The following is a 70,227-nucleotide window of genomic DNA, read 5'->3' as shown; positions in this document are numbered from 1 at the left end:
GGAGGGTGCAGAGAGGGAAACAAGATTGAGGGGAACATTGTAAAATTCAAGATTAATAAATAAATTTTAAAAATAATTAGTTTGTGGAAAACTTATTACAAGTTGTTTTAACCATTTTGTATTGATTGTACTGAAATCTATTTTCTAAGCTACTAGTATTTGTTTTCAAAACATGTAAGATTGTAAAAGGAAAACTAGATTCATGTAATACAAACATTATTGCTATAGTTGACCAAAAGCACAATAAAAATATAATCAAAGTAAGGATTGTCTCAAAGATGAAGTTTGTGTTTTATGCTGGATTTATGATTGGATCAGTGGAAGGAAACACCAGGAATGAAAATCTCTCCACCCAATCAAACTGTCAATTAACCATTAGATGAAATAAAATTTAACAAATGAGGCTTTGTCCTACCCCCCAAAGTAGGGCAAACATAACAGTTTTTATCTGCTGAGAGCTCTAATAATGCCTCTGGGAGTGTGTGGGCAGGCAAGCCAAGCCAAGATGGCAAGGAGATGGCTGAGGGCAGAGCACACCTGAGACTCTCTACCAGCATCATCCCATCTCCCCATGTGATGTATCCTGCTCCCTCAGGATCAAAAGCAGGTAGAGCAGCCCAGCCAAGCCTCAGGTGTGGCTTCCTACTCAATCCACAAGTAACGAGCACTGACCGTGTTGGGCCTTGGGCCCATTGATGAGGACATAGTGAAAGACAAACATGTGTTCTAAAGGGAACCACCTAGTTGTCCAAGATGCTGCCAGTGTGAAAGGGAAGTAACCCAGCATAAATGCCAGCTAAGCCTCGAAGGTGATGGTACGAAGAAGGGGATGACTCCAAGTCTTGGGGGTTAGCCAGAAGGTAGCCAGCAAAGAGGCCTCTGACCTGAATTAAAGTGCACTAGGCAGGAATCTAAAGATGGAGCAGTAAGAAGGTAAACAAAGGCTTGCCTGTGGGACCATGGAGATCATGGTGTCCCTGGAATTTAGGAAGTTCAGTCAGATAGCTTGGTGGGGAATGGGCAGGGCACTGCGGGAGATGAAGCAAGGAGACCAACAAGGGTGGTACCCGGTGGTGAGCACTCCTGGGTTGCAGAAGGCCTGCAAGCTCTGCAAGTTCTCTGGCATGTTGGGGCCCTATGGTGGGGAACCCCTCTCCAGGCAGAGACCATATAGAGTGTCCTGACCTGGAGCTCCATTCCAAGACTAAGATGGCCCAGAGCAGGGTGGCTCCTGCTGTCCAAAAGGAACCAAGTCCATGCCACCAAACAAAGCAGCTTCCCTTTGCTAAATGAATAGGTGCTAGCCATGCTTAAGATGCCAGTCACACTCCTTGGCACTACTGGTCTCCAGGAGGAGAATGCTCCCTCTCCTGCAGACCTTAACCTGGAACAGACCAGCCATATCAGGTCAGCTGGTCTTGGGTACTACAACCAATGAAAACCAGCTCTGTCCAACTTGATGCTGATTAAAGGATCAGATGCCCAAGGGAACAGATGGGCAGAGATGTTGGCTACATCAGCAGACAATTCCTGCCTAAAACTCCATTGCTGATATTTTGCCCAAAAGTCCAGAGACAAAAAGAAAATGAAGTATATAGGGAAATAGCAGGTGGACATATTAACCTGTCCTTAAAACCCTTTGATGTTGAAGACACCTCCTTCCTAATTTATCAAGATGAAGAGAATGAAGGGTTCACCCAAGGCCTTCTTCAGTCCCATCGGACTGGATGGCTCGCTCTTCCCGAGATGTGACCTGACTAGAGGTGGCCACAACCCACCCTTGAATGTCCTTGCTCCTCACCCCACCCCTCATGGGAGTGCAGTCGTGGGATGAGAGATGGACAGGACCCTAGAAGCCCTTTCAAGTGCTAAGCTCCATCAGCCCCAGCCCAAAGTTAAAACCAACCTGGACAGAATCTGAGATTTGTGCACCAGGCTTCTGGAAGGCAACAATCCTGAGACAGGAGCCCTTTCAGATCACTCATTTTGCTCCCTCCTCTACCCTGAACACAAGGACAAATGTGTGCCTTACAATGGGCCAAGTGAGGTTCCAACAATACCAGAATCTGGAACACTTAGCAGGGAAGTCCTCCCGAAGCTTGGTCAGGATAATTTCACAGAAAAGGTAATTCAGGACCTTAAATGTCTGAAGGCATCTGTGGAATCTCTGATGGAGGAGAAGCAGGGCAGAGTTGGGTAAGAACAGAGCAAGGAGGCAAGACCTGGATCTGCATGCTACCTGGTGTCTGTGGGCAAGTCACATTCTCTGAGCTTTGGTTTGTCCATCCCTAAAATGGGAGAGGTAATAATGACTATGGTTCCCCTTCATAGGATGTTTGGAAGCCTAAATCACAATGGTGCTAAAGCACTTGGGGACTTTTTTCTTAATTTAATTTATTGAGACTGGCTTACCCAGGCTTGCCCAGGCTGGCAGAGTCAGTCTGCTGCTGATAAGCTCAGGGCCCCAGACCTGATTTGTTTCCAACTTGAGCCCTTTGGCTTCTCCTTAACAGCCAAGGGGGCCAGGGAAGGAGAAGCCTGTCTAAGAGCTCACATCCTAGGGCCAAACTTCTTGTGGAACCCCAATGACATTAGGCCTACAGCTCAGGACTCCAGGCCAATGGCTTAGCCTTCTCAATCAGGGATCATGGGCTGGGTACTTTGGAAAGCTCGAGTAGTGAGAACATTCTGCCAGGCCAAAAAGACAAAACTGCAAAACTCTCTCTGCCCTCCTGGAGGGTACTGTGGGGGAGGGGCAGAGAGGACAACAAACAGACACATGCCAATACAAAATTAGACAAAAGCAAAGTTTTACTGGATGTACCACAACATCATCGGTGTGGGGTTTTGGGAAGGGATCTCAGAGACTATTGGGCTCATCTTCTTGTAGCAGAGATGGACAGTGTTTTCCAAAAGACTAAAAGGTTTGCATGGAGGTCCTACATCCCGTAAGTGGCAGAGACAGGAAAGCATCTGCCTTCCAAATGAAATCTAGAACATTTCAAACCAAAGTGAGCTCTAGAGGCCGTTCTCCAGCCACTCTCCAACAAGAAGAGGAGACAGAGTCCGGTCCAGGGGCTACTGTCATCCCACCCCCTATTCATGGCTGGAGGGAAGAGCATCATGGAAGAGGAGCCAAAAGGGCCCTCAGCATTCCTCACAAGCCAAGTTACTAAGAACACGCTGGCTTTCTGAAGGGTAAGAGAACAATAGAAACTACCTGAAAACCCTCAGTTCAGTGACTGACTTTTCCCATCTTTATGAAAAAGTCAAAAGGCCCCCACTGAGAAGAATCCTGGCTGTTCAGCTGCCATTCCAACAACTTTTTCCAGATATCTTGAAAAAAGATCTGTCTATAGTTCACCCTTTCCTTACCATTCTCCATTAGAGTGCCTTAAAAAAGAGACAGAAAGGTGGGGGTAGGGGGCAGCCTCTGCAGCTCTTCTGGGCCACAGATAGGCCGCCAGGCCTGGAAACAGAAAGGAGACGGTCTCAATTGTGTCCTCAGACTGACGTGTTCAACAAAACGCGTTAGTGCCTGTTCGGTCTCAAAAAGAAAGTCGAGGATTCCAGACATCATTGTACAGACAGTGTTCTGCCTCTCAGTGTTAGAAATGCAACAGACCCATGCTTTGCCCCCTCTTCTTCCTCCCTTTTCTCATCATAAGTACTAAAATAGAAAATCCTGTCAAGGCGAGCTACCTCCACTTGGGGGCTCTGAAGCCAAGCATGCTGAGAAAAGGGAGAGGGACTTGGTGGATGGAACCCAGAATCGGAAGAAGTGGCTTCAGACTCACCCTCTGGGAGCCCTCCCTTGAGGCTTTGAGCAAGTCCATTCGACTCTCTCTTCCTCCTTAAATGGGGCTAATACAGGCTGGGCCTTTCCCCCTAAGTCTCAGCAATGCCTCCAGGAACAGACCCCCCCACCCACGCCCCAGCACTCAGGTCATTTTGTCAGAGGTTCCTAGGCCCCTTTTTTGTCTTAGCCCCCTTTTTAGCAGTCCGGTAAAGTCCAAGTTCTCCTTCTCAGTATTGTGTCTATAAACACATAAAATAAAGTGAGGATTGTAAAGGAAACTGATTATAAGAAACTATGGCTTTCTATTTTTTAAAACCATGTTCACAGGCCCAGGTTAAGAAGCCTTTGTCTCCTGTCTTCTGCTCTTCTCCCTAACCTCACACAGCTCCTATGGAGGGCACTGAGCTTGGGGAGGGGGGGTGTCAATCCCAACACCTCCTCCTTATGTTTATTTTCAGGCAGAACCAAGACCCTGATCATCATTTTATCCCACCCTTCAGAGTCAGCAATAGATATAAATAAATCTAAGTAATAAATAAGTTCCCCCCCCCAAAACCTAAGATAATGTCATCAGGATTGTATCTGCTTCTGTTTTTCTTCATGTTTTGGTCACCTAAAACCTTGCCCCTTCTTTCCACACCCTTTGGAGTGATTTTAAGGGGCCAGGGCTAACTCTGAGAATGTATAGGGAACAGTCTATTCCACAGTCAGCCACTTGTTCATAGCTGTTCAGTAGACGGTTTAGTATTTGAATTCTGGAGGGAGGTGAGGGGGGTAGGAAGAGAGGCTCCAAATCAAAGCTAAAATGTGTCTTACTTAACCCCATGAATAGCTGAGAAGTGTAAGATCAATACACTGCACCCTCAAAGAGCACCATGGGCCTATGTGACCTGAGCTACCCAAAGGATCTGTACACAGGGACCAGGTCTTAAGGATGATAGCCCCAAAGGTTCCATCCATCACTATCAATGGATAGTCATTAAATTAATGAGCTAATAGAACCAGAAGGACAAAAGAGTAAAAGAATGGAAACATAAACAACCTTAAAAGGTCATAGGAGTGAAAGTAGATAGAGAGCACTGGCCCTGGAGTCTGGAGGACCTGAGTTCAAATCTGGACTCAGACACTGGATTACCTAGCTGTGTGGCCTTGGGCAAGTTATTTAATCCAACTGCCTTCCAGAATCCAAAAAAAAAAGTTCCAGTCCCCCCACCAACTTGATTATAATAGTCAACTCAGAGAATGTGGAGCAATGCCTGCTTTCTCCTCTAAGAAGAGACTAGGAGATGATGGGGAGCGTTGCTCGCCCCTCAGACATAGTGTGCCTGCAGTGGACTTCTCTGGTTGTTTTTGTCCTTTGTCACAAGAAAGCATAAGACAGAAATGAGGGTCCCTGCCCATCCTGGTCATTCCTGGTTGCTAGAACCGTTGCTTTCTACTTGTGTGACTTTAGGCAAATCCACCCATCCTTCTATATCTCAAGGTGACCTGAGCTCTCTTTCAAGCACTGAAGCTTGAATCCTGACTTTAAAAAGGGCCTATCCTTGCCAGAGGTCTTTATGACCATTTTTATTTACTCCAAAATAGAGCCCAATTGAGTCAGCATCGGCCATGAACAATTTTTATGTAAATTGTTCATGCAGTAATTAAGTAAGTAATAGAATCCAAAAGAAATGGAATAAGGGATCCATCCGGGCATCCCTCATTGATTGGTGAAGTTCTGAGGAATTAAAATGTCTGCTTTATTGTACAATTGTACTTCATTACCATGCTCTCCTTGAAAATAAAGTAATAACAACTAACTGCGTTAGTAATGATGGAAAAGCTTTCTCAGCTTTAAAGAAACCCTTTATTTGCTACTGAAATTTTTATTATTTCCAAATGGGGATGTGCACAAAAATTCATGCCTTTTATTCAGAAGAAGGAAACTTGAGTAGTTTGGAAACTCTGGCCTTCAAATAGATTTGTCAGTGCTCCGTGTTGGTGTTGCTAAGTTTCAGTCGGCTGTTTTTCTTTTCTTTGAAAGTAGATCAAAAAAAGATCTAGAACGTTCTGTGTCCCAAAAGACACTTGGATAGGAAACAGGATGGACTGTCCCCCACGGCCTCCATTCACCCTATCTGCGGAGGCCGGTGGTTGAGCACCAGTCACTGGAGGTTAGAGTTCTTGCATGCACACTGGCTGGATCCAGTTTATGGGTAAAATAAAGTACGGACAGGTGGAAGGCCCACGTACCTGGGTCCAGATTTGGGCCCGTTCCCCCACCTTACCTGCGTGGGAACAGGGACCGAAGAAGAGAAAGAAATGAAGTCGTGGTTGGCGTCATCACCGGCCATGAAGACAGCAGATTTAAATTCCTGACCACTCTGGGCCGCAGATGGGGACTTGGGCAAGTGGAAATGGTCCCTGAGAGGAGGGTGGGACGGGCAGGGGCCCCCCGCCAGGGTCACCCCAGAAAAACCCAGGCCGGGGAAGGCGGAGGCCTCGGCAGGAGGGGGCTCAGGCCGCCCAAGCGGTCAGGCACATACATCCAGCAGAGGTCGGGGGGGGGTCTGAGTGGACAGACAGCGGGGGCCGCCCAGCCGCGGGGAGGGGCCGGGATGGGGGGCTGCCGTGGCCCCGTGTCTGCCGGGGGCCTAGCCCTGTGCCATGGTGGGGGGCTGGCTCTGGCTTCTGCCATCACCCCGCCGGTAACAGGTGCGACGCTCAGGGGGTCGCCCACCGGCGGGGGCTCGGGAGTGACCCTAAACCCAAAGCGGACCCGGCCTGTGAGGGTGGGAGGGCAGGGCTGGGGGGGGAGGCCGCTGAACCCCGAGTCCGGGCCAGGAGAGAGAGGCCTCCACTGGGGGGGGGTCGGGAGAGCCAGAGCCGGGGCCCGCGGGGGCGCTGGGGGCGCCGTGTCACCTGAGGGCAAGGGGGCCTGGGTGGGCACGGTCACCTGGGGGCCGGGCCCTCCCCACCCGGCCCCCCTCCGGCGGAGGCCCGAGTGACGTCGCCCCGCTCCCGGTGACGTCACCCCACTCCCGGTGACGTCGCCCCGCTCCCGGTGACGTCACCCCCACTCCCGGTGACGTCGCCCCACTCCCGGTGACGTCGCCCCGCTCCCGGTGACGTCGCCCCTCTCCCGGTGACGTCGCCCCGCTCCCGGTGACGTCGCCCCTCTCCCGGTGACGTCGCCCCAGGCCCAGCGCAGGCCTTCTGGAAGCCGCGGTCAGTCAGCTCCCGCCCCCCCGCGCCAGCCCCCCATGACTGCGCCCCCCGACTTGTGGAGGCAGTGCCTGCCGGTGGGCGCCCCGGCTCGGGCCTCCCTGGGGCCCCTCCCCAGCCCGCCGGGACACGTGACGCCCCCTTAGCGGTCGGGGCCGGGGGGCCGGGGGGCCGGGGGGGCCGGGGGGCCGGGGGGCCGGGGGCCGGGGGGCCGGGGGGCCTGGGTCCTGGGTCCTGGGTCCGGGGGCCCGGGGGGCCGGGGGAGCCCGGGGGCCGGGGGAGCCCGGGGAACCCGGGGGAGCCCGGGGGTCCTGGGTCCGGGGTCCGGGGGCCCTGGGGGCCGGGGGAGCCCGGGGGTCCTGGGCCCGGGGGCCCGGGGGGCCGGGGGAGCCCGGGGGTCCTGGGTCCTGGGTCCGGGGGCCCTGGGGGCTGGGGGAGCCCGGGGGGCCGGGGGAGCCCGGGGGTCCTGGGTCCTGGGGCCGGGGCCCGCGGCCCGCGCAGCCCCCTCCCTCCCTCCCCTGCCCCGGGGGGCCGCGCACTCACCCCCTGGGCCGGGCCCGGCTCATCTCGGCGCCCCGCGCCCCGCGTCTCCACAGCCTGGCGTTGCTAAGGGCGGGGGGGCGGAGCTCACGTGACCGGCCCGGCCGGCCCCGGAGTCGGGGCTCCCCAGCGCCCTGCAGCCCGGGCCGGGCCCCGCCGCGGCGGGGGGCAGGGGGCGCCTCGCTGCCCCCCGCACGGGCCAGGCCGGCTCCCGGGGCCCCTTCAGCAGGGGGGGCGCGGGGCTGGTGGGGGCCCCCTCCCGCGCCCCCGGCCCGAGCCCCCAGGCGGCCTCCAAGACCCCCCAGCCTCGCGGCTCGGCCCTGCAGCAAGCCCCTGCCCCCCCAGTCATCGGCCCCCCCAGATCCGACCCACGCCGACGTGGCGGCCTCCCTGCCACCCGCCCGCCTGCGCGGAGCTGCGGCAGTGCCCACGGCGGGTGGGCAGCGCGGGGTTCCGGGGATCCCCAGCCGGGGGGGCCTAGTCTTCTGTGACCCCGAAGCTGTGGCAGGAGGCTGGAAGGAAGCGCCTTCGGGTGCGGGCTGGAGGTGCACAGTGGGGGGGTGCCCAGAACTGAGAGGCTCTGAGAAGGTGCCATCCCAGCCAGGCCGGGGCGGCCAGGGAGGCTGCCCTCAGCCAAGAGTAGGAGGGGCTTGTCCATGGGATGCCACAAGGCCAAGGTCAGTGCATCCCAGAGTCACGGGCGTGGGCGACAAAGAGAGCGCCAGAAGGCAGGAAAGGTGGGACCAGGGCTCTAAAAGCACCCCAGCACTTGCTCCTGGAGTCACTGCCCGGTATTGCCTTTGTAGCCACACCTGAACTTGAGGAAGATCAAGCTGACAGCTTTGAGGGGAGGGGAGAAACTGAGGCAGACATCCCCCCAGAAGCCATTGAACTTGATCAGGCAGAGGAGAGAAGGGCACGCTTACTGGGCGGCAGCGGCAGAGGCAGCGGCCACAAGACTGATCAGCTTGAGGGTGAGAGCCGGGTGACTGGAGGGATGGGGCCCTAAGAGTTAGGAAGGATTGGGGTACGTGGAGGCCAAGATGGCCTCATCTTCCTTGACCTTGCTTTCCCATTGAACACCGCTGGGCCCGCCAGGAGTCGCACTCCTGTTCCCTCTTCCCTTGGCTTCTCGGCAGACCTCTCTCTCCTGACTCTCCTTCCTCCAGCCTCTGCTTCATCTTCCTCCTTGCCCCTGAAGGAGCCTATCTTACTCTTGTTCAAACACTTAATGAAGGTCAGAGGCAGGCCTGGAACCTAGGCCTTCTGACCAGGAGCTTCTCCCCTCGGTGGTCCACAGCCTCCCCATCCCTCTTTGACTGGGTCTCCCCATTTGGTGTCAGAGGTAGACATCTGTCTTGCCTATAAAACTGCCCCCTCTCCCTGGCCCATTTCCTTGTTGCCCCACTGCAAGCCTGGTGGCAGGTGTGTGAGCCATCAAGTATGGGGGCAACCAGGGAGGAGTGAAATATTTTGGTGCCAAGTATATGTGTGTTTAGATAGGGGGGTGCTTGAGGGCAGGGCAGCCCCTTCTGCATTTTATTTTATTTTATTTTTTTGGTTTTTGCAAGGAAATGGGGTTAAATGACTTGCCCAAGTAAGTAAGTGTCTGAGGCTGCATTTGAACTCAGGTCCTCCTGACTCCAAGACCAGTGCTCTACCCCCTCCTCCACCTAGCTGCCCCCAGGGCAGCCCCTTCTGTGCAACCAGCTTGAGCTGCCCTGATGCATCAAGATCTAGAAGCAGCCTAGTTGAATCTACCCCTTCCCCTTCTGATCCCTTAGACCATCAACTAACCTAAGCCAATCAATCAATCCACAAGTATCTATTCAGTGCCTTCTATGAACCAAGTCATAGAGAAACAAAAGCCAAAAGGCCCCAGGATTAGTCCTCTCTCTCCTTTGATGCTGTTGCCTCAGTCTACCCAGCTGACTCCCTAAGACTTTCTCAGAATGGCTCACCTAGCTCACCTAGCTCATCTGGGCTAGGGAGCAATAATGGCCAAGTGACTGAAAGAGCTTAAAGTAGGAGGCCACATGTCACAGAGAATCAGTAAATGTTTGTGAAAGACCCGGGAACAGAGACTGAAATCCGCCCCCCCCCATAGGGATCAGAGTTGATGGGGAGGAGATCAACTGGTCCCTTTGAAGAGAAGAGCTGGGAAGTCCTTTGTCACCCTTGAGTAGGAGCACGAAGGATACCATATTTTTTCAGGGGAAAAAAAGGAACCAGGGAAAAAGAGCCTATGGTTATTTCAGAGCGATGGGCCCCACGAGGTCCATTCTGCCCGATGGTGGAGCCTGAGCCTGGTCCAAGGACTTTATCTGCTCCACCTCAGAAGCCATGAGGACTTTATAGAGTTGGCATTTCCCCTGATGCTGAAGCCTTTTTTATGGGTGGTCTCCTCCAAGGAGACTGGGAGCTCTTTGAGAGTGGAGGCTGGGGGAGGTTTTCTATTTGTATCCCCATATGGACTGGTCAATAAATTCTCATTCATTCCTTCATTCATTCACAGTTCCTAAGTTCCCTCATTTGAATGATCAAGGCCTTCTCTTAGGAGGCAGCAAAAGACCCCAGGAGTCTTTGAGAGTAAGCAAGGTCACTTAGGGCAGTCCGTGGGTTGTAGGGAAGGTGGACACATCAGTTCTGCTAAAGAGACAAAAGCAGATTCCTTTGGAACAGCCGAGGTGGATAGTTTGAGCTGGAGCTCCTCCCCATTGATCATTCACTGGCTTTGGCTCCTGTACAAAGTCTCTTGTTGGCACAGTAGGTTACAGCCAAGATGATCATCCGTCCAGCCCTGAGGTCCAACACTGAGCCTCAGTTCCTGTGCAATCACTCAAGCTCCAGGGTAGACAGACAGACAAAATCCTATAGATGAGCCTCCATTTAGAATGGCAAAGGAGTCCAAGAACACAATCTTCTCCTCGGCGTCTGGGTTGTCTTATATTTCACTGTGATGAATGAGAGAAACAGAGACAGAGACACAGAGAGATAGATTCATTGCAAGTTTGGGATTTTTTTCTTTTTAGGGGAAAATCTCAATTGTTTTAGTGACCATCTTACAATGAAAGACCTTCCTAGGGAAAGATGTCACTAGGATTTTTACACACACACACACACACACACACACACACACACACACACACACACATAAACACACACACTGTACTGTAGAAACTCTCCTCTCCCTCTTTCCTCTTACCTTCCCCTTTTAAAAAAAAAGTATCCATAAATCTTAAAAAAAATACAGGAAGCTGGAATGATGGGGTGGGGGGACAGGTGATCTTTTATTTATTCAAGTATTTGTGACTTCTTAATTACAGCGGAGAGCAGAAGTATAAGCTGAAAGCCTTGTCTCCAAGAAATTGGCAAGACAGATGAAAAGTCAATTCAATTAAATTTAATTTAACACAAACTTATTGGGGTCCTTCTAGGTTGCAGGTGCTATACCAGAAAAGGGAAAAGTCAAGATGAAAAGCATCAGTCTTCCCTGCCTCCCAGCAGTTTATAGTCTATGGGACACACATACACACACTCACACCCACATCTGTATGTATATAGCTCTCGCACTGGACTCCCTCTCCCTCCAACTCCCATTTAGAGGTTGGTTCCCCTGAAGGATAAATAATTCAGATTCTAACTAATACATTGTGCATGGAGCTGTGAACTCATCCAACTTTTCTGGAGAGTAATTTGGAATTACGCCTAAAGAGCAACAAAAATGTGCATACCCTTTGATCCGGCAATACTACTACTGGGTCTATACCCTGAAGAGATGATGAAAAAGGGTAAAAACATTACTTGTACAAAAATATTCATCCAACCCTGTTTGTGGTGGCAAAGAATTGGAAATCAAGTGAATGTTCTTCAATTGGGGAATGGCTTAGCTAACTGTGGTATATGTATGTCATGGAACACTAGTGTTCTATTAGAAACCAAGAGGGATGGGAATTCAGGGAAGCCTGGAGGGATTTGCATGAACTTATGTTGAGTGAGAGAAGCAGAACCAGAAGAACATTGTCCACCCTAACAGCAACATGGGGGTGACGATCAACCTGGATGGACTTGCTCATTCCATCAATGCAACAATCAGGGACAATTTGGGGGCTGTCTGTAATGGAGAATACCATCTGTATCCAGAGAAAGAACTGCTGTGCAGTTGGAATAAGGACTATTACCTTTAATTTAGGGGGGAAAAAAACCCTTTATCTTATTATGTAATTTTGCTATCTCTTATACTTTATTTTTTTGTCCTTGTCATCACATTCAACTTAGATAAATGCATAAAATGGAAACAATGTAAAGACTAACAGACTGTGGGGGGTGGGGGAGGGAAGCAAGATTTCAAAATTCAAAAATAGATAAATTTTTTTCAAAAAGATATTACATAACTTTAAAAAAATTCAGAGTTCAGATCCTTTATGTTTTCCTAAAGTGATGATTTCTGAGTCTCCACTAGTATGTTCAAAACACATACACACACACACACATGTGTGCATGAACAATTTAGTGGAATCTAGGCTCATATTTCTGTGTGTGCATACCCACCCATCTCTGTATGTTCACTTTGCCACTATCTTCTCACATATGTGCATAGACCCACAAACACAGACAAGCATACCTACACATAATAAGATGTGAACTCTACCTGCCTTTTGCAGTCTGTAATGTCTGTGAATGTATATTCTTATGTGTATGAATAATTGTGGGGGGCGGTGTAAACCCCCTGTGGCATGTTATCTGGGAGGGTCAGCAGCTCATTCTGGACAGGATTTCCTCTAGACTTTCAAACAGCCTTCTTCGCTAGCTTATCCTAAAACTTCCTCCTCCACCCCAGAGCAACCATCTACCCTGTGGCCAACCTCAAGTCAACACAAGCCTCCATCCACAAGGTCTGCTCTCCTCCCCTGGTGAGCTTCTCCTAGGGGCAGTAGAAATCACTGGACCGGGCCCCTGGTGCCAGTACTGCCCCCTCCTGGACCCTCCCCGACTGCTCGGCCACTTTTCCTGCCATGTCTTGCCCCAGGTTGATGAAAACTCCTAATCTAGGAAGTATAATCTGAGATATCCCTCTCAGGTCAGAGGCAAGAAAATCAAGGGAAGTTGGGTCACAGTCTTAGTAAGAAAAGCCCTTCTTGCCCTAAACATCCTTGGATTTGTAGCTGGGGGCCAAGGAGCCCAGAGCAAGCAGAATAAATGGATAGGTGTGGACTATGCCAACTGATCAAACAACAAAGCCTTGTTCCCTTGGAAGTCCACTTCTAGAACCCAGTGAGCCAAGGAAAACTTGGTGTGGCCATGGCGCCTGCCCCACCACGGCTTGTTTTCTCTCCTCTCTCTGATGCTTTTACTGATGTTCCCTCTCATGAATACGTGCCAATTCCTTTCAGCTTTGGGGATGAAGGGGAGGGATCCTGACCCCAAAGTTTGTTTTCTGCTCCTCTGGTGGTGTGCACTGAGCTGCAGCTTTGATTCCTGAGCTCAATTGTCTGCCAGGAGAGTTGGGGAGGCAATGCCCAGCTTCCCAGAAACACAGCAATGCCCAGGGGCAGTTGGCTTCCAAACTGTATTGCATCTGAGCCTTTGGTGTGCATTCCCTGCTAAGTCACAAGTCAGAGGGGAAGATTGTTGATCTGTTGATGTTGGCATTGACCCAGCATGAAGAAACTATTAGGGATGGTTAGGGGAGTCAAGAGGGAGAACTGGGCAGCTTGCCCCCCCCCCGACGCTGGCATTTCTGCCCTTCAGAAGGAAGGCCAGCAGAGGAGCTCTCCAGGTACAGGAAGCTCTTCATGATGCTCCCAGGACATGTCTCTGGCTGCAAAGGAGCATATGATGGCATCTAACCAAGAGAGTAAGGCAAGCTTCTTAAAGGCAAAGGTGGGCTCCCTTCTGGTGCTGGGTCCCTGGAACCTGTGATTCCCCAGGAGCTGGCAGAGTCCGTAGTTGCTACTTAGCGAGGCTGGCTGCTTGGCTGACTGACTGCTCCATTGACATTGGGAGGAATATTTGATCCTTCTCTTTCCTCACCTCCTGTTGTCCATCACCTGCCTGGTCTTGTCAGCCCTATCTCGACAAGGTCTTCATGGTCTAGTGACCTTTCCATTAAAGACTGGGGTTGCTCTTTCCTTAGGTCTTGTCGACAAGTTGATCTCCTTGCCCCCATTTGCTCTCCTTCCCAGTCCATTCCTCACAGGGCAACCAAAGTCACCCACACTAATGTTCTACCACTCCAAAGGCCACTCTCACACTCAGGGACCTCATCTGTATACTAATATAGCAATACTGTATATAGCCCCTGCATTATAATACTGTGATGGGAATCAAACGAAATGTTATATACAAAATAACCTCAAGAATTCAAGTGCTTGTGAAGAGGAGCTATTGGACCTCTCCAGAGTGACATCGACCCAACCTCTCCAGTATGTTCATAATGGAACATCTCATCTCATATACTCTAGGTATCAGTCAAGCCAACGCAGATGGTTCCCCAACTGAAGTTGCTTCATTTGAAATGAAAGTAGAGAGCTGAGGGGATCAGGGAAGCTCTCTTCTTCCTTTTGCAGAGAAAGGGGATTTTCTCCTACTTATGCAAATTTTCCTAGCATACTGTAGGTCTCCCCTTTGCACTCAGTTGTTATTCAGTCTTTTTTCAGTCATGTTTGTTGGGTTATTCTCAACAAATATCCTGGAGTTGTTTGCTATTTCCTCCTCCAGTTCATTTTTCAGATGAGGAAACTGAGGTAAGCAGGGTTAAGTGACTTGTCCAGCTAGGAAGTACCTGAGGTCAAATTTGAACTCAGGGAGATATGAATCTTCCTGACTCCAGAACAGGCATTCTATCCACCATGGCACCTCCTAGCCACCGCTATCTATTCCAATTGCAATTACACAGTACAGGTTTGTGCTTCTCTGAATCTCACAGCTCAGAGTGACTTAGGGATGCTCAGGGTCACTCAGCCATGGTATGCCAGAGGTGGGTCTTGGCCTTAGTTGGCTCACTCGTCTTGGTCCTCTCTTCCCTGCACCATGTCTCCTCTCTAATCATTATCCTTATTTAATCACTCAGACACAGGATGTAGAACATAAGGTCCTGGAGCAGGATCCATAGCCCCACCTGAGCCGTGTCTCCCTGGTATCTAAGCAGCCCCTCCTGTACCAGATGATTAACATCTCCTGGACAAGACTGGGCAATTGCATGTAGAGAATCTGGTCCTCCAGCTTGGCACAAGTCAAGTCTATTTGAGACAGGGAGGCAATCTTAGACTGTGGACGGTCTTCCCTGGCAGGGTGACAAGGGATAACTTACCTCTCCTGCAAGTTTTTGAGAATCCCCAAAGACTCTGGACATTGCAGTAGTATGATCAGCCTCATGTCCCAGGATACTCACTATGATAGTGGCATGGTGTAGCTTGGAGAGGAAAGAGTATGGAGTCAAAAGAGACCAGCAAGGAGGTGATCCCCAAGTAAAGACGGGAGCCTGTGATGGCCAAATTTGGATGGTTCAGTGGGAGGAACAAGGTCAGAGCTCACAGGAAAGATTCTGTTGGAAACATTAGGGCATGACAACTGAATGGGGGAGAACGATGAGGTAAAGAGGGGTATGAAATCCAAGATCTGAGGCTTGAATTCCCTTACTAGCTAGTTAACCTTGGGCAAATCACAACCTTCCTAGCTTCTCCTCTAGAAAATTAGGTCTGAGGCTCTTTCCATCTCTAAATCGATGATGCTATATTGTCTAGATCCCAAAGTCTCTGGGGGAATAATAGGAGCAATAGGAAAAAAGGAAATGGGGAGCAGGTTTGGAGAAGAAGAGTCAATAGACAAAATGTTGGATCGATATCCTGCAAAAAGAATGATGAAGCCAGAAAGGAACACAAAGTTGGGCCTGAAGAGGCAGATCTGGGAAAGCAACAAAGTGACGGGCGGACAAAGTCCTGGCTGGTTATGAGCCAAGACCTTCAAGGTCAGAACCCATGGTGGCATGGGCCTTGAGGAAGCCTTAAACTTGCCTCCTAAACTTGTCTCTTTGCTGCTTGATCTTCTTTCCTAAGCCCTTGGAGAATGGTGTGGTACCTTCCTTTGTGTGTTTCCATAGGGTTTTGATTTCCATAGGGTTTTGATGCAAGTTTGATTAAATTTGGTGTTGGTGACAAGAATAATAAAATGATGATACCCCAGAAGAATCAAGAATCAGAGTCACAGATTCTGTGAAGGAGTCTTGGAGAGGATCTAGTCCAATCCACATCTGAACAAAAATTTCCTCTAAAATGGAGGCATGGAGGGTTTGCTATAATCTTTGAGTGGGGAGAACCCTTGAAACAGTGGGGAGAGCCCCCCCCCTCCACTTCGGGACAGCTTTCACTTGTGATAACTTGTTTCAGTCACCAAACCTAAATCTGTTTCCCTCTGACATCCACCCAATGCTCTCAGATATGTCCCAAGGACTACCAAGTCAGCCAAGCCTATGCCCTTCTCCACCCAGCAGCCCCCTGAAATGCTCATTGTGCCCATCATCTGGCTCTTCTCTTGGCTAAACATCCCAGTTCCTTTCAACTGACCCTCATCTAGGGGTGAGGATCCACCTCATTAAACACTGAAGGCCCAAAATTCTTGATTGAATCAATCCATCAAAGGCATAACTAGGAACAAACAAGTTCTTAATCAATTTGGGATGTCTTTTGTGCTTGGATCATTGGGCAAACACAAATGAGAACACCTAGGAAATATTCTGGGATTGGTTGGAGAGAAATAGCCACTCCCTGTGTGGGCTGTGGGTAATGCAGCTCACCCATTCAGAGCTACAAGTTCAACAGTAAAAAGGCCAGAGTCAAGAAGTTCCAAACTCAGGAGCACCTGCAGGCCCTGGCCCGTGTACTAGAATACAAGTGGGACAGCAGGATCAACCCCAGGGGGACCCTACATACCCTATTAAACAAATGATAAATTTGTGACCTTCAAAAGCTTGGCATTCTGGTGGTCTCCTCTTCACTGACAGCAGCATCTCCTGTCAACACTGGCCAACTGCTGTGTCTATATTGGGAAGTGGGGTACATGCTGGGGACAAACTAGACATCCTCCATAAGAGCACTGACCCTCAGGGTCTAGCACAGAGCTTCACCCCAGAGCTGCTTTATAATGACTCAACAAAAGGAAAAAACATGCCCATTAACCAGTTATCATAAGTTGACCACTGGTCAAGAACCCACTCTCTCAAAAACTTTAGTAAGTAGACAGTTTGACCCTTGGGTGGTAGGATGTTTCTGTAGAAACTATTTTTATGATCCTACATATGTCTTTTTCTAAAAGTTAATTTAACATTGAAAGCATACTAGTGGAGACTCATCAAAACCCTTCAGGTACTTCCCTAGAGACCTGAGGAGAGGTCTTGGTAGCCTTAACATGACATTACTGGAAGAAATTGGTCATGAAGTTATGCTATACTCCTATGGAAGCTTCAGGGACCTTCACTATTTTGGTTGTCCTCTTTTGGATGCTGTCCAAATGGTTGATTTTTTTTAAAAGAAGGACTTCCTAAAACAGGGTTCTCAAAATCAAATTCTACACCCTAGGGGAGATTTCAGAGGATTATTACCTTCTTAGTCTTGACCTTGTATTTTAGTTCACTTCTCCTGGAAAAGAACTATAACTACTCAAAAGACTTGATGCAACTATTCATTCAGGAAAGACCAAATGGATGAAAAGTGTCTATTGGACATCTGTGGCAGTCAGTGCAACTAGCCAACAAGATGGATTCAGATTTAAGGAGAAGGGGTAAAGAATGGTGGATTATCTTCAGGAAATTGCTATGCTTCTCCCAGAACAAAGGCCTACCCTCCATATATTCTCTTGGTGTTGTAGGATGATGGAACATAGAGCATAGATGTCTCTAGAGAAATAAAAATGAGTTTTGCACAAAAGCTAATGATGAGATAGAAGATAGTTGTGAGCCACCTACAATATACAACCACTGAAGAACTCTGTGAAAGAACAGAAGCAAACACTGTAATGAGGGAAATGTATGAGAGGAAGAAAAGATGGGGCTGGTTAAGAAACAAGAGTGAAGGATGACCTTAGTGTATTGAGTGAATGCCTTCTCCCCCACTACCCCCACAACACCAAAACTCAAGGGAAAACCACGGAGGAGAGCTGCCAAGGAGAAGTGGTCACTGTCTGAAGAAATGGAGGGAGCATCTAACTCAAGAGGTCCCATGTGCTTTGGAGCATTTGAAGTATACTTCATCCAGAATGGGGAACCAAGAAAGACAGTCACATTACTTTAACAATGACTGCAATAAATTACAGATCCATGATTTCATCGGTATTTTACTCTCTCCATCAATGCCAAGGATACTGTCCTTCAAACTTTGTCATATTATGCTTAGTAACTAAAAATTCCTAATTTCTGATTCAGAGATCCCACACTAGGAGGATACATCAAGAAAGTCAGTGAAAGAAAGACCCTCTCCCCCCTCCTCAAATACAATAAAATATGTCCAGTAGCACCTGTTCATGGTAGCCAAGAACTGGAAGTCAAGGAGATGGCCATCAATTAGGAAATGACTCAACAAATTCTGGTCCACTATTGTAAGAGAATATCATAGGATTATAAGAAATAAAACACAGGAGAAACAGGAAATCATGGAAACACATAAACTGATACAAAGTGAAGTAAGCAGAACCAGGAAGACGATATGTACAATGACCACAACAATATAAATGGAAAGAACAATAGCAACGTCTAAACTGAACACTTTGATTTTATAATTACCAAATTATTCCAGGGAGAAGGTGAGGACGTACCTTCTTCCTCTCTTTGCAGAAGTGGTAGACTACCAGATTGGCAAACTGTAAATCATGGAAGTCTTTTTCAAGTTATCAGTTAGATTTGCTAAGCTGCATTTTCTTTTTGTTGTTGTTGTTCTTGTAATAATGCCTGGCGCTCTGGGTGGGAAAAGGAGGAGGGATGCTCTGGGTAAAGTAGGTGGCATGAACACAAAAGCTATCAATAAAAATGATTTTGAAAAACATGCCTTTTGTGGTCAAAAATCCCATCACTCAGAAGGTAATGGGTGACCGGCCAAAAGAAGAACCTAATTCAAGTCCCAGTTTTGTCTTTTATTATCCCCTTAGGATGCTGGACAAGGCATATATGTGAAATGAGGAGATGGAATTCCATGGCCTTAAAGGCTCCCTTAAACTCTAGAACAGGGGATGTCCTGGAACCCTTGAGCAATCCCTTCCTTCTCAGAATAATGCTAAGTGCGTAAAATGGAAAACAGAGGGCTACAAAGGAAATCAATCAAAACAAATCATTACCAACTTCTTTTAATAACAAGTTTCCAGACCCAGGTTGGAACCCCTGCCCCAGATCTCTGCTTCTTCTGTGATTCTTTCTCACTTGGCCCCTCCACAGGACTGTAATTAGGGCATTTTCTTTCCCTGATAAACCTCCAGAGTCTGTTCCACTGGCCCAGTCTTTAAGAAGGCAGAATTCTCACTACGGGAACTTAGTAGGGGCAGGTGCCCCAATGCCCCTTGCCAGTCTGAGTTGTGCTTCCTAAATTCTGGAATACCTTGCAACCTTCCCCACCCTCACCAGTGCATGGTCCAGGGTGGGAAGGAACTGCTTAGCTGGCCAGGCAGAGAAGGAAACTGCAGTGAGCTGCCATTGGGCTCAGATGTGACCTGCTCACAAACTCAACTGTCCGGAGAATCTTACCAACATCCAGAAGCACCGGATGATGGAATGACTGGCCAGGAGGGAACAGATGGCATCCAGTCTGAAACCTCTCACTGCCCAAAAAGAAGTCAAACAAGGTCACCGAGGGGCCTGGTGAGAGGCTGCTTTTTTTCTGGGTCAGCGTGATGGAGGATGCCATGAGAAATGTGCCTATCTGGAGATGGATTTGCCCCCATACCTCCGAAAGCTTTCTAAGTTCAGCAGACTGCCAGCCCTGCTAGGGTCTTGGGGGCCTTCAGACAGGAAGAGTACCTGTCTCCAGCTGTCAATCATCCCTCAAATTTGGCAGGGTGATCCAGGCTGACAATTAGCCAGCACTCTTCAAAGGTGATCTCTTTGCTTGCCCTGGGCCAGGCATGCAGACAACCCAAATTACCCCCAACGACACGGAGTTCAAAGTCACATCCCAGCCTTCCTGCCAGGCTGGCATGCTCCTCTACCACTGTGCCTCTGGCTTGTCTCTGCATCTCCTCAAGGATCACAGGCATGGCGCTCATTAGAGGGACAAGGAAGCAGCCCCTCGCCCCAATGAACCCGCTGTCTCTTGGGAAAGCCTGCCAGGGCGACAGGGCCCCTGATTATCCAGGAAGACAAGGAGTTCTTCTAGAGTCAGCCCCTGGTACACAGGTGGAAACTGGTCTCATTAATATTACCCCCCAACAATTCACTTCCCAGCTCTCCTGCCTATAGTGACAATAACCAGCTGACAACATCCTCCCAACTTCCCTTTTCCTGTCATTGAAAAAGGAGGTGTTTCCACAGATCTGGGGGAACAATGGAAAGGTTGGTGGGGGATGACAATGCTTAAGGAAATGTGACCACGTGGTCCTTTGTAATGGTCAAGGATGCCGGCAGCCTGGACCCAACCCTGCTGAAGCCAGAGAGCTTTAAAGACAGGGACTGCAGAGTTGAGTTTTTATTTGTCTGGATTTTAGCAAAGCAAGAAAGAACTCAAAATACATGTCATACTAAAATAAAGCATAGACACAAAGAAAAGGCATGAATGCCAAGAGGAAACTGGGGGACTTATCTACAGGTTGCAGATATAATGGGGTCCATTGTCCGTTCTGGAAGAGAAAGGAAAGAAAAAAGGAAGAAAAGCAGAAAACAAAGAAAAGAAAGAGAAAGAAAGAAAGAAGAAAGAAAGAAAGAAAGAAAGAAAGAAAGAAAGAAAGAAAGAAAGAAAGAAAGAGGAAGGAAAAAGGAAGGAAAAAGGAGGAAGGAAGAGTAGAAGAAAGGAAGAAAGAGAGAGGAAGAGAGAAAGAGTGAGAAAGGAAGGAAGGAAGGAACAAAGGAATAAAGGGAGGCAAAAAGCAAAGAAGGAAAAAAGGAAGAGAGAAAGGGAAAGCAGAGAGAAAGGAAAGGAGGAATGAACAAAGGAAGAAAGGAAGATAGTATTGGATCTATAATTTTATTGGTAGAACTCCTGGATGAGGAAATTCCTTCCACCACTGCTGGTAAGCACCTTCTTTGGAACTTCCATAGGTATTTAACATCATCTAATCCATGGTCATGGGACAAGAGATTTGGAAGGAATGTGGAAACCACTGGGTCCAATCCAATCTTTTTACAGATAAGGATACCAAGGCACAAAAAGCATTGAGTGACTAGGGTTCAAATGGATAGCAAATCCATTTGAACCCATATCCACTCCAAATCCAGTGCCCTCCCTGCCTGCCAACTAAACCAAACAACCAAGCCCCTCCTGGATAAATGGCAGCGTTTCTGTGAACTCCAGATTCCACTCATCAGAGCCGGCTTCTACCTTCCCCAGGGATGAAGGAAGACCAGCCACGGCCAGGCCCAGCTTAGAGCTCTGGGAATCAATTCTCTCCCAGATGTTTAGTTCTTTGCACAGAAAACTTTTATTTTATTCTCATTTAATTTAAAAAAATCTTCTCTCCCTTTTCTTTTGGCAATTTCAGTTGGAAGACTACATTCTACAAAAATGTTCACAGAAAGACTGAAGGTTAAATCATTTTTATTCTGTAAACAGCGCCTGAATTATCATCTTCTTCCCATAACAGCCCAATTAATATGTTCCATCACCACTGCTAAACCCCTCAGCGTAAAAGGGTGGAGCTCGGGCACCATCTGCTGGCCATGGGACAACATGCAGCTTGTTAGCAGCGGCAGCACCAAGGAGGTTGGGGAGGCCCCTCTCAAATATGGGGAGGGTCATTTGTATTTTCATTTTCCTGTTGAGATGGTTGTGCATTAAGAGAGAAAAGGCACCTGTCTTTGGGCAGCAGAGAAGAGCAGGTGGAGCCTCTTAGTTTACCCCTCCTTCCTGGCCAGGGGTGGTGAATCGCAGAGAAGGTTAGAGAGTATGTTCCTGCTCAAAAGAAGAACCAGATTTAAAGTCATGGTCGCTCCATCCAAACTTGAAGGAGCTCCTACATTTGGGTCAAATGACATTTGAAGAGCACCTGGCAGGTGCCTGCCACATAGTAGGCTCTCAATGAATGTTTAGTGGCTGATTGATTGATTGATCAAGTATTTGCCCCCATATGGAAGAGAAATTGATTGAGTTTTACTTGAGGGTGCCAAGAGGCAAGGGTGGGAGGTGTCAGTTTGGTTTCAAGACAAGACAAGGTGCCTCCAACAAGAGTTTTCCAAAAGAGAAAAGGAGGCCTGCAGGAAGGGGAGGGTGAGCTCAGATCCTGGGAGACCGGCTGGGAAGGACTGGTGCTCCCCACTGGACTGGGTGTTTATCTATGAGGAATTGGTTGTCTGGTTAAGTTGGCAGGCAGGGAGGGCCCTGGATTCAAAGTGGATATGGATTCAAATTGACTTGCTATCCATTGGACCCTGGGCTTGTCACTCTATGCTTTCTTGCCTCGGTCTCCTCATCTGTATCAGGAATGTAGGGAGCAATGTGGACAATTGCTGAGATCCTTTCCAGCAGGGAGATACCATGATACCCAAGAACAGGCAAGTATATACCTTAGAATTTAAATAGAAGTTAGGGTTTCCCTAAGCCTGCTCCCTTCTTAGTAGTACTAAAACCTAGAACACAATGAATGCTTCCAATTGGTATCTGGGCCTCAGAAAGCATTCATGGAGTTATCACTTGAGTTACACTGTCTTTTCATTCATTGAACAATCCCGATTCAGATCTCCTATAAGTGGCAGCATCAAGGCAAGGTGGAATGGTCCAGTCTGAGGGACAGAAAGAGCCAAGTTTCACAGACTCACAGAACTTCAGAGTTAAAAGACCATTCATGGGGCAGCTAGGTGGCGTAGTGGATAAAGCACTGGCCTTGGAGTCAGGAGTACCTGGGTTCAAATCTGGTCTCAAACACTTAATAATTACCTAGCTGTGTGTCCTTGGGCAAGCCACTTAGCCCCATTTGCCTTGCCAAAAACCTAAAAAAAAAAAAGACCATTCACAATTTCAGTTGGCTCCTTAGGTGTGATCTCCAGTTTATCATTGTTCTCAAAATGTGGAGTTCAGAACTGAACAAAAGAGTACCAGTGGACCCTAGAACTCTATCTATTCCTGGAAGCTATGGCTCTCCTAAAGCAACCCAAGATCACATTCACTTTTTGGCCTACCATGGATCATATCATTGATACCCATTGATCTTGTGGTCCTCTAAAACCTTCAGATTCTTTCTAAACTGTTGTTTAACCACAAAGGGATCAAAGTATACTGGAAAAGTCATTTTTAACTCAAGTACATTAGGTTTTCCCTTTACTCTTATTATCATTTGATTCAGTTCACCATTCTAGCCTATCACAATTTACTTAGATCCTAACTCTGTGATCCAGGGGGCTGGTCCTCTCTTTAAGCATTGAGTTTTTGGTTTCGGCATGTCACCAGTGACTTGCTACAAAAGGAAGGGCCTTGCACCTGGAGATAGAGAATTCAAGTTCTTCCACTTTTTACCCATGTGACCTTGGGCAAGTCATTTCACTCTCTAGGTCTCAGTTTCCTCATCTGTTAAATAAGGGGCTGACACCCTGATCAGCCACTGATCCCTATAATTCTTTTAGAGGCCATATCTAAATAGCCCACATCTCACCATCTATTCCACAAGAATATCAGAAAATATTGAATTACAAGCTACTCACTATAGTGAAGAACTCTACTATTTAAAACAGCAACCTCCTGAGGGGGAAAAGGAAAGAAGACTCCACAAGAAACTTTTGGGAACCAGCCACCACCCCCCACAAAAAAAGGAGAAAATAAAGACCCAAGCCGTAAGTCACCTAGGCAAGGAGACTGTATTTATAAAAAAAAAAAAAAAACCTGGATACTCTTATTTTCTTCTCACTGTTCTTGGGAATGAATTCTCTCTTTTCCATGTAGATATTATTCTCTCTGACAGAACAAACAGACAAAAATAAATGGGGAATAGTTCTGCTCTCCCTCCATTGTCAATGCCATCGCATCTGTATCAAGCCAGTCATCCAATCAGTTTTAAACCCATTTAAATGTATTATCTTCAAGTCCCCATCTCTTCATATTTTCCATTAGGACATTTGCCCTATTCCTCAACCAATCTTCATCTTTGTCCCTAGTGATGCTTAGATTTTGGTGGTAATTGTTATCCTTTGCTCCCTAAAAGTCTCAGCATATTTTGAGTTTAAGTCTCTCTGGTCCTCTGCTGAGGGGATCCCAGGATGGTTTTGTATTCCTCCTCGACCACAAACTAGCAGTGTAATCTTGATCTTGTTTAAATGTCTTCAATGACTATGGAAGATTGAAAGGTGAAGTATTGGCTAGATAGATGATAGATAGATAGATAGATAGATAGATAGATAGATAGATAGATAGATAGATGATAGACAGATGATAGATAGGTACATCTATAGATAGATGATAGGCCAATAGATATATATGTATATATAAACATGTATGTATGTGGATGTATGTATAAATGTGTGTGTGCATATGGAGGGAATTAGGACAGCAAATAGTTAATTGTGGTAACTGAGTGAACCACACCTCCATCTTGTGACTCAGTTCTGGAGCTAACTCAGGTCCCTTTCTATGCAATTATGGGTTTTGTCCAATTTCTGTCTTGTGAGAAAACTTTATTCAATTGCTCAAACCAAGCCATGTGTGGCTGGGAAACTGGACGACCTCGACTTACTGCTTAGAGGCTCTTAACCAAGGACTTCGGTTAGAGACCATCTCAAGCAATTCATGTTTTCTCTGAAAACTGGTCCCTGCTCATCAGTCAGTTGCTGTTCCCATGTTCCTTTGATCATTCATGGATTCTTGGCTGTGGGTCACTTCTTTTTCTGATTTCAAGGAATTACACTGGTTCACTCTCCCCCTCTCAACTTGGAAAGTCCCTAATCTTACATCCAAATAGAAATCAGATTACCAAAATGTTGTATTGGTGCCTTTTAATTACTTGTATTTGGGGACCAGGCCTAAGCTGAAGAGATCTGGTCCAGATTTGTTGGGAAACTGAACGTGTGTTGGGTAAATCTCAATATACCCAAGGATCAAATCTTTGTTTTCTCATTTTATCTTTTGCCTAACACAGTGGAGTGTTTATGTATGTGCATGTTGATAGATATATGTATAGATGTATATCCATGTGTCTACATGTGGATCTGTCTGTATGCATACATCCAGATTTTTTGGAAAGAAAAAACGTGCTATGTGACTATTGAATTAGAAACTGGTGGGTTGGAAGATTTCTTTATTTGCTGTTCCTGTGTGAGGCATAGTGGCATCATTCCCTTCCTTGACGTTTCACTTAGTATATTATTTGCTGAATTCTTCAGGGATGATCATAATAGGTGGTGTCTTTTACAAGAACCAAGTGTGAATTAAATATATTCCAAAGGAGTGCTGCTCTTAAATTAAAAATCAAATCCAAAGTGAGGAGCCCACAAGACCATCACCCACGAACAAATATCTACCCAAGGGAACTGGGGAGAGGCAGGCAGGGTGAATTTTATACATATGAAAATCACATCATAAAATAGAAATGCGTTGGGGGAGATGAAACTTATTCCAAATCATAGTCTTAATAGAGCCATCGTACTTAATTCAAAGTCCAATTAAACTTTGTATTTACATGGGATTCATTCATCTACTATCATTTATTTATACCCTCAGTAAGTAGATTTCAGCTGAGGAAATAGGAAAATTCAAAGTAAAATGGAATTTTAGATGAGATTTGGTTTGTACCAATCCCATGTTGAGTTTCCTTTGGATTGAGCTCTACCTGGGTATTCATAATACGGGGGCAGGTGAATCATGACCTCAACTTAAGGAGAAGCAGCCATTTAGGTAGCTGCTGCCTGGAGCTGGTCATCAACAGCCTTGAGAAGCAGGGAGGATAAATGTTCATATACTCATGTTACAGTTAAAAAGTAAACTGAGACTCAGAGAGATTAGGGGCTTTGGCCATGGCTACAAAGCTGGACAAAGTCAGAGCTGGGATGAAACTAAGCCCCCTGATTCTCCAAGGTCCCAATCTATTGCTTAAAAATCATGTGTCTAACAGTCAGGGACACAAACATAATCTGGCAACTATTCCTGAATTTAGCCTAAGATGGAAGGCTTAACAAAGAAAAGATGATCCCCCACAGCCTCACAACTAAATGTCTCTCCAGCTTCTTCATGTCTGGTCTGCCTCTGTAGCAGAGGCTGGAAGGGTCATGGAGGGGATAGCAAGGAAGAAAATCAACTCCCTGGTCAATAGAGTTCTCCCAAGACAAAATGTTAGAAAATACACTAATAGTATTCATTTGGAATCAGAACAGACACTAGAGGCCCCGTAGTCTTAACTTCCATACACAATCTTCACTAAAAATATCCTCAAGAAATGGTCATCCTCATTTTACTTCAGGACTTCCTAGAAATTTTGGCTGGGGAGGGAGGACAAGAGAGGCAGAGAGAGACAGGGACAGAGACAGAAACATGACTATCAGAGACCATCCATATACTCTGAGTTAAAATCTATAATCTCTACCAACTGGCTCTCACTCTCCCATTGAGGTCAAGGAGTGTCAATTTTATTCCTTCTTCCAGGTGATAGGCCTTTGACTACACCCAAGTGATTCTCGTGTCCCTGAGAAGTCTTCTCTTCTTTTGGACTATAAATTCCCATTTCTAATGGCCATTCCTCTGATGACGTGGCTTTGAGTTCCATCCTGAAACAGCATAGAGTAGGACTGTTTCCTCCCTTATTCTAGACACTGTCCTTTAATAATTGATAACTAATCTTAATGTGTTTCGGGTACCCACATCATACTGCTGACTTTTGTTGAGTGTATAGTGACTCAACTAAAATCCCTAAATCTTTTCCTCTTAAATTGTTATTAAAACCATTACTCTTCCAGTCTATAAAGTGTGTAGTTGGTTTGGGGGCCTAAAATTATGACTAATATTTATTCCTGTCGAGTTTAATCTTACTGTAATATCCATTTCATATTGATACACGATCATGATCATGCCTCCTCTACGGGAGGCAGCATGGCAGTGGAGATAAAGAAGCTGGCCTTAGTATTGGGAATCCAGATGTTCAAGCTCTGCCTTTCATAAATATTAGCCAAGTGTCTATAGGACAGACTCATCCCCTCTCAGCAACCCAAGAAGCCTTAGTGAAGGGAGTTTTCAAGCCAGAAAGGCTCCCCACTCCTAGGAAATCCCAGGTACAGTCGTTTTTGTATGTATGACATGCATACATCTATCTGTATGTGGCATGTTTACATACCTGCATGCTACATGACACAATGGACAGATATACATATGTTCAGTATATACATGCATGTACATGGTATAGTGTGATGTGCATTTACACATGAATAGATACATGCATATAATGTATTAAAGGTACCTGGCAAATTTGAAAGCATTATCTATTGAAAGCATTTTGTTATCAATCATATCACTATCATCAATAAAATTTGGCCCTTTTCCCAGCCTCTAGGGGGTTTTCTGAATTTTGACTCTATTTCACCAGATAAATAACATGTGTAAAAATGGCTAGGAGTCCTTGAGCCCGAGCCCACCCACTCTGCACCTCAGGAAATGAATATCTATACATGAATGGGACAGACTGGATTGTCACCTTCCCCTCTGAGGGTAAATCATAAATACGACCACCCCTTGTTGATTTGAAGAGATACAATCCCTTGATCAGCACAAGACACCACATTTCCAGAAGGAAGCTGCAAAAATTGTAACCTAAGTTATTTCATAGCATGCTGTGCATTATAAGTGATGTTTATGGGCACTGGTACGGAAAAGGTCCTACTTCAAGTTGGGCTTGAGATCCGTGTCCTTTCTGGTCTCTTTCTCCCTCCAAGTTCTATGAGGCCAGGACATTCTCTTGGCAATGTCTATCACTAAAAAGGAGGAGAGAAGTGCATTTGCACTTCTGCAAAGGGAGCCCGTGAGCCCCTGAAATGTTGTCACCAACAACATGTCAGACCAAGGATCAGCTAGCAGACATCAGGAAAAGAGGCAGTTCCCTCCCAGATGGGTTCAGTTGGGAAAATGGCTCCGACTCATTCTATAGAAATACTCAACACTGAGGAATTCCATATAAACACGAGGTTGGGGAAGATTTCTTGTGATGGATAGTAACAAAAGCAATATGATTGCCTAGAAACAACACTTCCAATTCACAGCATATAATTAAATAACTTATGTGGCAATTAAATTATATGCCAATTAAAGTGGATTGCAAGCTTTAATAGAGCACACTGAAAAACAAATAAATGAAAAATATTACTAGAGCACATCATTTACTCTTTTTATCTCCTAAGCAGAATTGACAGTTAAACAATTAATCCTGACCCCAGAGTCTTGTACTTTCTGCGTGCCGAATGAAAGTCTAAGAATGACTGCTAAAAACCTTGAGAATACTTTTTTAATTGATGAGTTTCCAACCATGTTAAGAGGCATTCTGTCATTTTGCCTAAAATGAGGAAGGAAACTGACTCTTACAAAATGGCTATTCCCATATTTAGTGTGTGCTCATGGCTGAACACTGAGAGAACTTGTAAGCATCTCTTTTTCTTTACCAACTTTGCCATGCCCAACATAGATATCAGATGTCAATTCTTGTAACGATACAGCTCATTCATAATCGACCTTGGCATTTAAGGGTATATGCATGCAATATCCAAACTGAAATTCCACCTAATTCTATGTGGCCCATTATGGCGGAACACACATTGAAATTAGGAACAGCTAGTGCAAGAAATACTAAACACAAATGAGAAAATCCGTAAATTGAATTGAATTCATAAATTCCATTATGAGGGAGAATTGGAAAAAAAATCACTTTCCCCAACCAGAAACTATTTCTGGAAAACCCATTTCAATTTCCCAATGTCTCACACGTCAAGATCTCCAGCTCTATCCTCATTCTCTAGACTAGAGTCATCTATTCTTGCTAACTGCTTGAATGAAGCATAGCCCAAAACTGCTTTAGCTCCTTTGGAATTCTTCAAAGCATGATTGTTTTGGACACTGTTTGGCAAGGAGAGTCTACAGACAGCTGCATAACCCTCTTCTGAGGACTTCTTTTTTTAAAAATAAAACTTTATTTAAGGCAATGGGGTTAAGTGACTCACCCAAAGTGACTCACACAGGCAATTATTAAGTCTGAGGCTCAATTTGAACTCAGGTCCTCCTGATCCCAGAGCCAATGCTCTATTCACTGTGCCACCTAACTGTCCTTCTGAGGACTTCTGAGGACACACAGTGGTATTAAAACTTACAAGAAAAGAAACTTTACCTCTCCAGATCTAAGGAAGAATGAAAATGTGACCTGAATCTGCATTAGAAAATAAAATTATCTATGATTATTGTCCTCCTGAACAATACTCTAATTATGGCAAATTTTAGGAGTTATGGATAGACAAAAGGAGGACCCATTTTCCTGGTAACTTACTTACTGTGCACAATGGATGTATGAAGCAATGTCCATTGTGCCTTTGAGCTCTCTCTTTTTCTCTCTGACTTCCACAAGTAACACACACACACACACACACACACACACAGAACCCACAAATCAACACTGCATTCTTTGTAACTGTGACATCCCAGACACCATACCAGGTTCCCATGATCTCAGATCACCAGTCCCAGTTCTGACAAGCATGGTGGCAACATAGAAAGGATGCTAAATTTGGGGTCTGGAGTACCCCAACCTGAATCCAGAGAATTTTTTATTACAACTGGCTAACCATAGGCATACTGACCCACTTCTCTGACCCTCAGGTTCTTCATTGGAAAATGAAGATGTTTTAAAATAAAATGACCTTTGGGATTCCTTCTATCGCTGAATTGGCGGCCTTAGGATCTTATCACCTCGGGTAAAGCATCCCTGGGGAAGAGTGATGTTCTGGCTCAAACTGTTATTAAGGCCACAGATTTCATTCACTCACTGTCTACATATACCCTGGGGGCCTTTCACACCATCTGGCTCTAGTAATAATAACAATTATAATCTTCAGGCCAAAAAGCTGGCATTCATAGGACATTTTAGCACAGTAATAATAATATTAAAAGTAGCATTCGTATTTTCTTTTTAGTAGAAATAGCAATACTAAAGCCAACACTCAAATAATAATTTAGTATTAACAATAATAAAACCCAGCACACATTTGGCACTTAAACAAAAATATTTTAATATGTTATCTCATCTCATGCTCATAAAATCCCTCTAAGATAGGTATTATCACTATCCCCAATTTATAGATGAGGGAACAGAGGCAGGCAGAGGCACAGTGACTTGTCCAAGGTCACACAACTAGTGAACATCTGAGGCTGGATTTGAACATATTATCCAAGGTCCACTGCTGTAGTCATCTTATCTCCTAGCTCTCTCTCTCGCTCTCTCTCTCTCTCTCTCTCTCTCTCTCTCTCTCTCTCTTTAGCTAGTAGTCATTTAATACCTGCTGATACCACAGAAAACACTCTTCAAACACACAACACGTGGGGTGCATGAGGCAATTGCAGCCTTCATCGGGTACAGTTTCATCACAGATCTTATAGGGAGCTTGTGCTTTCTCTCCTATCTTTTTTATTATTATATGAATATTTATTTGTTTTCCATATAATAGTAGTTTCTGACTATCCATTTTGGTAAGGTTTTGAATTTTACAATTTTCCCCCCACCCCCTCCCTTCCCTTCCTTCCCCCTGTGCCCCACAGAAGGGGGTCTGATAATCTTTACATTGTTTCCATGATAAAGATTGATCAAAATTGAATGTGTTGAGAGAAAAAAACAGATCCTTGAGGAAGAAATAAAATATTAGAGATAGCAAACTTATGTAGTATATAAGACAACTTTTAAAAAAAATTGAAAATAATGATCTTTGGTTTTTTTTAAACTCCACAGTTCTTCCTCTGCATACAGCTGGGATTCTCCATCACAGATCCTCTGAAATTGTCCCTGATTGTTGCACTGACAGAGTGAGCAATTCCATCAAGGTGGATCATCACCCCCATGTTGCTGTTAGGGTGTACAATGTTCTTCTGGTTCTGCTCATCTCACTGAGCATCAGTTCATGCAAATCCCTCCAGGCTTCCCTGAATTTCCATCCCTCCTGGTTTCTAATATAACAGTAGTGTTCCATCACATACATACATATCCCACAATTTGTTCAGCCATTCCCCAATCGATGAATAGTCACTCAATTTCCAATTCTTTGCCACCACAAACAGGGCTGTTATGAATATTTTTGTACAAGTGATGTTTTTACCCTTTTTCGTCATCTCTTCAGGGTCTAGATCCAGTAGTGGTATTGCTGAATCAAAGGGGATGCACATTTTTTTACCCTTTGGGCATAATTCCAGATTGCTCTCCAGAAAGGTTGGATGAGTTCCCAGCTCCACCAACAATGTATTAGTGTCCCAGATTTCCTGCATGCCTTCCAACATTGATCATTATGGTTTCTGGTCATATTAGCCAGTCTGAGCTTTCTCTTCTATCAACAGCCAGTTCTGTTGGTAGAACAAAGAAAAGATTGGGATTCCCAATCCAGAATTCCGTGCTAATTCTCCTCCTTTGTTAACATGACTCCAGGTTAACTGTGGGGGGGGGGGGCAGGGAAGTAATCAGATAGTCAGCTTCAAGTTTTGCCCCAAGATGGGTTGTCCATCTCCTCCATGGGCTTCCTCATTTCCTCTACCCATTTTTTGCTTTTATGGCTAACATATTGTGGCCTACTTAAGTCCACCACCAGCCTCTTCATCATCCATTGAGTGATCTCCTACTTTAACTCTCTGGCCTTTCTTTATGGACAAAGAATCAGCCAATCAAAAACCATTCTTTCATAACACCCCTATTGTCATTCTGGTACTGTGCCGGAGGTACAAATAGAAAGAATGAAACACATTCCTTCTGAAGAGGGCTCCCAGGCTGAGACCAGCAGTTGGATGGACCATAGACCTGGTCCATCAGTATGTGCAGGGAGAAGACACAGGCTAGATTAAAATGGGGCTATATACTCAGTGATGCCAGGCTTCTCTCAGAAGGCCCGACTTTGTAGCACTATTCTTAGAGTGACTTAGGCTATGGAGAGGCACATGGTGAGTGGACTATATAGCAGACCAATACGTTGCACAAGATAGTTGGAAAACAACTAATTCAATTAAAAGTTGCAAATACAGGGGATTGACTAAATGTTGGGAGTCGCAGCGTACCTTATTGGACTAATCCAAGTGGAAGAGGCTGGTATCTAGTATGCTTTCCAAGGAAACATAATGTATATGTGAAAGAACATGTTCTCCTAAGCATTATGAATAGGAGTTAAAAGGGGCCTCCTTACCTTACCTTACACCCAGATGGAGGAAGCTGTGAAGCATGAAAATGTGAAGGACAGAAGATGTGAAATAGAAACGTTTTGGTTTATGGGGTCCTCCACTCACTCATCCCATCAACCCTTGTTGATGGAGCACTTGCCCATCGTGGGGGAGGCCTGTCTCAATAGCACCAACATGCCTTTCAAGCAGTTGACCCATTGTCTCTTCTTACTAAAACTAGCCTTCCCCCTTTTCTGGTCATACAGATTCCAATGCCCCTGTGCCCTGTACACAAGGTGGTAGGTAGCATGCTTCCTCCCACTGCTCTGCCTACTACCTGCTGGATTAATGCCAACATTCCCCTCATGATGTGCTTGGGTCAGGCCTGGTCTGCTGTTCTAGAGAATGGTATCAGTTCAAAGCTCTTTTGGTAGACAATGTATTGCCAATAGGAAGAAACTTTTGGGAATTGAGTTCATAGGGAAAACCTTGGTAGGTCAATGCATGTAGTATATATTTCTGGGAAGTTCCCATCACAACTTAGACTAACTTCATCTCTTCACTTTGTGCTTCCTTCTCCCAGCATCCTATGCTCCTCCTGTCTCCATCTTTCAACCCTATACCACCCTCAATTTATCTATCCAATTTCTTCTCTACCCAGCCTGCTGAAGGGGTCCATGGCCCAAGGTAAGAATTTCCTTCCCCCTGCAGTTGTGTGGAAAACTTGTATCCAGGGGACTGGAGGTGAGCTTGGAAAAATGTCTCAGCCTTCTGGAAGATCTTAAGAAATAACAAAGGGTAGCATGCTGCTTTCAGGAGACAGAACCAAAGATAGAGATGTCTGCATCCCCTTACACAAGTGACTGGGGATCAAGTCCAGAGAAAAAGTGGGAACAATTGAAACTCTTCCAAATCCTAGGGTGACAAGGGCTCCTGAGAGAAGAAAATGGGATTTCAGGGGGATGTCATTGTGCAGCAGAAAGGCAGACTCAGCATTGTCCCCCGCTGACTTCTGCAAAAAAAGGCCAATGCTCAATCATCAACCTAAAATGGCTTTGGAATCTCTCATAAAGGTGAACGAGGTATTCTCAAAGCACATGAAACTCAGTCAGATATCTTTTCTCATTTTAAGAAGATGAAAGAAAGCATGGACACTAACTTGCTTCCATGTTATTAAGGGGAAAAACACATTCAGGAATTCAAAGAAAGGAAACAACCTACCCGATGCCATCTATTCAATACTAATACAGGGCAATTTCTTCCAGATCATGTCACCAGAATAAACCATAAATTAACAGTTTAAAGTTAATTAGAAAACATTCTAGGCAACAACTAATTATGAATGTGTGTGCATACAATTACCCAGAAATGTGATTAAAGATAAATATATGTAGTCAAAGATTTAATCAGAAATCACAGATACTTATTTGGAATGTTCGTATTAAACTCTTAAGGCGAGCTATTCATATTTATTATTTCTGCTACAGTGCTTCCCTGGAGCATAATTCATAGCCCATTTTACCTGGAAGAGGTAAATTCTTCTGGCTGGAAGGATCTCTCTGAGGAGACAACAATAAATTGATCTTCTCTTTTTATGCATGTGGCAAGGTTTGTTGAGTGGATGTGGAAGACACAGAGAGGATTCAGACCCTGGGAGAGAACTATCTCCAATAGACTGGTTTGGGGGCCTCTAACAGATAAGTTTCCATCATCCTAAACAGGCAGGAATAAAGGAGCTCTCCTCCCAACCTCAGCCCTGAAGGAGGCCCTGGTAGAATGTGGGCCAGGATGGTGAACACTTTGCTGCTTCATAGGGGCCAGGGTTGGTTTCTGAGAGAAAGCACTAACACCTATGTAAGAAATATGCACATACATATTTCCACTTGTCATCTCTTTCTGACAGTGGAGAACATTTTCCTTCATAAGACCAAGTCTTCTCATGTTTTTCTACATCAACTAGTTCATCATTTCCTATACAACAGCAATATTCTGACCCAAACACGTTCTCTCTTGAGAGATTTTCCCTCAATTATCTTTATTTCCTCTTTTCCTGGCTATATTGGTTTTATTTATTCAAGAAAAATTTAATTTAAAATACTTGAAATTATCCATTTTATACTCCAACAATATTCTCACCTTAAAACAAAGTTTAAGATCAGACACTGTTGAATCTGCTTCCTTTACATTTTTCCCACTGGTTTCCTTCAAATTTCTGACTATTTGTCCTTCCAAATGTCCTTTTTTATAATTGAGTAGGATAATTTTTTTAGTGATTTAATTGGGATGGCACTGAATAAATAGATTAGTTAAGTAAAATCATCATTTTATTATTTATTCATGTAGTCTCACTGTGGCTTTACCTATCCATAAATAATAAATATTATTCCAATTATCTACATCCGACCTTGTCTGTATAAAAAGTGTTTTATGATTATGTTCATATAGTTTCTATGTTTGTCTTGGCAAGTATACTCTCAGACAATTTATTCTAATAATTTTAAATGACCTAATAGGATATTAAATAATATTGGTGACAATGCCATTTGCCTATTTTTCTCTTTTGATTAATCTATTTACAAGCCCTTTTTTGCATAATTCTATTCCTTCCCTGTATTTTATTTTTATAGAGCAATGTATTGTTGAATTCAAAATGTTGATCTGTTATCCTTTTCCTTTTTGGGAATAAATTCATCCCATTCACCTTCTTCCTAATTTTCCTTACTAAACTTCATATCCTATTTACCCTAACCCTCCTCCATCCTCTTCTTTATTTCTATTCACCATCTTGCTCTCCTATTCCTTAACCTACCCATCCTTCCTTCAAGAGTTTTATTCTGTCCCCCAACCTTTACCCTTTGCCCTTTTCTTTCTGAATTTAAGACTTTTACACCCTTCTAGATATAGATGTTGTTCCCTGTTGACCCTATTCACAACAAAAGTAAGGTTTCATGACTACCTGCCCTTACCTCGACTAGCTTCTTCTGTATCATTCTTCCTTTTATGCCTCATTTGAATGAAATGATTATTCCTTTTATATTGTCCTCTACAGTTTTTTTAATAATCACCCCATTATACATAGCTCAGTTCGAGTTGTTCTAACCCAAATAACAATGACAGTCATGAGTACTGATATTTTCACACATAGGAAGTAAGAGTTTGAACTGAGTCCCTTATAATCCTTTCATTTTAGCTTAGATTTCTCCCTGAATTCTATATTAAATTTTCCCTTAAGTTCTTCTGTTTGGGGCATAAATACTTGGAAGGTTTTCAGTTCATTAAATGTCCATTTTTTTTTCATTCAGAATAATACTTAACCTTCATGGGTAAGTTACCCTTGGTCATAACCCCAGCTCTTTTGCACTACAAAACAGAGTATTCCAAGACCTGTGGGGTCCTCCTGTGTAGCGTAGCAGTCAACAGATCTTGTGTGAACCTTATTGTAATTCCATGATATTTTTTCTTGCTGTGTACAGTAACCTGTGAGTTAAAATTAACCATCTTTCAGGTGGTGATTGGTGAATTTTCTTCCATTTCTGCTTTGCCTTTTGTTCTAGAACTTCAGGACAATTTTCCTTGATAATTGCTTGTAAATTTGAAGATTTTTTTTAAATCTTAATTTTCAGGTAGTATAAACTATTCTTGTATTATTTCTCCTCAATCTATCAGTTGTTTTTCTGATGTTTTATATTCTCTTCTCCTTTTTTCAGTCTTTTGATTTTGTTTTATTATTTCCTACAGATCTATCTGGCAAAGATCTTTCCTTTTAACACATTAGGCCTGGATGCTGGGCAACAGTTTTGTTTTAAGGCTTTTGTCTGCACACAAAGCATCTGAGGGTTGACTATTAGTACCTGGAGAGAATGAGTTTTGCACCAAGACCACTGGAGCTGCAAGAAGATCTTGCCTAACACATTTCTGAGCAATCACGCAGTATCTGGTTCTTTGGGTTTTGCTTTTAACAATTATTAACTTCCTTCTCACTCAGTCTGGGCCTTTTTTGTTTTGGCAACCCTCCCCTCTTTGGCCTCTCTCCCTTTTGCCCTGGATGCTGGTATCACTCCCTCCTTCTCGAAACTTTTTTTTTCCCCTTTGGCCTGGAGCAAAATCTCAGACAAAGGTTTAAGGACATCTGGGGTTGCCACGTGACCCAAGTGACCCTGCATGCTTGACATAACCTGGTGAGGACATGAGGACATGTTCAGTCCAAAGTTTGCCTTCCATCCTCCCTCCCCCACCAGAGCCTAGCCCAAACACACTGGCAGCCACTATTACTAATATACTTTATTGATGAATGCCAACAATGACAAAGCATTACCCTTGGGCTCATCCAAGGGTAAAGAAGGTGCCACTTATTATACCCATGCCTGCTGCTCACAAGCTCAAGAGGGAAGGGCAGAAAAGCCTCTCACTGTAGCCACAGTCCTCACTGGACTGGGCAGCATCAGACCATGACCAGAATCATCTTTCCTGAAGCTCCTTGGTTGTTGATGATATCTTCATGGGCCTGCGAGGCATTCTCCAGCAGGTAATTAGGCCCGATCACCGGCTGCAGCCAACCCGTCTCAATGCCAGCCAACAGAGCAGCCAGAGACTGCAAGAAGTCCTCCTGTGGGCATTGCCAGAGGAAAAGACACAGGATATTTAAAGGCATTCAGATGTCTGAGCCTAGAGCTACCCAACAAGGCTTTCCCCATAGTTCCAGATGTTGAGAACTTGCTCCCCTGTTGCTCCGGTTCCCTTGTAACCCCGTGTATTTGATACATGAGGTGAAGGGATGTGCAGGCTACTTCTGCTGATTGCCTGCCTGGGCCCAAGACATAAGATGGACTGAGACCCCCCCCCCCCCTAGGGACCACATGGAAAGGTGTTGCACACTTACTGTGGAGGAGCTATATAAAGCAACACCAATGATGCTGATTTCCTTCTTCATGGTGTCCCTGGGGTTTATTTCTATGGAACCCCTGGAGCCAACAATCTGAGGCACAAAGAGGAGTTTGCATTAAAGGGGGACTGAACATATGAGGGGGAGGCTTGAATCATGTCTTCCAGGTGTCCTAAGTACTCACTATCACCCTTCCTCCATAGGAAAGAAGCTGAAAATCATTGTGGAGGTTGAGGTGAGATGCCATTTCAATGATCACATTCACGCCACTCTCTCCAACATGTTCCTACATCACAAGTGTATTGGTTAGTAAGGCACGCGGACCCCGATATTAAAGCCATAGATCTTTTAGAGCACCCCATGAAGTGGGGTGAGGACTCAGAATGCCACACCAGCTGCTGATCCTCACAAGAAAGATACATAGGGCTTGTAATAACACCTTCCCAAACCCCGGCCTAGCAGAGCCTTAGAGTTGATGGAATCTTCCTGGAGTCTCTCAACCTCTTGCAACAGGTGCATCAAGCACAAAAAGAAAAGCCTCCTCCCTTTGGTTGGCCCAGCCTCTCCTCAGCTGAGCCCAGTGGCCAACGAGGATGGACAGGTCCTTGGGCAGGCCCATTCACAGGATCCCAGCCTCCAGTGTGGCCCAGTTACTGGATGGAGGCCTCTGAGCTACAGAGTCATCAGCACAGCCCCCTCCTCCCCCATTCCTGGGGAGCTTCTCTTCTGAAAATTCAAGGGGACAAACAGAAGAGGGTAAGGCACTGGCCCGTGGCCCAGTTCTCCTGGGTGTTACTCTTTAGGGAGTACAGAATCTGGCCTAAGGCACGGACTAGCTGAGAGATCATAGGAATATCACTTCGCCTGCCTGCCTCAGTTTCCTTCACTGTAAAATAGTGAAACTGAAGCATACACCTCCCAGGGATATCGTAAGGCAATCCTGGTGAAGTGCTGAGCAGGCACCCAGTAGGAGCTTTCTAAATGCCATCTATTATTGTCATCATTCCCCCCCTCCCTCTGGGCACTCCCAGGAAGTCACCCCACCTTGATCTTATTGATATAATTAGCCTTTCGGTGATTGAAGACCTTGTGGGCTCCATTATTCAGAACGATTTTCCTGCCCTGCTCTGTACCAGCTGTGCCCAAAACCTGGAGGCCGTATGCTCTGGCGATCTGGCAGGCCGCGATTCCAACCTCGGAGAAAAAGACCAGTTTGGGTTTCTTATGATCAGCTTTCCTCCTTCCTTCACATTCAGTGCCTTTCTGGGGGGCTGGGGGGGCGCTGCTTAGTGCAGAGAGGGCAATGTGAACATGGGGGATGTCTAGACTGGCGCCGACACAGGCCTTTTTAAAAAAAAAATAGTAATTAAACTCAAGAAAGGAAGCCAAGAGAAGGTGCAGGCCTGCACTGCAGGATAAATGGAGGGCCTTCCCCTTGCCCCAGGGAGCTGCTTCAAAGATGAGGGGTCTGGGATTAGGGTTAGACGTACCCAGTTCTAGCAAGTTGGAGGGGAGAGGAGGAGGGCAGTGAAGTGGCATAGAACCACAGACCTGGAATCAAGGAAGCCCAAGTTCCAATCTGACCTTAGATGGGCAGCTCATTTTGCCTCTATTGCTGAACTATGAAATGGGGATAATAACAGAACCTAACTCCTGGGACTGCTGTGAGGATCCAATGAGATAATATTGATAAAAATTAAAAAAAAAACCCTTAGCACAGTGACTGGTTATTGCTGGCACGATATCAAAGCCAGTGATCGTTATTATTAATAATATCATTATATCATGTATATTAATTATATATATATATATATATATATAATTATATAGAGAGAGCTATATAGAGAGAGAGCTGAAAGAGACTCCTCAATTTACAGCTGAAGAAACTGAGGTCCAGATAGAATCAGTGATTTGACCAAGGTCCTAGAATCATAGATTCGGGATTGGAAGGGTTTAGGAAGTCATTGGACCCAAAACCAAGCTGAATTCCCGAGAAATGAAGGACATTTTGCAAATTACCCTATGTGCTAAGCGGCAGAGGCAGTATTTGAACACAGGACCTTTGACTCCAGACTGGTGGTTCTTACACATTACTAAGAGGGCCATACAGATAGTTCTACAATTTATCTTTAGAAAAGGGGGGGGGGGGGCGGCAGGTTTCTCTTGTTCCAGTTAGCCCTGATGTGGCAATCAGGCTGGCCACCCCATCGGCCCAGGCTGCTGGTATCTCCTGTCCTCCCCTTGCTGTGCCACATTGGTAGGCTGCCCTGCCCATGGGATGCAAGCAGTCCGCCCTGGGGAGCCCACTCCAAATAGCCCTAAAGATGCTGGCATTCAAGAGGCCGAGAGCTGCGGCAACAGCCAAGTACCCCTCCACATCCCTCACAGCAGACCCTGCCTCAGTCTCTCTCCCTGTTCTTGTCGTCCAACTAGGTCAGAAAACAGAGCCACGTTCCCGCCTTTTCAAACTGATCTTCAGGGCCCAGGTATGCTGCTGAGCTATTTTCTCCGATTCTTACTTTACTTAGATTTGTATTTTAGACAGAAAGTACTAAGGCAAGCTCTCTCCAACTTCCTTACCATTTAATTGGGGTTATTTGCCCTGTTTTGGCCATTCTGGGTAATAATGAATTCCCCTCCAAACAGTCTACTCAGGGAGTTAGAGAAGGGAGCTCTTGCTGTGGTTTAAATTTCAACTAAACCAATTAAACCTTCTCAATCACACAGAGCCATCCCCTGGGGCCTTCCCCATCAGGGATGAGCTCAGAGCAGGCTGATCCTTGGCTGGCCTGGGCCGGGGCAATGGGCAGCCTGGCTAAACAATTCCCATCCCTGCTTTGACAGCAGATAGGGTATGGTGGGCACTGCCTCAGGGGAAGGCAGGAACTCAGGGGGTTGGACACTCCTGGGAGCAAGGACCCTAGCGGCCTCCTGTCTTCCGATTCTAGGGGGTGAGCAGCTCCTTTAACCAGCTGATGACAGCAGGGCTCCAAGAAGCCCAGCTCTGAAACCACACATGCTCAGTCAGCTAGTCAGCCTTCGTGGGGAGTCCACACCCTCAGGGAGTGTCATGATGGCCCAGCAGGTGAGCTGCAGGTCAGGCTGGGAAGTGCCCATGCCAGAAGGTGCTGGGACAAAGTCTAGGGGACCCTCAGGGTCCTCCAGTGCACCAGGGCAGGAGGGAGCCTTTGCTGGATCAGGGCCATTTTCTGCAAATCTCCACCTCCCCAGGGACTTTAACCAGGGTCATACTCCAGGCCAGACCAGACCAGACATAGGCAGGACCTCCACTGTGGCCAGATCTCAGCCACCATTGACCAGTGCAATTTAAAGACTTAAGTTTATCTTTTTTACACCAACAATAATCTGTTTTTTCTCCTACTGCCTCCTTCCACAGAAAGGAAGAAATGCTCCCATAGCAAGCACGCAGCCCAAGAACTGTGGCCCTACATGGGCCACGGCTGTCGAGTCTGAGAAGCGTCCGACTGTCCTTTGTGCAAGGACGGTCGCCATCCCCCCAAAGCTGAGGGGGCACAATGGAGGGACCCCCAAGATGGCAAGCCCAGGCAGGAGCCTAGGAAGAGTTGATGCCAGGCTTGACCTGAGCACAGGGGTTACCCAGTCAACCAGGTCTGTCAGGAGGACCCAAGAAAAGGGCAAAGGTTGGATGTGGCACATGGACCAGCACCCTCCCTCCTGGTAGTCCCTGAGGCACCTTTCTGAGAATACTTACTCCTCCACTGGCCCCGTGAATGAGAACAATCTCTCCAGGTTTGACCCGGGCACTAGAACAGAGAATATAGCCACGATGACCTCCTGCTGGGTTCCAGGCTGACCCCTCTCCCCAGGCAGAGAGCCCAGTGCCTGGCCAGGGACCTGTCGGGAAGGTCAGGCCGCTGTGCCTGAATGGCTGGAGCAGGGCAGGCCAGGAGCCTCCCCTCTCCTGATGTCCAGTTCCAGGGTTGGCAGTAGTTGGACCTCCCAGATGTGACTTGAACCCAGGTCTTCATAGCTCTGAATCACTTCAGCAATGCAGGGGGAACCCGGCTCCAGGAGCCAGGAGCGGGAAGTGCTCTGGGGGATGGGAGGTCACACGGATCCAGAGTGGAGAAAAACGTTGCCTGTGGCCTCTGCTGACCTGGGTTCAAGGCCCAGTCAGCCTGTGGCAACCATTCTCAGAGGTCACGGTGGTGAGGAAGACTCACAAGAGTAAAAAAGGAGATCCGCTACATCCGTCCTGAGGAGGGCTGCCCCTTGCGGGTTCTTACCTATGCATCAGGGCACGGTAGGCAGTGAAATATGGGATCCCAATGGATGCACCTTGATTGAAGCTCAGCTTATCCGGCAGTGGGAAAACAGTGCTGTTGGCGGCGATGGTGTACTCGGCATAGCCCCCTGTGACTGTTTTGGTTGTAAAAACCCTGTCTCCTCTCTGTTGGGGGGGAGAGGTTCATGGGGTTCAGGTTGGGCTGTGACCTTCACAGCAGGGGCAGGGAGAACCAGGAGTGGAGAGGCCCAGACTCTCAGCCTGGCACCTGCCCAGAGAGGCCATCCCGAACCCAGGGCCGGGGTGGGGGGAGGGGGTGTTCTCTGCCCATGGCAGAGGTGTCCTCCCACAGTTCTCACCGCGGCAGCCCAAATGCCTTCCAAAGGCCCAGAGCCTGCCTAAAGGCCGAAACCAAGGCGGCCGTCCCCCCCACCTCCTCCTCCCCGAGGCCTCCCCTCATCTGGCTTCAGTGTCATTCCACCATCGCTGAGTCGGCTCAGGTCTGACCTCTGGGCAGCGGGAGCCAGCTGCCCCATGAGGGGCACTGGGCAGCGCAGGAGGGGCAGGAGCCCTCAATCACAGAATGCCATGAGGATTCCAGGGGGAACCGAAGTTTGGTAAAATGAAGGCGTGGACCCCAGCCCCCATGGCCTTCGCTCCAAGGTCCTCTCTGTGGCTAGCCCTCAGCCATCCCCTGCCCAGCGCAGGCCCGGTTCTGCCCCGGGCGTTCTGCCCCGGCTGGGCCAGGTCCCGAAGGACCGTCCCGAGGGTACCTTGAAGTTCTTCACGTTTTGTCCCACGGCCTCCACGACCCCCGCCACATCAGTGCCCGGCGTGTACGGCAGAGTGGGGGTCCGGCCGTAGGTCCCCGAGCGGATGTAGGTCTCCACCGGGTTGACCCCGCAGGCGTGGACCTTGATCAGGACCTGCGTGGACAGCGGAGCTGAAGCCCACCCGGCGACCCCGCGCGGCCCAGGTCCGCGCCCCCCAGCAGACGGTCACCGAGGTGACCGGGCGCACCTGGCTCTCCGAGGGCTCCGGCACCGGCACGGAGGTGTGCAGCCTCAGGACCTCGGGCCCCCCAAACTCCGACACCCGGATGGCCCTCATCAGCCTGGGCCCGGCCATGTGCCCTGCGGAGGGACAAGTCCGGTGGGCCTGCGTCCCGGGCCCGCCTGGGGTCTCCCGAGGGCAGCAGAGCCCGGGGCCGCGCCCGCCCCCAGGCCCTCCTAGGCCGGACTGGGCAGCTCCGAGCGCTCCCGGGGCGCCCCGGCCTCAGCCTCCTGGGGGCCCCTTGGGCCGCCCGCTCGGGGTGACGGCCCGCCCCGGGCCCGGGCTGGGCAGCGCCCAACTGGCCTGGGGCTCCCCGAGGCCGGCCCGCCGGGGGGCCCGGGCCCTCCTCCTGCTCCCGGGCAGCCGCGCCACGCGGGGGCCGCTGCGAGGGCGCTGTGCCGCGGCAGTGGGGGGCGCGGGCCCCGGCTCAGCAGGGGGCAGGGGGCAGGGGCCGGGGGAGGGGCGGCGGCCCCGCGCCGCAGGCGGGCCCCACAGACCGGCCCGGGCCGGGCCTCACCCCGCGCCGCCGCGCCTGCTCCGGCCCGTCCGCTCGCGAGGGGAGGAGTGAGGGAAGCGCGGCCTGGCCCGAGGCCCCGCCCCCTCCGCCGGCCCCGCCCCCTCCGGCCCCGCCCCGCCCCGGAGCCCGGCCCCGCCCCGCCCCCGCCCCGCGCGCGGCGGAAGCGCTTTGTCCCGGCCCGGCCGCCGTCACGCCGGCAGGGCGGCGCCTGCGCAGTGCGGCGTGCGGCCCGGCCCGCGGCTCCATGGCGCGCTCCGCGGAGTTCCAGAAGTGGAAGCGGCAGAGCCTGGGCAAGGCGGACCTGAGCTGGGAGGGCGGCGTGGACACGGGCAGGGAGGAGCTGGTGCCGCCGCTGAGCGGCCGGGAGCGCTTCTTCACCACCAGCTCGTGCGCCGGCCGCATCCTGCTGCTGGACGGGGTGAGCGAGCCCCGGCCCCCCCGCGTTGCCGGGCAACCGCGGCCCCAGCGCGTGGCGGCCCGGAAGTGGCCGCACGCCCCGGATCCGAATGTGTGACTGAGGAGTTGGGGGGCCGGGCCCCGGGGAGAGGGTCCCCCAACCGCGGTCACCTCCTCTCCCCCCCCCCCAGAGCTCCGAGGCCCCCGAGGTGCAGAAGCAGAACCGGCCCTGGCTGCTGGTGAGCCACGGCGCCTGCGCACGGGAGGAGCTGGTGAGGAGCGGCGGGCGGGGCGGGGGCGGGGCCTGGCGGGCGGAGGGGCGGGGCCGGGCGGCGGGGGCGGGGCCTGGTGGTGGGGCGGGGCCTGGTGGGGCGGGGCCTGGCGGCGGGGGGCGGGGCCTGGCGGGGCGGGGCCGGCTGCCCCTGACCTCCCCTCCCCCAGCTCTCGGCCCTGCGCCGCGCCCGGGGCGATGCCGTGCTCAAGTTCGAGCCCTTCGTGCTGCACGTGCGCTGCTGCCAGCTGCAGGATGCCCGCCGGCTGGTGAGCTGGGCGCGGGGGGCGGGGGGCGGGGGTGCAGGACGCCCGCCGGCTGGGGGGGGCGGGGGGCAGGGGTCAGGGGGTGCGGGACAGACGCCCGCGGGCTGGTGGGGGGCGGGTGCGGGGGGCGGGCTCCAGGGACCCCCGGCCTTCTCCCCCACAGCACGCGGCCGCCGTGGAGTCCGGGCTGCGGAACTCGGGCATCACCGTGGGCAAGAGCGGGAAGACCACGCTGGTACGGCCCAGGCTCGGGGTGTCCGGGGCAGGCAGCGTCCGGCCGGGGGGCAGCACCCCGCCGAGCCCAGGCGGCAGGGAGTTTTCCGGAGAGTTCCCCCGACCCTCCACGAACCCTTTTGGGGTCTCGTCGCCCAGACACGGGGCTCTGCCTCTTCCTCCTGCGGAGCCCAAGGCGCCCCCGGGGTCCCGGCCTCCTCCCGCCGGGCCCTGTACCCTGCACCATGCCCTGCACGCCGGGTCTCAGGGCCCTCCTCTGTCCCCCGGCCTCCTCCCTCCGCTGCCCGCCGCCCAGCTGGTGGACCGAACCGTTTCAGACATCTCTTTCTGGAGGACGGGGTGGCCTCGGGGCCCTTGTTCTGTTCAGGGGGACGCTTGTGGGGCCCACTGAGACCTTTAGATGGTCTTCATATCCATTAGGAAGACCTAGTACACCCACCTTAGAAAGCCTAGGGCTGAGCTGCTGCCCATTGTGTCTCCTCTTCCCAGATCCCCTCCGAGCCCTCCTATTAGCCCAGTGCCTTCCCCAAGCAGGTCCCGGGCACAAGAAACCTCTTTAGATTCATTTCTTCTCCCGGTCCAGGCGGCTGTCCCCCGGCTTGGGGGGGAGGTCGCCCTCTGGCATCCGGGGCGCTCGGTGCATTTATCCCTACCACCTCCAAACCGCTTTTTCTTCCCAGGCCGTCCGGAGTACACATGGCTTGGAAGTCCCGCTGAGCCACGAGGGAAGACTGATGGTGACCGAGGAATACATCGATTTCTTGTTGAAAATAGCCAACCAGAAAATGGAAGAAAACAAGAAAAGAATTGAAAGGTATTTTTGATGACCGCTCACACACTTAACTGCACCTTCTATGTCAGCTTTGAAAGGAAGAACTCGTACACTTTGCTCCTACAGAGGTTTGCTTATCCCCTTTGCTTGTGAGAAACGTGACCCCACGACCTGCCTCTTGTCCTTCCTCCCATACCTCATTAGGTGGCACAACTGAATTCTGCCAACCTCCGATAGGCTGCCTCCAAGTTTGTCTGTTTGAACGGAGACGGCCAAATCCATAGAGGAAACTCATCTCTGTCAGAAAAGTCTGACTCTGTTACGGATTACAAGTTGTGGAATGCTTGCCCCTCGTTTTCTCCTTGGGTTCCCTAAACCAGTGACAGATAGAACATTTCAAAGGACTAGGGAACATCACAAAGGCTTGTGCCAAGTCAGGGTCAGACTTGGGCCATCCATTCAATGATCACCTTATTTTATTTTTTGTTTTTTCAAGGCAAGACTTCCCCAAGGCCACACAGCTAGGTAATTAAGTGTTTGAGGTCAGATTTGAACTCAGGTCCTCCTGACTCCAGGGTCAGTCAGCACTCTGTCCACCAAGCCCCTAGCTGCCCCAGCACCATATATTTCAGAAGGTTAAGACAGGTACCCCATGAAGGGAGACACTTAAAGAGGGAATCCAGCCTTTACCTGACAGGGAAGGCATAAGCTAAAGGACCCCCAAAGTGACTTCCAGAGAAGAGATTCAGGCTCTCCCACCTGATGGGTTCCTCACTCTCAGACCAGATCTGCATCCAGTTTTCAGCAGCACATGTCCAACACATGGCAACCCACAAGTTTGTGTCATTTAAAAACATGACTCCGGTGTCAAACCTCAGGTTCCCAGATACCCCAATGGGACTGTCCTGAGCTATCCACCCCTGAAGCCCAAGGCCTGGGGGGGACACCTCTGACTTTAGTACCTCCCTCCAACCATCCTCATCATCATGTGGTATTCAGCTCCTTTCTACTTTGCCCACCTGATACCTCCTGACCCACAGAATTCTGGCATACTTTATTTTTAATCAGGTGTGATTGTTTCAAAATGGGGACCTTTCATCATTTGGAAGCATCTTCACTGGACACTGACATTTTAGTTTCTTCAGTTATGATGAGCAGTGGGAGGATTCGACCACCCTCACCCCATGAACCCTTTTGAGCGATGAGGCCTGGAGGGGGCAACTGTGGCCATGGCACAGGTGTGGATCGGTGCATTCTGGAGTCAGCTGACCTCACTGAACCAAGGAGGCTCCAAACCCTATGTGTGTTAACTCCAAAAGTGGTTTCAGGAGCCCATTCTTGCAGGAGCCTGAGTCAGAACTGGGTGGTCCCTGCCACCCCTCTGTCATCCCAAGGTGACAGGCAGCCTTCTGACCTTGGGGGAATGCAGTTATGAACCATCTAGGTTGGTTCCATCCTGAGGAAGATAAATGAGCCTTTTTCACCAGCCATCAAATCAGATTCTACTTTAGACTGTATGCTGGAAATCATTGAAAAAGTTTTCAAATTAGAGCATAAATGCTCTGGAGAGCTCAGCTCCTCATAGGACACCAGGAGAAAAAAAATGAGAGAAATGTAAAGTCGGCTTGAAGGTGTTGATTAGAAGATTACATACGAATTCTGAAAGTGTGAACAAATTAGGAGTGCTCTCAGAGGATCTGCTGTATATTCTTCCAAATGCAAAGAAAAAATAGCTCTTGGAAGGTAGAAAATAAAAACTTGATGAGCACTGTAATCAAACATTCAACGCTCAAATGGAGCCCCAGAGTCGAGCTTTCAGACGTGCATAATAAAAAAAAATTGAAATAATGAAGCCAAAAACCTAATGATGAAAATCTGATTTAGACACCAAGAAATTCTCGGAGGCCTGGAAATAGAAAGCTCAGAGGAATAAAAGACTCATGACTTTGATAGTGGGGAGTGGGTGTGACATACTTAAAGAAGGAAGAACCTACATACAGGTGTTGATTCCTAAAATAATTTCATAGCTCAGTTGCAGATTGTAGAAGCTTAGGTTTCAGTGTGGACAGGGCCTCAGTTGTCCATCTGGGACCATTTTAGAGATAAAGCCTTGGAGCTTGTCCAAGATCCCACAGGTCCTAAGTGGTCAAGGCAGGACTTGAACCCACAGCCCCCTCTGCCTCTAGATCCACTTGGCCATGCTGCTTTGTGGAGGAATTTGTAAATGTGATTGAAAGGCTTCCTTCGTGATCTCTCGTGAGTATAATGTGTGGGGCTATTGAAGCAGCCACTTGGAATCAAGGTCTTTTTGATTTCATTTTACAAAAAAATGGTGGAGGGTCATAATAGCATTCAGGGCACAGTAAAGATGTTGAGTGGAGCAAATGCAAGAGGGCCTCCCAGGCCCTCTAGCTCCCCTCCTGCCACCCCCTGGCCCCCCCCCCAACTGCTTCCAGACCCATTTGGCATCTTCCCCTCTCACCCAGGACCCAGGACTGCTAGGATCTTGTTACAGGGCATCCTGGATCCCTGGCAGCCAGTGATAGTGACAGAATAGGTTCTTATGCTCTCCTCAAGACTAATCCATGAGGGATGAGATAACCTTTCTCTATTCTTGGGTGAGAAGGGAAAAATGTATCTTTGCAATTCCCTCCAAAATGAGAACAATTCTGGAGAAGGGGGGAATCGTGCCTTTAATTTTTTTTTTCCTCAATTCAATATGGGATGGCTACATCCATCTATAAAATGCTAATGTTCGGTGAAGTTATAAAATGGAGCCCTCACTTTACCCAAATTCACGAGCCCCCTTTAAGAAGCTAAAGAAGCTGTTGCCCTGTGATCCTTCTCTATTATGAATGCTGCCTGGCTTTATAAGGATGAGTCCTACCCTGTCTGGCTGCCAGACTGCCCTCCCAGAGCCAAGTTCAAGGCCACCCCAAGAGCCTTTTGCTACCCAGAGCCCAGCTTCTTGAACCAACCATGAACTCCCTTTGGGGGGATACTGACTCGTGGTGGGAAAAAACCCTTGACAGCCTGTGGGTGTCAACCTACTTCTTGTCAACCAGGTGACCAAAAGAAAGGCTCACCGTGCTGCACCTCCTTCCTCTGTCTTGGCTTTTCATTCTGGTCCTGACCCCCTCGACGCACACCCACCCATGGTGGGAATCATTAGGGGCTGTGAGAAGATGAATGTAAATGACCCATCTGTAAATGATCTGTCGGTGTTTAATTGCGTTTATCCCGTGTGATTGGCAGGACACCCACTAAACCTCTCCAGTGGGTGTCTGATAGGAAGTGTTTCCACTCATAGCTTTGATTTTCGAGGAATGGCCTATTTAGTACAGATAGTCCAAGACCATGACCTCTTCAGAACTTTCTTGCTTTCTTTGTTATATTTATCATGAGCCACTTTCAAAGTGCAGAGGTTTGGGTAATGACACAGAAATTGTGCTGATTCCCAAAGGAAATCTCAGATTAGTAGTCCCTGACATTGGGCAGGTAGAGGGGTGGTGGGGTGCTGAGAGGAAGCTTTGGGAGGAGTGCGTGGCCTCTGGGATGAACAGCAATCTGATGTGGCATCCTTGTCCTGGAAAGCAAAGAAAACAAGCCCCGTCCCAGCACAGAACATTGAAGGGTGTCTTAGACCAAATGCTTTATATTCATGTTCTACATTTAAATAAGAAACTGGCATTTTTGTGTTCAGGTTCTCTGTCCATACCTACTAAGACAAATCAGATGCTCAGCATTTGTTTGTCCTATCTGAACAATGGATTGTTCCTTTTCTCTTGGCCCTTAGAGATAATGCTGCTGTGTGTTTCTCTCCAGGTTTTATAGCTGCCTCCAGCTGGCCCTGGAAAGGGAGGATGCCAGCAGTCTACAACCTGAGACAAAAGAGACAACGCTTTCTGTGTACACTCACAGGAGAAAGAGGAAAACGGAAAAAACACATGGCCAGTGTAACTCTCTGGAGAAACAGAAAGACTTGGAAAATGAGGAGGATAATGCAGAAATCAGTTTTAATTTTTTCCCTGAGAATTATTAATATTTGACTTTAAAATGCCTTTTTTCAGAAAGACATTCTGTGGTCCTTTCCATTATTGCTCTTTATAAGAGTCATTTCTTTTGCTAAGTTCTGAAATCAATTTCTAAAAACAGCCAGACTTTAGATTTTGAATGAGATCTTATTTTATAAATGTGGGTATTTTGTAAACAGCACTGCATAATCGTAGTGTGAAAGCATCTCCAGGTGAAGCCCCTCTAGACCCTCTGTTGACTACTTATATTCCAATATGGAAATGACCCTTACAAATCCAATAGCCATTCTCTGGACTCTCCTAAGCTTATCCCTGTGATTCCTAAAATAGGGTCCAGACCAAACATGGAACTCCAGGGGAGACCTGCACAGGAAGAGGACAAAAGGATGGTCACCATCCTTATTTTGGATATGGCAAGTCTGTTAAGGCAGCCTCTGAGGGCACAAGCTAATTCTGCTTCCATGTTGTATAAACTGTCAAACTTATTGGCTATTAAACACCCAGATCTTTTTCAGATTCTTTCTTGAGTCATCCTTTCCTCATCTTGTACTTGTGAAATCAATTTGATTAGCCTCATTGTAAGATTGTACATTTATCCCATTTACTTAAATTTGTCTTACTGGACATTTCTCCATTTTGTTTACAAGCCAGTGGGAGAGAGAGAGAGAGAGTGATGTAGTAAGACTACCTGAGTCAAAGTAATCTGCATCCCCAGCATCAACTAGGAAGTCTTCAAAAGGGAATTGAGCTGCCCAGAACCTGGCATTGTTTGAACTCCTGCTGATGTTCTTCATGGTCCCCAACATCTGCTATAATTCTTCATTCAGTAACTGCCAGGAATCCAGTCGAGCCTATTGAGTGTCATAATTTGTACAGACTCCTTTCCGAGTTTTCTTTTTAAATGAGGACATTTCCCCTCTCTAGTCCCTTGACATGTGAGAAGATAGAGGGAAGGAGGGACAGGACAGACAGATCTCTGGGGTATCTTCATACATATGGCCAATTCTCTGCAAAATTGCAGATTGGGGATTATCTCTCCAGCACCTGAGGAAGAGGGTCCTGCCAGAGCCCATCCAAGAGGGGGTTTCCTGGGGAACATGAGCCAAGAACTAGGTTCAGAATCCTGTTCAAAGTTCATCCAACATGTGGCTTCTGCCTTGCTGTGAGCATGTGGGATGAGTTAGTCCCACGTTCATGGTGTGATGTGTCCTGGCCTCTCTCAACAGAGCAGATCAACCCTAGAGTCAGCAAGAGCCGAGTTCAAGGCCTGCGCCTGGGACCCTGGGCACTCCAACATAGGGAGCCCTGACTTGCCTCGGCGGAGGGCGTTGTCACACTGGAAGTTCCCTCATGCTGACAAAGTCCCAGGACTGGACCCAAAACAAAACCATTAATTGAACACTTGCTTTTCAGACCAGCAGCCCAAAAATAAATTGAATGAGATAAAACTTGAAATTTGTTTTCATTTCTTCAGAGACCAGACATTTCATCTGTAAGACCTGCACTCCTGTGCCCTAATAAACTGCCAGTTCACTAAAAAGTGCCTATGGCTCTGGCATCTTGCATCTCAGACCTCGACTCTAAGGCTTCCCAGACTGGCCTGTCCTTGGTGACTGCTTCCCTGAGGCCGCTGGCTTTGTCCCTTGTCCTCAACGGTCACATTGGACCAGCCAGGCCAATAGAAAATTCTCTTTACAGCCAACATTTATGAGCAGGCTCCTTCTCAAACTGGGAGAAAGTTCAACTTTCTCACTTGAAAAATAAAAGATTCATGCCTTTTGTTTCAGACATTGGCCATTTCCTAATATACCCTTCTTTCAAGTGAGTTCCCCCTTGTACTAGGAGATGGGGAAGCAGGTCGTGCTTTACCGTCATTATCTTATTGGCTGCTCAGAGCAACTCTGGGAGGAAGCTTCTATTACTGCCCCTCTGTTTACAAATGAGGCAACTGAGGCAATTCAGAGTGATTGGAATTCGGACCTAGGAATCACCCCTGATAATTTCTATTCCAGAGAAAGTACAGTTGAGGCAAACCAACTGCATCTGGCAGTGCTCGAGGCTCTCCCCCCTCCATACAGGGAAGATAGAAAGTTGGGCTGGGGGTTCTATCCCTGGTTCCATTCCTGTTATTCCTGCCACCAAGATTGTTTTCTTAGTCCTATTCCTATTCCTACCTGCTTGCTTTTCCGCAGCCTCACCTCACTCAAGTTTCCCACGTTCAGTCTTTCTCCCAAAGCCGGAAACACCTCACAAAGGCCTCCCTTTTGTGTATTTGGGTCCTAACCATCAATATGTATTGTATTAGAAATCACAGCATCTTAGCATCCCAATCGATAATGGTTTTGACTGCCCTGAAACAGACTCACAGCCCACCAGGGGTCTCCAGACCTCAATTGCAGAGCTGTTGGTTCTGCATCTGAAATTAGTGAATTCTGTAAACACCAAATTATGTGAAACCAATGTGTTTGGAAGCATTGGAATGATTTTCAGGCCATTAATACCAATGCTCATTTCCTTAGAGTTAGAGCCTCATTCTGAGGTCACAATAAAGTTGAGGGAAATGATGGTTTAAGGAAGTTGTTCAGCAGTTGGGATGCTCAAATTGCCACCTGGTCTTTGGAAGTTGTTAAGAAAAATATCAGCTTTCTGGGTTGATTTTGACTGAAAAAAAGGAGGGAACTAATGATAGTTTGACAGCGGGTTTGCCATGAGCTGGTAAGCTAATATTTTACTGATATCATTTGCTGTTTGATGCTTCACTTCCTTTCAACCAGTTCATCCATTCAGTCATCAAACATTCCAGGCACTCTGCAAGGCAAAAGACAGGCCCCATCCTCAAAGAACTAACAATCTAAGAAAAAATACAGGTGAACAATTTTCTTAGTGAAGTGAACTAAGAATTCAACAACAAACAAACTCTAGGGGTATGAATACATCCCATCTTTACATAATATATGGTTTGGGGGTCTTGGACCCTTTAACAGTCTGATGAATCCTAAGAACTTTGCTTCTGAATGACTAAATAAAGTACAGAGCATTAATAGGGAAAGGCAGCAAACAAACTGTTCAGAAAGCAGTCGTCGCCAAAACATTTGGTACTGTTCAAGAAATGGAGAAGCTGATCAGAGGAAAAGATTAGATCTGCAGCCTACAGAAACAAATGAACTTGGTAGCCTAATGTTGGAGAAACTCAAAGATCAAAGGGACTATTGAGAAGAACTTACCGTTTGGCAAAAACTCCTGGAAAAGCTGGAAAACAGTATGGTCAGAACTAAATAGAGACCAGAATTTCATTCAAAATAATCCCCAAATGGATATGTGACATAGAAATTTAAATTACCTTTCATATGTATGAATAGGGAAAAAGTCCATATAAGGGATGGAAAACATCACCAAAAAAATGGACAATTTTGATTACACAGAATTTTAAAAGTTATTGTACAAAAAAAAAAATCAGTGCAGCTAAAATCAGGAAGGAAATAGTTACCTGGAAAAAACAGCACGTTTCACTGTTAAGGGTTAAAAAGAGTCATTCTCTAATAAAGTGTCCAAGGGTATATAAGTACATTTCTGAGGAAAACTACAAGTTAGCAATAGTCATGTGAAAGCAACTCAGAGGTTCCACCTCCAACTGTGAGGTGGGCAAAACTGAATAAAAAAGGAATTGATTGTTCATGAAGCAACACAGCTGTTCTGAGAACCACATGGGAACTACACCCAACAAAGTGTCCTGTGTGTGTGTGCTTTCATCCAGATACAGAACGAGGATGCCTGTGGACCCGGATAGACAAAAATATGTAGTTTTAGCATCTCTTTTTCAGAGGTGAAGAACATGAAACTAAGGAGGCACACACCAATGGGGGGAAAGCTCTCCCAAGAGTTATTTTACTTAGAAATCTCAAATGATAATACTGATGACCACTTTCATTGAGACATTTCCAATCAGTCTCCTTAAAGCATCTGCAAGTCCTTGGAGGCTTTACATATAGAAGAGGCTGATTTGGTTGGGGTCTAAAGAACAGAGCCTAATGTTCTGGGTGGAAGCTGTGGAACATTTGGGCAATTAGGGCAAGGAAAACCCTACTGGCACATTGTGGTGATCCCCATGTGGAACAGGCTGCCTGAAGAGCCCAGGGCTTCCTCTCTGAAGGTCTTCAAGAGGCCTCTTCATAGGGATTCCTTTAATGGAGGAGTTGATCTCCATGACCAGAGAGGCCCCTTCCCAGGCCCAGATTCTGTGGGTGATTCTTGGATTAAGCCTTCATGATCTTAAATACAGGAGTGGCTTAATTTCTGGCAACTGTGCTACACACACACACACACACACACACACACACACACAAACATGCATCTATTCACATACTCATGGATGTATGAGGATATGAATATATATATGTATATATATGTATATATATATGTGTATATAAGTGTGCATGTAGGGGGAGGCTATGGATATAACAGTATACTATATTTCCCCCATGTATAAGATGCACCCTTTTTCAAAAAATTTGAGGTCAAAAAACTTGGAGCATCTTATTCAGGTTGTAGATTGTTTTCCTTGCATTTCCCATTTTTTGCACTTTGTCTTGGCACATTGTTCTTCATCTGTTCCCAGTATATTAGGTTCCATTTTGCCATGTTCTGCCAGAAATGGCTCAAAAAAGATTTTCATCCAGTGCTGAATTCAAGTTCAAAGAGATCCAGTCGGCCGAATGGAATGGCAATCATGCTGCTGAAGGTCAGTTTGGTCCTTCCTCCAACTGAAAAAACAATCTGAACCTGGCTCTGGGAAGAAGAAACCTGACTGAAAACACCATGAGAGGCAAGGCAGCCAAAATGGCCTGCATTTGAAGAGAAGTGAAGAGATGGATTGAAGAACAAAGGGCCATTGGAATTTCTGTGTCCACCAAGATGGTTCAGCAGGCGGCCAGGAGAAGGGCTGATGAAGAAGGAGTGACACAATGGGTGCATCAGGTTCATGAACCAGAATGGACTGAGCATGTGTCCATGCACCAGGCTTGCCCAGGGAGTGCTGGTGGTCAACCTCAGACCAGAGCCCAGGCAGGAGAGCAGGCAGAGCCTCTCCTGAGACAGTGATTCTTCATCAAACACAGATTCATCATCAAACAAGCTGGTAGATGGGAGTTTTGACAGTGATGAGGAGCTGGATGAATTTTTTGTTGAATAAAACTTGAGTTCAATAACTTTATGTAATACATTTCTTTTTCAAATTTCAGGCTACAAAACTATGGTGCATCTTACACATGGGGAAATACACGGGGGAATCATATATAAATAGATGTGTAGCTGCATGTTTATGCACAGACATAGACACATATAAACGTGAGTACATGCCCTCTCCTCTCTGATTTTTTTATGCTTTACAGTGCTCATGGCCCCCCTACCATGCTTACTGCTCCCTTTTTTTCTCCCTCAATGGCTCTTCCTACCTCTCACAACAGTTCTCCCAGCCACTCCCCCCAGGGAAGCACCTCTTGAGGAGAAGGAGGCACCCACTGCCACCCCCAGGACTTGTCCTTCCCAAGGTGCAAATGGTGAACACACCTGTCTCTTAAGTTCTTGACCTGTCTCAGGGATCTCTGAATCCCAGACTAAGGATCCCTGTTTTTCAAACTCCAGTGGTTCTAGCCAGCTCAGATTTTAAACCACAGATCTGGGCCAAGGTGTGATTTTTGAACCCAAGCTAGGTCCAAGAGAACATTATGTGCCAACCCAACAAGCTTCCTTGGTGGAAAGACCTTGTCATGGAAGTTCATAGAATCTTGGAAAATGGAAGAGTTTTTAGAATTCTCCTAGTCCAACGACCTTCCTTCTCACATTTTCATAGAGGGCTTTGTCTGATTCCCTTGTCCTCCTCACTGCTTTACAGAATCAGAGCTTCGGTTGAGGACCAATGACCCAGGTCCAGCTTGGAATACCCAGAAAGTTTAGCTTTGGGATGTTCCCCAGGGAGCATCGGAAGCCCATCTGAATTAAGTTTGCTCCTTGCTAAGAGATCATGTAGAGCCAGTGCCGTGAAATAGTAAAATATTTAATTACAACAGAGTTGTATAGCAAAACTGTAGGAAAATGGATTCCCAAAGGAATACAACCTCATCTCTCATTCTCATAAATTCTTGGGCTGTTCAGCTGTTTTTCAGTCATGCCCAATGCACTGTGTCCTCAGTTAGGGTTATTGTGGCAAAGATACTGAAGTGCTTTGCCATTTCCTTCTACAGAGCATTTTACAGGTAGGGAAGTTGAAGTTAACAGGGTGAAGTGACTTACCCAGGGTCACACAGCTAGGACATGTCTGAGGCCGGGTCTTCCTGATTCCAGGCCTGGTGCTCTAGCCACTGTGCCACATGCTGCCCCATAATTCCCATGAGAGTAGCCTGGAAAAAAACAGCTTTCCTGGGAATCATGCCTCTGAAATGGGAAGAGGTCTCCTGCTTCAGAATGACAATGAGGTGAGTCGAAACCTTCCTTCCAAGCGTCCATGGTGTTGCCCACTAAAGCCTGCTGGCCACTGCGCAGCTCTTCCGGCTCCCCCACAGTCAGTTTGCCTGCCTCCTGTTGGTCTCAGGAGCCTGGAGGGCACAGGTATTGGGAAGCTCAACAGAGATCATGGACAGAAAGCCCCCCCTCTGACCTTCTCTGGGTCTTCTTTTCTTTTCCTCCTTATCTCTCCCGGTCTTTCTCTTGCCCCCTCTTTCTCTATCCCTCCTCTCTCTCTTCCTTTCTCCCTTCCCCCCCACTCCTCTAGCCAACCAGTTAAAAAGAAAAAAGACTATTACCATCAAGTTAGAAAAACACCCATTATCTTATTATGTAATTTTACTATCATAGTATTTTTTTTTTATTTTTCTTCATTAAGGATATGATTTCTCTCTCTCACATTCAACTGAGATCAATGTATACCATGGAAACAATGTCAAGACTAACAGACTGCCTTCTGGGGGTGGCGGTGGGAAGCAAGATTAGGGGGAAAATTGTAAAACTCAAAATAAAATCTTTCTTAAAAGAAAAAACAACTTTGTCTGATCAGTTAAGTTTTGTCTACCTCCCTACATGGCCCCCCATTCCTTTCTCCCACTCCCTGGTAATAGAGCCTCCCTCTCTCTCACCTGGATATCCTAGCAAGCCTCCAGTTGGACTCCTCTGCTCCTATAACACAAGCTGTCACAGCCCTGATCTCCATCCTTGCATGCTTCCATCATCCTGTGTGGCAGGTCATGAGAAGCTCCAGGGTCCATGCACACTCCTTTTTCATTAATAGATTTTTCTGCTGCCATGCCAGGTGGCACTTCTCATGAGTTTTGTAACTGTTAGTCATGAAGGCTGAAAAGACCTCTCATCCTCTTACTCCTTTTGGTTGAAGCATCAAATTTGTGACTCAGTCTTGGGGTGATGGACTCTGGGTTTTGTTTCTTACTGTGGGGGTGGGGATGGTGGCAATAGTAGGAATAGCAGCAGCAATATACTTTAGGAAGGGAATTCGATATTTTGGTTTTTGTTTCGAGTTTGTAAAATCATCTTGAACAAATGAAGAGTTCTTGGAAGAAACTAAAATTAGTCAGCGATTATTTAATGAATCCTCATTGTGTGAATACTTCATTCCCAACTCAACCCTGAGCCCCCTATAATCTAAAGTTCATTATATATAGATATATAGATATGTATATATAAGATATAAGATGTGTATTTCACTGTTAAATGGGACAAACCTGGGCTTTTCTGATTTCCCCATTGCGTGTCATGTGATGGCAGATGAATAAGACTTAAGCGCCTCGTTCTGGTAATCCACTTCATCGCTAATGGAGACTGGGAGGCTGGGAGTGGAGTCAGCCTCCTGAAGATCCTCGTCACCCCCCACACTGGGTGGCTGTATTATCCAAGTTAGTGACCCAGAAATTATTTTTTGTATTTTTATTAAATTTTAAAAATTTTTATTTATTTAAAGCAATGGGGTTAAGTGACTTGCCCAAGGTCACACAGTTAAGCAATTAGTAAATGTCTGAGGCCACGTTTGAACTCAGGTCCTCCTGATTCCAGGGCTGGTGCTCTATCCACTGCACCACCTAGCTGCCCCCCCTTGACCCAGAAATTAAAACATAAAAAATAATATTCACAATTCATTTAAAGAGGAGAAAAGAAGAGAAAAGCATTTATTAGGCACCCACTGCATACCAGGCATTTAAAAAAATCAGTTACAAACTCATCACACACACACACACACACACACACACACACACACACACACATCCTTGTAAGAAAAATAGTTTAATTTTCAAAATGATAAAATGAATGGGAAGAGCATCATTGTGTGTGTGTTTTGCCAGTCTCTTTAATGCTTATACCGTTGGGTTCTCTTTGCAATGTGTTGTTTTGGTTGATGTACGAAGAAAGGAAAGTCACCCAGGGTCTTAAGAAGCAAATTAAAATTTAGTTTCCCTAAGGAAAAGAGCTTAGACCTTAAGGATTTTTGGAAGGGGTCTCAGGAACCCCCAAGGTATGAGATCACACATTAAGAAACTCTCATGTCAAAAATCACAAGAAGATTTGTTCACATCTTGATAGAACTCAGAGGGACACCACAAACTGCACAGACATTCTCCCAACAACCCTGGGAGTCTGACAGATCAGTGACTCCACCCAGTGAATGTTCTGAACTCCAAGGTTGGCTCCCTCTCCATGGCTTCCTGGATTGGAAAAATCTGGGTGACATCACACTATGTGACCTTGAGAGACCCTCAGGGTCAAGTGGCTCACAGTCAGATTTCAACACCTCTCCCCAAAATGTTGGGGGCTCCATTCAACTTCTCTCTGAAAAGTCATGATAATCCTAATAATCCTAATCACTCACATTTATAGAGATCTTTCAAGTCTGTCTGTCTGTCTGTCTGTCTGTCTGTCTCTGTCTCTCTCTGTCTCTCTCTCTCTCTCTCTCTCTCTCTCTCTCTCTCTCTCTCTCTCTCTCTGCCTCTGTCACCTACATGTCTCAGGTGAGAGAATTGTGTCTCCTGAGCCCCACAGCCATGGCAGAGATGAGCCTTGCCCCCATTGTGTATGGGCCAGGCCTGGGCCTGAGAGGTCCCCAGCCTCTGCTCCGGTTGTGGCTGGGACTTATTCAGGTTCTCTGGGTCCTCAGGAGCTGAGGTCAGAACTCCCCCCCTTGGGGCCCTTGTCATCCAAGCTAGAAGCCCCTCCCTCTAGGAGACCCCAGTCCCTTGTTCTCAGAGGGTTGCAAGCCTCATCCCTTTCACTCCAAGGCTTCCATGGCAGGGGGGTCACCCACCCTAAACCTCAAAGCTGCCCCCCCTGGCTCTGGGACACAGGGGAAGGCCCCCCTCAGCTGGGAGGGGCTGTGCAGGGCCTGAGCTGGGTCCAGGCCACTAGGTGGCAGGGTCCTCCAGCCAAAGAGGAGTTCCAGACAGAAAATGCAGAAACTGCTCTGGGGGTGGGGGGTAGGAGCTGAGGTCCCCAGGCTGACCGTGGGCTGAGCTGTGGACCCTGTGGGCTGCGACTGAGCAGCCTGGCCTAAAGGATCACCCCCCCCCGAACAGAGCAGCACCCCCAGAAATGCAAGCAATTGGGGGAAAGAGGGCAGGCCTCAGAAAGCTAGAGGAAATGGGCCCCGCTGGGCTGATTCTTCAGTCCCATCTCAAAAGCATTTATGGAGTGCCTACTGTATGCTTCAGAGAGAGACAAAACTTCAAGCTCAACATTTAGCTACAGGACTTTCTAGCCTCTTGGCAGGCTATAATAAGCTTCCAGACGTGGAAGTCCAGTCCCTGGAAAAATTCTATCAACTATTTATGGAAATTATGGAGTGCAGAAATTGTGTGTCCTGTGCAGCCCATTTATTGCTCATCACACAGTATGTTATACGTTATAATCTACATGAACATTGCGTTCATTCACCTTGAGCTGGTGAACTGACATATTTCTCTCTATGCAAAGTGATTGGCCTTAGGATCTTTTTTGAAGACATTTTACTCATTATTTCCGAGCTTCTTTGAATTTTGTTGGCCATTGTATCTGGTCCTTCGAGCTAAATCTTAAGAAGTAGAACCATGCTGTCTGTGGGCATCACTTGACTCCAGAGTATTCTCTTTGGAAACCTCCTGACCCCTTGTCTCAGTTTTTTAAAAGTAAATATTACCCAGCGAGGTCATTGTCTATAAAAAAGAAGGGGGAGGGGAATAATGGTATGCCGTCCCTGGACCCTGCCACGTGCCAGGAGTCACTGGACAGCAAAACCAACTTCTCCAGGGGTGGGTGCTGGTCCACTCCTCTTGAGAAGATCATTTTCCATGTTTTGCCAACTCTGGTGCAAGGATTGACTGCAGAGAAGACCCAGGCTCTGATGGTGGCTGGCTTGCCCGGAGCCTGCCCCAAAGCCTGTCACAGAGGGGGGCTCCAGAGAAGGTCTCCCTGGGACCAGAGGGGGGCCGGGGGTTAGCACGGACTGGACTGAGGGACAGCACTGGACCCCAAACCCTCTCTGGGCATCTCGGCCATCCGGACTTCCTTCCATCTTTGCCACTGTTCTGGGTCAGCCGATGCAGGCTGGGTAACAAGGACATCTGCCTGGTCCCATGGCCCGGGGGCTGGAACTTTCCTTCTTGGACAAAAGAATGCCTTCCCTGAACGTGAAACAAGAGTGAGAACTGACACTTATATCACGCTGAAGGCTCTCAAAGCACTAGAATGCACATGATCTCATTCCGGCCTCACCACAACCCACCAGCATTTTCACTTTTTTGTCTGTCTGAGGCCAGCTCGTCCACTTCTGCTTTCCCTCCCCCTTCCCCCAGACCCCCTCCCAGGCTGCAGAGAAAGCATTTTCCAGACCACCACAGTTCCTCTATCTCAATTTCCTTGTATGTGAAAGCGGGGGTCGTTGAGGACTCATTCAGGAAAGTCCCACAGACACGTGTGTTTAAAAAAGCTTAAAAATCTTTCTTTCCCCCCGCCTTTTCAGTTATTGATTTTCTCTTTCCTTTTAAAAAAAATACCAACTTTCTTTATTCTTCCAAAATGCAGTTTGTTTAGGTCACTTAATGATTTTTTTTTAATTTGAGGACCCTTCTGTCCTTTCATGGTGAGCAAACCAGAGAGAAAGAAATGAGCATACCGTTTGCATCAGCCCTGATATCATGCTTTCCTTCTATGGAAAATATGCAATCCAATTTAATTATATAATCTGTTGTTCTCCCAGAAAAGGCCTCCAATGGGGCCCAATAGCTCTGAAGCAGGTTCTCCTCTATTTCTTCTTTTTTTTTTGAAGGGCTAATCAGAAGGATTTATGATTTCAAAATCACCAAGATGTAATTATTCAAGCTATTCAGAGAGGAAAAATTCCATTCCAGAGACCCGGCTCTTTTGGGGTTTTTTTTTCTTTTAGCTTGTTTTGTTTTGAAAAAGTGACAATGTTCCCTCGGCTAACTCCTCATTGCTGTGAATGGGGCATCTTTCACGGGGAATTCTAACATAGAAACAGAATGAAGAGCAATAAATGAACCCAGAGGGGTCGTAAGAAATGGCAAATAATTCACCTTCAGAAGTAAAATTTACACTGAAAATGAAAGTGTCTTAGGATGAGCTATAAATAAGGAGAAAGTATGAGTGTTACGGAGGGCTCTCTGTTCTGAAATTCAAGTTATGTGTAATGTGGAATATGGAATCTATATTCCATATATATATATATATATATATATATATATATATATATGGAAGCAATGTTTTCCTTTTTAAAAACTTCCAGTCTGTTGACATGAATACAGATTCTTTTTTTATCAAAGCAGAACCTAGCAATTATATTTTTTAAAAGAAACTCTTATAATTATACATTTTAAATATGAATCCTGATGCTTAACTAATTAGGTCGTAAGACTGTAATGTCACCTTGCATTAGCGATAGATTATCAAATCCTAGCAACTCATCAAATGCCCATAGAGACAGCCTAGGAGAAAAAAAAGGCTGCGGTAATTGTGGGACTTAAATAAAATACACCTGAATCTCGTGCAGCATTCTTTCAATATTTTAATGTTTACTAATGCTATTTAGTAATGAAGTTTGTCATTATGGCATATTGTAATTCTCCTCTCAGATAATTATGGTGCCGGCAATAAGCACATAGAAACAAGCTGTTTCTGCCGCCCTCCCCAAGAATACTCTTAAATGGAGATCACAGCAGAATCCCAAATGTAACCTGGAATATTTTTTTCTGGTATCTATTTAAATTTCCACCTAGTTTTTCTTCACATTTCCTGAAATAATTGCATCATACCTCATCAGTAAGGTGGAAATGTAGGAATAAAGAGTGAATTATTGTTCTGATATTTTTAAATCAAATGAAATTTTTCATTTTTTCCATCTTTTCTGTTTTCAGTTTTCGCTAGCAGGCAGGTCAGTGGTATTCGGTGTTTTCCATTTCAATGGCGGCATGAAGGTGCATCTTCAATATCAATTTCAATTGCTAATGGTGGATAACCCTCCACATTTCCCAAGATATTTGTTTTTTTAATTTAGAAAAAAATGAACCCGTTTGTTAGTGGAAACTACATTGTTGTGTTCCCATTAATCCATTCTCCTCTACTCTCGGACTTGTGCTAGCCATGGTTTTGAAAATCTTTTTTTTTCTCTCTGTGGGAAGAAAAAATCCTAAGAAGGTTTCCTTCCTCATCCAAACCTTTGCCCTACCTTAGAGCAACAATGTGCATGCTGAGCTCATTTAAGCATGATGGGCTTTGTATTGTGCTTCATAGTCTTCAGATTTCTGCAGACACTGGCTCTGTGCTCTCCATTTCCCCCAGAGTTCACTTTCTAGAGCTATCAATGACTTTTTAATAGGTTCTGAAATGGCTTTCATTTGTGTACACTTGATCCTTGGGTTCCATTGGACACTGTCCATTTTCTAGAATAGCCTTCCTTACAATGCCCCCAAGTCGTTTTGCTAAAACTTCTGAGGCTCCACAATTTGAGGGATTTTCCATTAGATCCATAAAAATGAGGATTTCGAGACTCTACGTTGACCTTAATCCTCCAGGAGCCAGCCATGAAGGAAAAGTTTTTTCTCATGTTTGGCCTCTTCCATTCAACCACGACTTTTGTGATAAGCTCTCCCCCACCCAAACATCCTGTATTTATCGTTCCATTCTCCACTGTGCGTCCTGCTCAGAAACACACACACACATACATGGCGTAGGAGGAGAAAAAAATCCTTCTTGGGAATGAACAATCTCAAATTCCCCCAGTGAGTCCAAGGGGTCAGCCTCCTTTTCTCTCTTGTGCCCAAGGAGGAAGCTTGACTTCCTCGTTCTGGGTCTTAAACTGTCCGTTGTGTATGTAAAATAAAGTCATTGTTCAGTGAGCTGGTTGCATCTCAGAGAGAATTCAGGGGACACACTCGCAGGAAGGGACCTAGTGAGGAAGAAACGGGGATCCCCCAAGTTCCCTTAAATTGTCTCCGATGACACTAGGGGTTGTTTGAGCTTAGGGAAAACTCTGGGGGGGGGCGGATTTAGAAAAAAGTAAGGAATATGACATTTCTGAAAAAAAAATCATCCCCTCCCAAATGAACCCAGTTTCAGGGCTCTGCTTGTTCCCCTCATGGGGCTCCCCGCTCCTTCTCTCCCTTTGTTTCAAAAGCACACATTTTGGGAAGGTTCCCCAGGCTAGCCTTCCCCCCCCCCCCCCCCCCAGTGTGAGCCAAGGCAAGAGGGTCCACCCTGTCTTCTGCCACGGCGCCGTCCCCAGATCTGGCGGAGTTCACTGGGAGCTCCTCAGAGGGCTCCGGTTTTCCTGATACTTACCCTTGCTGTCCACTCCCCAGCTGCTGTGACTTGGGACAGGGACCCTGGGCTACAGCCTCTCCAGAGTGCAAGTCTCCTGTCTCCTCTCCGACATTCTCCCAGCTCCCAGCTCTGCTGAAGACCACATCGGGAGAGGACCCAAGTTTCCTTCCCTCTGTGAGACTGCAAAGCATGCATTCCCCTTCAGTTTCCTCCACCACCCGACTTGAGGGGAAGGGGTTCCAGAGCCCCATCTTCCAAGAGAAAGAAATCGAATTTTCTTGTTCAGACCGGCACCTTGTGTTTTACGGGACCTGGTCGTTGAAGGAAGAAAGAGGACTTGGGATCCCAGGGATGCGAGCTGGAAAAAATGAATTTCACATTGGGAATCTCTTTTGGCCATCTGGCAAAAGAGGACTCCCGACCCTCAGACAGCAAGTTTCTAGGCGCTTCTTAGTTGCTTTTGAAACAGGGTTGGGGCTCTGGAAAGCCTAACCGATAGTGTCTTGTGTTTCCTAGTTTTAATTCAAATTCACAGAATGCATTTTGATTGCATGGTGTGACCTATACGAGGGAGTTTTTCAGACAAGCCGGGAAATTATAAAAGACAGCCAGGTTTTCCCCGCTTTTGTCAGCCATTGGACAAATGGCCAAAATACTCCTTGATTCCTAGGCTGGAGGATTCCCTCTTTTTCTGGTAATCTTCTTGTCAGAATCAGGCCTCATTGTCCCCAGGAGCCAGAGTGGGCCTGGTGTCATGGGCTGGGGAGTGGGTGCCTCCGAACTGCCCTGGCCTCCTCCGGCCCCTTCTCTACAGGAAAAGATCACTCATTTATTCCTGCTTCTTCTAAATGACTGACCGGGTGGGAACCACCAGCATTACCGTGTTTCATTTTAGCAAAGGTAGAGACAGAGACAGAGAGACAGACAGAAAAGGAGAGACAGAGTCCAACCGAAGGGCAGAAGCAGAGACAGAGAGAGACAAAGACGCAGAGAGAGCCGGATGGAGGCATTGGGGACAGAGCCAGAGAGAGCCAGAGGAAGACAGCGAACTCTGGTTTCCCCTGAATGGCACTTTAAAGTATCTAGAGACCTGTGTACCCAAGGCTGAACATAAATAGGTGTTTCATTCCAGGCTAATGAGGAATGAGGGAAGATAATCTCGTGCTATCTGCCCGCTTCTCCCAAGGGCTGATTGCTAAGGTAAATCTCCCCTTATTAATTCTATGCTAGCGCCTGTTTCCCGTATTAATAATTGTGAAATAAATGGCTAAGTGGCACTTCGGGGCTTTTATTATAATACTTTGCCTTGAGGTGGTTGGGACAAGTGGCAGAGAAATAATAAGATACTGTAGACAAAAGAGGAAAGGGGCAGGCTTCAAGTCTAGGCCAGTCTCAAGACTCTCCTTACGAGCAATGGGGTCTCCGAACCTAGGTCCTTAGGGGAAGGGGAATCCGAGGAGCTGCATTCTTTTTGATTTTTTTTTGCCTCATTTTCCTATTCCTTATGCGTGCCTAGGTAAGTTATCTAAGCTCTCTGGGCCTCAGTTTCCTTATCTGTAAACCAAAACTCACTAGCCCTTAGATTCCTTCTATTTCTAAATCTCCGACGTTCTGTTTCCCTAGCTGTAAAATAAAGTATTGAGTGAAATGATTTCTTTCCAGACCTAGAATTTTGCAAAATCATCATTTTCCTGGATCCTTTGCTCTTTAAAGTCGAATTCTCTGATTCTCAGGGGGAAAAGGGGGGGGAGAAGGCTGGGAGGGGTGGAAGCAATTCGGCGGTGCGCACAGTAGTCTCTTTTCCTATTGAGCTATTCTTCTTTTACATTCCACATCATTACGATCAGCAAAAAGTTGTCCATTTGTATTTGTGGATGTGTAGAGACATTAGTGTGAGGCCCATGGGCCAGGTGGCTACAGAGGGCTGCTTCTTCAATATCCTGTGGAGGTGGGCATACATAAATCTGCTGAGAGAGAGAGAGAGAGAGAGAGAGAGAGAGAGAGAGAGAGAGAGAATGAGAGAGAGAGAGAAAGAGAGAGAGAGAGAGAATGAGAGAGAGAGAGAAGAGAAGAGAGAGAGGAGAGAGAGAGAGAGAGAGAGAGAGAGAGAGAGAGAGAGGAGAGAGAGAGAGAGAGAGAGAGAGAGAGATGTCTTTTCCCCAAGAGACAAGCCGTGCTTTGCATCCAGAGCCAACGCCATCCTCCAGGGCATTGCCCCTTGACCAAGGGGGGGGGGGGGGGGGGTTAATAAGCGGCTCGGCCGCCTGTTGGGCAGACTTTACACTCCATCAGCTCAACACCGGCAGAGGAGAAGATGACCAGGTTGGCCTCGGCCAGCGGGGACCCGACAACAGAAACCCCATCCTGGGGGCCGATTCGTGCAAGGGCAAGGCTGTCACCCGGCCGGGCAGCCTCCTTGCAGCAGCAGCGCCGGCGCGGGCCTTCGGCCACCCCAAGCCTGTTTGGGAATCCGGGGGCACCTGCGTGTGGAAGGCTGGCAGTAGCCCCCCCCCCCCCCCCCCCCCCCGCCTGCCTGCCTCTCCGGTGCCTCGCCCTCTCTGCCAGCTGGGAGGACAGCCCTCCCCTTCATTCCCTTGAGCCCCCTCTCTAACCTTTAGCTCCTGTGGGACGGCCCTCTGCCCCGGAGCCAGAGCCCCCAGGCCCCTCTCCCTCCTCCCCTCCCCTCCCCCTCCCCCTCCAATAATAACCATTTGCTAAATTGTTGGGAAGTCGTTCCAATTCCTCTGCCAAATTATTCCTCGCCCTTTAGATTAGAAATGAGGCCGGGGTTAGCAATCAGCCCTCAATGGGCGGATTTCTCCACTAAGGAGCACTCGGCTGATTGTGAAGTGGGGGCCATTAGCGGCTTGATTGGCCCTTTTCTTGAGCTGCCTTGATTGGCCGTGGAGAGCGCGCAGCCCCCCGGCCCGGCCGCAATCAGCGCCCCCCTTTCTGCGCGGCGGTGTGGGGGCCACTCGCGCACAGCTGGCCCCTTTGAGCTCCCCGCAGCAGCGCAGCGCCCTGGAACTGGGGGGGCGGGGGAGCCCGACTAATGGCCGTGTGCCTCAGTGCTGGGCGCCCCCTCTGCGGCCCGACGCTTCGGCCGGGGCCGGGGCCGGGGCCGGGGCCGGCTGCGACTTCAGCTCCCTCCCGGCGCTGGGCAGGGACTTTGGGCAGGGGCGCAGGGGCCGATCGCCCCCCAAGCCCGAAGCGGCCGCATTCCCCCAAGTTCTGACCATCCTAGCCAGGGAGGCCAGCCCCGCGGCGGACAAAGAGCCCCGTGGGGGTGGGGGGACCCTAGGAATCTGTAGAGAAATTCACCTGGGCAGGCTGAGAGGGGGTGCCAAGCCTCCTCCTCCTCCTCCTCCTCTCCTTCTCCTCCCTCTTCTCTCTCTCTCTCTCTCTCTCTCTCTCTCTCTCTCTCTCTCCTCTCTCTCTCTCTCTTCTTTCCTTCTCCTTTTCTTTCTTCTTTTTCTTCTTTTCTTTCTTTCCACTTTTTCTTCTTCCTTCCTCCTCCTCCTCCTCCTCCTCCTCAGGCCAGAGGCACCAGTGGTTAGGGACCACGTTGTAGTTACCCCCCCCCCATTTCTCAGGTTCAGAGCTGTTGTCGCTTAGATCATCCATCCGCCGGCTCTGCAGTCTACACCTACATCACTGCCTCTCACACCGCCTACAACCCAGATAGACTCTCCTCACCCAGTCCCCTCCATGTGGGTTAGGGTTTGGAGACAAAAAGGCCAGAGTTCAAATCCTGCCGCAGACACTTCCTCACTGTGTGATCCCAGGCAAGTCGCTTCACTCTGATCGCCTCAGCTTCCTCATTTATAAAGTGGGGGTGATGATGGCACTTCCCTCCCAGGGGTGTTGGAAGGATCAGTATCTGTAAAAATAAGGGAATGCAGGTTAAATGCTGGTACACAGTAGGTGTTCTATAAATACCTGTTTCTTTCCTCTGTCCTCGGCCTAAGCCAGACTTCTTGCCTGGATACAGGTTCTCCGGTCCTTGCCTGTCAGAAGCCCCAGTGTCCCCCAAAGCCGTGAGGCCTTTCCTGATCCCCATGTTCCCAGGATCCTAGTCTGTGTCCGAGACAGCATTTGCACTCAGGTCTTCCTGCTACCGAGTTACAGTGTCCACTTCACCATTCATTCCCAATAGAATTTGGGTTTTTGCATTTTGATGTGTTTATGAATCTCTCGGATCTTATCAAGTTTCTGTGGTGGAGGAAATAAGCAGGTGCCCTTTTACTGACTCCACATTGTAGGCCCTGTATGTGCCTTGAGCAGGGACCCCTATTTGGGGGATACCCCAGACTTGAGCTCTTTTAGAGACTTCTCTGGAGTTTTTTTCAGCGTGGGAGCAGAACCCCCCAAAAGTAACCCCCCAAACTTCCTTTATGAGATCAGATCTCTGAGTTGGACAAGGAAATGGCGAACTATCCAGTATCTTTGCCAACAAAACCTCGAAGGGGCTCACAGAGTCAGGCATGATTAAAAAGACTGGACATCAACAACTCAGGCCTAAACATGGGAGATGAGAGATCAGAGCTCCTGATCAGAGCTCCCCCTCTTCTGGAGGGGCTGAAATGTCTAAGCAATTCTATATGGACATTTTGCTTCCCAGAAAAATGTAAGCTCCTCAAGGACAGGAACTGCGTTGTTGTGGGATTTTGACTTTGAGTTTTTTGTCTTTGTATCTCCAGTACAGAGCTTGGCAATGACAGACCCTTAAGCAATGACTGTTAATTGATGGACGAATAAATGGATGGAGGAAATTGAATAAATAGCCTGCCCCTGCTCACACAGATCACACAGTTTCTCTGCACTGCCCTAACATTGGCATTTTAGGATGGAAGTCCTGCTAATCTGCATAGAGAAGTTCAGGACATGCTAATGTAATGAAAAGATCCAGTTCTCAAGTCTTTCACTACCAGCCTTGACCCTGCAAACTTTTGCTTCTGACTCCAATGGAGAGAGAAAAATCACAATTTGATTTTTTGTTGTTGTTTTTGCAAGGCAACGGGGTTAAGTGGCTTGCCCAAAGCCACACAGCTAGGTCATTGTTAAGTGTCTGACATCAGATTTGAACTCGGGGACTCCTGACTCCAGGGCTCATGCTCTAACCACTGCACCACCTAGCTGCCCCTGCAATTTGATTTTTCAGAGAGATTAGATCAATTAGGAATCATGAGCCTGTGAGCAGATTTACCCAAATCCAGAGTGCTGGGCTCTCTAAAGGGCAGATTTTTTGAGACTAGTGGATCAAACTAGAAGCACATTGGGTAGCAGTTACAGAGAGGTAAATTTCTGTTTGATTTAATGGAAAACTTCCTTGCAATTTAGAGTGCTGCCAAAGCAGAAATGGTGCCTTGGGAAGTTGGGCATTCTTCACCTTTGGAAGGTTTTAAGCATAGGCCACCCAAACACTGGTCAGCAATGTTGTAGAGCAGCTTCCTTCTTCAGATGTGGCCTGAGTCATGGTGGCTAAACTCCCTCCATTTCCACTTCCCAGTTTCTAAGGCTCAATCAGTCTCCTTTGAACATGCCTTTCAAGAGCCACCAAAACCTTCCCATCTGGATAACACAAGACCTATTTTTTAATCTCTTTTTTCTTTTCTTTCTATTTTATGACAGGATTAAACTAAGATGGACAATGCCAGGTTGATTCCAAGGGTCCATTCGAGAAAAAGAAGAAAGGATTTTTGAGGTTGTTTCCTAAACCCTAATTTCAAACTTGCTCATCTCTGACTCCAAGGGGTTCCTGGACTCTTCTTGCCAAGGTTAGCAGAAGCTCTTAAACTTATCCTTCTGCAAGGTCTAATTCCTTTGGAACCCTCCAAATGTATAAATATCTTTGGTGCATTGGCTTCTCTTAGCATTCTCCTGCTGTTATGGAGCAACTGAATGGTTAAGGACTGGGGGGGAAGAAGAGGAAGAGGAAAGAAGACAATTTTGGCCTGCTGAGTTTATGCCTAGTCTCTATGTTTCTTCCATACTAGCACAGTGAAGTCTATTGTTGGTTAAATGATGAGACAGACCTCCTTCTGCCACCCAAGCACCATCTCCCACATCAAGGTTGGGTTACAGCACAAAGGAGATGCCTAAATATTTAATGCCAATGGACAAGTCCAATAGCGGAGGGGACAAGAGTGCCCAGAACCAAAGCAGCTTGTTGGAAGGACAGACTCTGGACTCCCAGTTGGGAAGTCTTGAATTCAAATTCACATTTTGTTACTCTTAGTTGGTGACTCTAGTCAAAGGGCTGAGTCATTCTGAGCTCCACTATTCTCACCTATCCTTGCTGTACCCGCCTGCAGATTGCAGTCCAGAAAAGAATTTGGGTGAGTTCTGCTCTCCCACCCACTGCCACAAGCCAGGGATCTTATCTTTCATCTCTCCCTCAGGGTTTTCTGTTACTGTTGGGGATTGGGGGAAAGAGGTGATTGCTGGACTTCACCATTGTCTATCTAACCTCATCCAATGTGTTCCTCTCAATTTTAAGGGTCAGTATATGGGTTTCACTTAGCCACATAATAGTGAATCTTTACATAGGATTAGTTGCCTAAAAGGTCTAACAATCAATCATAATAATGAATAACAATCATAGTAATTAGTATTACCATTCTCCAACATCTCAGTATCTGATGAAGGGAGGAGGATTACCTTCATAGTTTAATTCAGTTTCTAAACCACTTTAGTCCCAACAAGTTCAAATCTAAACATACCACCCTTGGGCTAGAATACTGAGACTTCTAGCTCCTCAAGACTTCCTTGCTGAGCTGGTAGCAACACCTATCCTGGGAGTTTGGACTGTCCAGCCAATGTAAAGAGACTTTTCTCAACCACAAAGTAGGCCAACACAAAGTTTCCACTCATGCACCACTTCTCTTGTTCCAGAAGTAGTTTCCTGGCACCTCCCACAGAGACACCTCCATTTTAATTGGTCTGGGCTTATGCCAGACTCTTGTTATAGACACTGGATGAAGAAACTGAGGCTTAGCAAGGTTAAGCACTTACTCATGATTAAAGAGTAAATTGAAGCTCTGGGTTTTCCATGTCTTTTGTCTCTAACCTTCCCTTTATACCAAACCTATTGATACTTTTAAACTTACACACAGAGTAGGGAGCAAGGTGTGATAGATTGAGCACTGGACATCAGGAAGAGCCAAATTCAGGGGTGGCTAAGTGGCAGAGTGGATAGAGCGCCGGCCCTGGAGTCAGGAGGACCTGAGCCCAAATCAGACCTCAGACACTTAATAATTACCTGTGTGGCCTTGGGCAAGCCACTTAACCCCAGTGCCTTGCAAAAAAGAAAAAAGAAGAGCCAAGTTCAGAATGTGCCTTATACACTAACCAACTGTGGGATCTTGGCCAGTCATTTCCAACTATCATCTTACATGTCTTCAAGACTTACTATTTGTTATAGAGTTAGGATTACAGTGACTATAGGACCAAACTGTAGAAAATAAAGCCAAGAATGCTCATTTAGCGCTCTATGGACAAAGCTCGGAGAAATTGTGAATATAGGCCATCGTCCAGTCATTCAGCTCACTCACAAGGGGAAACCATTGGGCTTTACTTCAAGTTGATAAATTCAGAATGTTAACTACAAAATTGTTGATGCTAATCACTCAAGAGAAGTTAAAATATAGGCTTTAGAATGAAATGAAGACTAGAAATATCTCTTTTACAGAACATAGCCAATAT

General features: G+C 47.2%; 2 protein-coding genes and 1 long non-coding RNA gene across 6 annotated transcripts; 2 read left to right on the top strand and 1 right to left on the bottom strand.

Annotated features, from left to right (window-relative positions):
• The first annotated feature begins 7,802 nt into the window (after window positions 1-7,802).
• Window positions 7,803-10,054, top strand: LOC141510908 (uncharacterized). The gene is made up of 3 exons (XR_012475187.1): window positions 7,803-8,223; window positions 8,353-8,520; window positions 9,654-10,054. It is a non-coding gene; the product is annotated as an uncharacterized LOC141510908 (long non-coding RNA).
• A 26,237-nt stretch (window positions 10,055-36,291) lies between these two features.
• On the bottom strand, window positions 36,292-42,418 carry CRYZ (crystallin zeta). 2 transcript variants are annotated; one of them, XM_074221167.1, is made up of 8 exons: window positions 42,198-42,310; window positions 41,951-42,103; window positions 41,179-41,342; window positions 40,644-40,695; window positions 37,955-38,104; window positions 37,095-37,196; window positions 36,908-37,003; window positions 36,292-36,634 (listed from the first exon to the last, which is right to left on the bottom strand). In XM_074221167.1, exons 1-8 carry the CDS (start codon window positions 42,303-42,305, stop codon window positions 36,470-36,472), a joined length of 990 nt encoding a protein of 329 aa, XP_074077268.1. In that variant the 5' UTR covers window positions 42,306-42,310; the 3' UTR covers window positions 36,292-36,469. The 2 variants fall into 2 exon arrangements, with proteins under 2 accessions (XP_074077268.1, XP_074077269.1); XM_074221168.1 differs by lacking the exon at window positions 37,095-37,196 and having other exon boundaries at window positions 42,198-42,418.
• Window positions 42,419-42,934: 516 nt separating this feature from the next.
• On the top strand, window positions 42,935-49,239 carry TYW3 (tRNA-yW synthesizing protein 3 homolog). 3 transcript variants are annotated; one of them, XM_074221166.1, is made up of 6 exons: window positions 42,935-43,165; window positions 43,335-43,415; window positions 43,585-43,683; window positions 43,844-43,915; window positions 44,595-44,728; window positions 45,755-48,488. In XM_074221166.1, exons 1-6 carry the CDS (start codon window positions 42,992-42,994, stop codon window positions 45,882-45,884), a joined length of 690 nt encoding a protein of 229 aa, XP_074077267.1. In that variant the 5' UTR covers window positions 42,935-42,991; the 3' UTR covers window positions 45,885-48,488. The 3 variants fall into 3 exon arrangements, with proteins under 3 accessions (XP_074077267.1, XP_074077265.1, XP_074077266.1); XM_074221164.1 differs by lacking the exon at window positions 45,755-48,488 and adding an exon at window positions 48,512-49,239 and having other exon boundaries at window positions 42,943-43,165; XM_074221165.1 differs by lacking the exons at window positions 43,844-43,915; window positions 45,755-48,488 and adding an exon at window positions 48,512-49,239 and having other exon boundaries at window positions 42,943-43,165.
• The last annotated feature ends 20,988 nt before the right edge of the window (window positions 49,240-70,227 follow it).

The sequence above is a fragment of the Macrotis lagotis genome, chromosome 2 (genome assembly GCF_037893015.1).
Source record: "Macrotis lagotis isolate mMagLag1 chromosome 2, bilby.v1.9.chrom.fasta, whole genome shotgun sequence".
Taxonomy (NCBI): Eukaryota; Metazoa; Chordata; class Mammalia; order Peramelemorphia; family Peramelidae; genus Macrotis; species Macrotis lagotis.
This window is presented reverse-complemented; position numbering and strand designations above follow the sequence as displayed.

What these genes read in the sequence shown, in the direction of transcription:
- TYW3 (XM_074221164.1), top strand. Translation starts at nt 42,992, where the DNA reads ATGGCGCGCTCCGCGGAGTTCCAGAAGTGGAAGCGGCAGAGCCTGGGC. An exon ending in AGAGCGGGAAGACCACGCTG is followed by an intron (nt 43,916 to 44,594) that starts GTACGGCCCAGG and finishes TTTTCTTCCCAG; the next exon opens with GCCGTCCGGAGTACACATGG. An exon ending in AACAAGAAAAGAATTGAAAG is followed by an intron (nt 44,729 to 48,511) that starts GTATTTTTGATG and finishes GTTTCTCTCCAG; the next exon opens with GTTTTATAGCTGCCTCCAGC.
- CRYZ (XM_074221167.1), bottom strand. Translation starts at nt 42,305, where the DNA reads ATGGCCGGGCCCAGGCTGATGAGGGCCATCCGGGTGTCGGAGTTTGGG. An exon ending in TACCGTGCCCTGATGCATAG is followed by an intron (nt 40,696 to 41,178) that starts GTAAGAACCCGC and finishes TCTCTGTTCTAG; the next exon opens with TGCCCGGGTCAAACCTGGAG. An exon ending in ATTATATCAATAAGATCAAG is followed by an intron (nt 37,197 to 37,954) that starts GTGGGGTGACTT and finishes CTTGTGATGTAG; the next exon opens with GAACATGTTGGAGAGAGTGG.